General features: G+C 34.9%; 1 protein-coding gene, 2 long non-coding RNA genes and 1 pseudogene across 6 annotated transcripts; 2 read left to right on the top strand and 2 right to left on the bottom strand.

Annotated features, from left to right (window-relative positions):
• Positions 1–2,879: 2,879 nt before the first annotated feature.
• Positions 2,880–3,800, bottom strand: LOC142626120 (uncharacterized). Its single transcript, XR_012842456.1, has 2 exons — positions 3,719–3,800; positions 2,880–3,591 (listed from the first exon to the last, which is right to left on the bottom strand). It is a non-coding gene; the product is annotated as an uncharacterized LOC142626120 (long non-coding RNA).
• A 21,568-nt stretch (positions 3,801–25,368) lies between these two features.
• Positions 25,369–27,246, bottom strand: LOC142624912 (protein FAR1-RELATED SEQUENCE 5-like; annotated as a pseudogene).
• Positions 27,247–32,279: 5,033 nt separating this feature from the next.
• Positions 32,280–34,306, top strand: LOC142623427 (uncharacterized). Of its 3 annotated transcripts, none has more exons than XR_012842140.1 (3): positions 32,280–32,779; positions 33,159–33,234; positions 33,659–34,306. It is a non-coding gene; the product is annotated as an uncharacterized LOC142623427 (long non-coding RNA). The 3 variants fall into 3 exon arrangements; XR_012842139.1 differs by having other exon boundaries at positions 32,280–32,536; positions 32,645–32,779; positions 33,159–34,306; XR_012842138.1 differs by having other exon boundaries at positions 33,159–34,306.
• A 7,195-nt stretch (positions 34,307–41,501) lies between these two features.
• Positions 41,502–46,196, top strand: LOC142623426 (transcription factor bHLH148). Of its 2 annotated transcripts, none has more exons than XM_075796839.1 (2): positions 41,502–42,301; positions 45,310–46,196. In XM_075796839.1, exon 2 carries the CDS (start codon positions 45,360–45,362, stop codon positions 46,038–46,040), a length of 681 nt encoding a protein of 226 aa, XP_075652954.1. In that variant the 5' UTR covers positions 41,502–42,301; positions 45,310–45,359; the 3' UTR covers positions 46,041–46,196. The 2 variants fall into 2 exon arrangements, with proteins under 2 accessions (XP_075652954.1, XP_075652953.1); XM_075796838.1 differs by lacking the exon at positions 41,502–42,301 and adding an exon at positions 44,845–45,212.
• Positions 46,197–72,089: the final 25,893 nt, after the last annotated feature.

A 72,089-nucleotide genomic window follows, 5' to 3' on the forward strand; every position in this document is an offset into this window, starting at 1 on the left:
TTACCAATTTTTATCACAACTATTCTATGTGGTAAATTGTAAATAGATGTTTGTTGCTTTCATATAAACCAACTAGTGCCACTACTCATAATTAGCTATAATAAAAGTTGTGGTAAAGTTTGTGGAAGAGATCATGATCCTATCAAAAAGGTTATCATCCTAGAATTTTTGTATATATTATAATTTTCTGACACCTTACTTCAATAAAAACCAAATTTAATACTATAAGAGCATTTTCATTAAACCTCTCAAATGCTAAAAATCTTATTTTTTAGCATTTTTGAGACAAAAACACCACTCCATTAAACCGGCTATATCTCAAATTTTTAGGATTCAAGCTACAGTGCAATCTCATATTTGAGACCGCACTGTTGCTACATTTGTAAAACATAAATGATTTTTTATTCACCTCAGACTCTCTCTCATATATCTTTCTCTTTCCTCTCTCCACTTCTTTCTTCTCTCTTCTCTCTCTGTGCTTCGTCGATGTGCTTCGCCCATGAGTGTGCTCTGCCGATGATTGTGCTCCGCCGATGGTTGTGGGTCGTGGGTCGTGGTCTGATGTGCTCCGACGATTTTGTGGGTCTGGGTTTATGGGTCTGAGTTCGTGGGTCTAGGCTCGTGGGTTTGGGTTCGTGGGTCGGCGTTCGTGGATCATCAGGGTTGAGATCGGGGTGGTGGGTTTTGGTTGGGGTTGAGATCGAGGTGGTGGGTTTTGGTTGGGGTTAAGAACGAGGTGTGTGGGTGGTGGTGGGTTTTAATTGGGGTTGAGATAGGGGGTGGGTGGCGGGTTTTATGGTGGCGGCGATGGAGGTTTTGTGGTGGGTTTTCTGCTGTGGTTTGTGGTAGTGGTTTTGGTTCGGCTTAGGGCATGGGTCGTGGGTCACCGATCCTGGGTTTGTGTGTGTGATGGGTTTTGGTTGCTACAATGGTGGTGCTATGACTTGTGGTGGGTTGTGGTTGCTACAATGGTGGTTATGGCAAGTGGAGCAATGGTAGGGGTGGTGGAGGATGGGGTTGGCTGGTGGCTATAGTTTTGTGTGAAGTTGTTTTATTATTATTTTAATGTGTAGTTTATATTATTTAAATGAAATGGTAAAAAATATAGAAGGTTTGATATTGAGTACATTGTGAAATGAGTTGTTAAAAGTTAAAATTTTGGGTTTTGAAGTGGTATATGCTAAAAATTTTACTCAGCTTGATAAGAATGCTCTAAGTTTAAAACTTCGGATTATATGGTATTTAACTATTTATTAAAAAAATAGCAATTCCAACTCATTAAATAACAATGTGTAATGCCTGTTGTGCCCAATTTTGCAACACTAATATTGAATGGTATTGCATTTTCAGTTTCAAGACCGCATCATTATACCCCCAAAAAAGAAGAAGCTCAATACTGCATATTAATACTTTTCTCCAAGATTTTCAAGTCATTTCATGAGTCATGATTCACACGTTGAGAAAAGGACGTATAAGAACATTTGATTAACATTAATTGTCACTCTCCACTCCGTATTTACTATTTTTTCCTTCAAAAGGAGACGGCTTCCATTGTGAAATGTGAAGCAGCGTGCTAACACTGGCAGTGGGTGTTGAATTAATTATCGTGGATTAGACACTTGGCACTTGTTTGATTTTCTTTCTGTACGTCGTATCTCTTAGTACGTAATTAGATAATGTACAGGTCAAGTTTTCACGAAGATGTATGTTATTTCGCTAATTCACTTAATTAAGAGCCATAATAACTCTCTAAAAAAAAATTAAGAGCTATGATTTCTTGTAATAAAAAAATCCAAAATGACTAGATCATTGCAAGATTTTGTCAAATTGCTCAAGTGTTTACTCCTTTTTCTAAATATCTGCTCTATATATTTAACTATTTATACACAACCATTATTATACATCAAAAGCTTTGATCTTTTTTGTTTCATGATCATCTTAATAAAAAGCTCTCAGCTTGCACAATCAGTTCGATCGATAATCGCTTCTCAGTGTTCTCATCATTCTAATTACGACATTGGATGATCTAGGACCTTCGAATATTACATGTACAACTCAAAAGGTTCATTTAATAAGTAACAAAAATTAATTGGCTGGGTACCAATATCTTCGGAACAACGAGGGCAGGGGTTTGATATTATTTTTTTATATAAATTTAGTCTATTATTTCCTTTGAATTTCTTTATTAGATATACTAATTCATATGTCAAAAAGTGTTTACTCCTTTTTTTCTTTTTATTTTTTATCACGATTTCATATCTGTTCGAAGATACAGAGTTGATCCAATAAAGAATTATCGTATCCGCAATTCAATATATACCTGTGTTATATACTTCTCTGCACTTCTTATATTCACTCCCAGAAAATTGAAACAACACAACAAGAATTGTTACGCCCAGTCTGCTATATATAGTCAGAGGCTCACGGTGTATCTGAATGGTGAATTTGTGGTCAAGAATGAGGTCCAAACAGCATATGAGTATGTGCTTGAGATTTGAGAACCTAATTAACAAAAACTATTCCATTGGATACAAAAAGGTAAAATTAGGGCAAAAGTTTAACGTTTTGAGTTTTGACAAAAAAAAAGTGATCTTTCTAATTGGTGTGTATATCACACATAAGTCCTGGTTGCAGAATCGTCAAAAGTGATCTTTCTAATTTGGTTCTCAATGTTACCTTTCAACAAAACCTGATTAGGGTTCTTCATAAATTTTTTTTTTTATAAAAAAAACCTCTGATTAGGGTTTCTTTCCAATTAAAGTTTAAAACCTCGGTTTTGGTTTCTTAAGACGTATCTTCTTTAAACTCTATCGTTACAATTAATGATCCGATTCACCATATTTTTCTCCAACAAGATAAACATATATGAGGCATAAATATAAGTAAACACGAAACCATGCTAGCTAGGGTAGCCATGCGTAGTCCTCTTATTTTAAAGCAAACTATATTTCACAGCATATGGTATGGAAACAAGCAAGCTAGAAGCCCATAAGACACAAACGATAATACTAAACTGATTACTTCAGTACCATGGTGAAACTAAACATGTGCATGCCATATATGCATACATATATATGCATGCTTTGGCTCCTTAACATGTTGTGGGTTGGTTCCACTTTATTATTACACACCATATTTATTATATATACATTTTACCTTCATTCTCCGATCACATAAAGCTTAGTACCTTTTGCTTTTATCATCTGATGACTTTGTTCCTGGGCTTTTATCATCTGTGAAATAATGGTGAGATTCACTGCCACTTCCAGTAGCATGTCCATAGCTCCCATAGGTTGGGTTCACATCATCAGGATCGTTGTTAGTGTTGCTGTCTGTCTCAGTATCAGTGCTTGTAGCTGTGCCCTGGTTGGCGGCTTGGGCCGTTTGGTCCTTCGATTCAGTGCTTGTAGCACCAACGCTAACCTTTCGATTAGCGTTTATGGCTTCGTTTAGGAGCTGACGCTTGGCCTTAAGCCTACGCTCATCCACTTTGAGAGCCTCTGCATTGGCTTGCAGAGTAGAAATGATCAAGAGGAATGCAACAAAGAGTGCAGGCACGGTCTTCATGATGATCAATCTGTCTAGCAAACCCTGAAATTAAAAAGGCCCAGATGCATGTTAATAAAGATTATTGTTTAACAAAACTAAATGATAAACTTAGCACTGAAATTAAACTTAGGTTATATATGAAAGATATATATGATATAGAATAATATACCAGCCTATATATTCTGTTAGAGAATGTTCATGCACCAATGAAGGAATGTGTAGCTGAGGTGCCAATTTATAAGGTGTAATAGTTGAGTTTAAATCTTCTGTCCCACTTTTCCTGCTCCACTCTATACTTCATCAATAAAAACTTGCCACGTGTTCACCTAATTAATTAAATACTACTATTAATTAATAATGATAGCATTAATAAATCAATAATGGTAGTATTTAATTAATTAAGTGAATACGTGACAAGTTTTTATTAGTGGAGTATAGAGTGGAGCAGGAAAAGTGGGACAAAAAATTTGGACTCGTAATAGTTGCGTGGTATAGAATGTAACTGAGCACTAACAAAGCAAGGGTGCAATGGGAGTATCACTATGGTGTGGCACCAATATTGGCACACGCTGTGGCCACCAAAGAAGTGATAATGATTATTATTGATAATTAAACATTTTATTGTTAATATTCAATGAATTAATAATTTATAATGTATCATGCTTTCATTTTAGGGTTCATAATATAGTGTGATGCGTGCGATAAAGTGAATAATTTCTCACCTGCAATAATTACTAGCACATTTCTTTTCCACTACGTAAAAGTGTAAAACTTAGTGATTGATCAGTTGACTTGGGCAAGTTTAATATATTCAACTCGCTACGGTTAAAATTAGTGATTATAATCTCGGCAAAGTGTTTTTACTTTTTAGGCCATATAGTACGTGCATTGACGGTAAACAACAAAGTACATTAGTGTGGTAAAAACTATTTGTGCCAATCATACTTTAAAAAAAAAGTTTCATATAAATCCAAGAATATATCTTCTAGAAGATATGGTATTATCTGGTGCTATAGTTTGATGACAAAATTTCTCTACTTTTGAAGCCAAACTTATGGTCTGTTTGGATTAAGGAGAATAGAGTAGAGTAAAATTGTCTAAAATTAGTCTATTTTCAGTAACTTTATTCTATTTTCTTTCACTCCTCTTTCTTTATTTCTCAATCCAAATAAGCCTTTATAGTCAACAAACTTTTCCGAAGTGAACAAATTAATTAAAAAAGCATCGAACTTTTACAATTTTTATTAAATATCCAACATAGAAAATTAATTCCTCCAAGACATTGTGTAAATAAGTTATCAACCACTTGAGACGGATATATATATATATATATATATGTATGTATGTATGTACTTAATATCCACACATGGAAAATTATTCTTCCAAGAATCATGTAAGGAAGTTATTCATCAAGACAGTTGGGAAGGTTGAAAAGGGATATAGCAAAAGTTTTGAGTTAGTGAGATGAAAAATTAGAAATCACTAATATATTCATCCACGTAGTGTGGAGTTGATGGTCATTATGGCGCTATTGACACTGCTTATTTATGTGATAACCAAAATCTCATCTGGCACGTTTGAAGAGGCAGCTAAAGTACAGTCAAAGATGGTTAGAATACTTATTAATTAATGGATGATGATTCTGAGGGATGATGATTTGATGATGTGAATGAATGCTTCTTTCAATAGTAAGGTTGTCTTTTCATCTTTAAATGTTATATAGAATGTGCTAATTAAACTTAGAGTTGTAAAATTAACCCAAAACACCCAAAACCAATAAGAGAATTCAACTCAAGCACGAGATAATATTATTGTCTTTGAATTTTGATTATGTAAGCATTGACAATGAACTCAACAAAGTTCTAATTAAAACTTTTGTTTGAAAATCCATTTTTCTATTGTAGATACCTACCATTTTGAACATATCCCTCCAACAAACTCCATTTTTTCTCCATTATATTAAAATATTCTCACTCTTTTTTTTTTTAAACCAAACAGCAAACCTATCAACAACCTCCATCCTCCAACAAACCCAAATCCTCGTGTGTGTTTGCAACCAAATAGTTGGTGACACACCTTTGGTTGACAATTAGCATAGTATGAAGTTATATATTGCTTATTTCAAGGGTGAAATACAAAAATCACTCTTTAGATTTGGCCTAATATCATGTACTACCAAGTTTTTAAAAAATATCCAAATTCAACACAATATTAACCCTACAAATTCTTACAACGATAATAAACCATGATCACAATACGAGAGAGAGAGAGAGAGAGAGAGAGAGAGCTACTTGTGCTACCATACACATAGAAGAACACCTAGGAATGGCAACGGGGCTGGTTCGGGGCCGGTTTTTTTATGCCCAAATCCAACCCGTGGGCCGGGTTTGGGGTGGGTTTTTTGATGCCCAAACCCAACCCGTGGGCCTGTCCCCATTACTCGAACTTAACCCGTTTAATAAACAAGTTTTTTTTATCCCCAAACTCGCCTTGTTGGGCCCCGCAAGCCCCGTCCAACCACTTTTGGGCCTAATCTAAAGCCCCTAATTTGTGGCCCAATCCAACCCAATCTTAAAATAAAAAAAAAAAATCAATTTTACATTTTCCTGATGATTTATGATTTTCCCTTTCAAAATCACAAACATAAACACAAATCCTATCACAAACACGGAAACCACAAACACAAACATAATGCAAACTCACATTTAACAACAAAATAAATTGTAAATAATAAACATTCATTAATGAAATTTTTTTATAAAAAAATGTAAAACCTTAAGATTCACAGCTTTGAAAGAGGAAATGAACCCAAAAAGAAGAACCAAAAAAACGGAGAACTTAGACCACCAAGATCTGATCATCACCAAAGGTTACATCTCTCTCCGATCTAACTTCCGTGACAAACAGCAACTACCACGAGATTCGTGTTCCTCCGTGACAAACAACCACCAAGTGATGAAAGTGAGGGTGAGGATGGGTTAGTGAGTGAATGAGAGTGGGGGTGAGGGTGACTCGGTGAGGGGCAGCTGAGAGAAAATGAGAGCGAGAGTGAGAGAGGTGACTTGAGGTGTGAGGGAATGAGAGGCGTGAGTAACTGAGAGAGTTAAGGGTGGGTCGGTGAGAGCTTGTCAAGTTGGCCTATGAGGGAGAGTTGGCCTTGACGTTGGGGTGGAGACTAGAGAGATAAAGAGTGAAGTGGGTCGGTGAGGCATGAGGGAATGAAAGGGAAAGTAAGGTGAGAGGCGGCTAACTAGAGATGAGTTGATAAGGTTAGGGATTTAGGGTTAGGGTTGGTATGGGTTGTGTGTGTGTATATATATATATGGGTGGGGTTTTTTGTAATTTTGTCTACATGGGTTGGGTTTGAGGTGGGTATCACTAAAACCCGCACCCGACTTGAACCTGCTTTGGGTTTTATTTTAAAAACCCCTGCTGTTTCGCAAGTCGGGTCGGGTTGGGTACTTGCAAGTTGAGGTTTTTTTTCCATCCCTAAGAGCAAATTTTGAAATAAAGTAAACCTTCAGTCAAGAGCTGGCATAAAGGGGCTAATTTACGCCATCAATAAATGAATCACACGTCATATTTGTATTGAAAAACCAATACACTCTAGCACACACAATTATATCTCAATTAAACTCAAAATTCTCAAACACGTATCAAATGATTCAGACCTAAAGAACAACTCCAACGCCTAAACCCACTCCATCTCCTCCTCTCCTTTGAGCATCGAAGCTCCACCCCACCGCTAGAGCCACCGCACACGTCGTTAGGAGCAAGCACTGCTGCACCACCTCAAGATTTGATCTTTTATGATTTGTTTTTATTGTTTGATCAGTTATTTCCCCGAACTTTAGGTTTCAAAATTTGATGGGTTTGGGTTTTTTTTTGGATATCAATTTGTTCATATTGGAATGGGTTTTGTTGTTTTGGTATGGATTTTGCTATTTTTTTGGTATTTTCATGGGCTTTAATTGGATTAGGTTCAAACCTAAAAAAAACTGATTGTAAGTTTTTTTTTTTCCTAGCTAGCTTGGGTTCTTATGGTTTTTATTTCAACTCCAAATCATGATTATTGTGTACTTACTTTTTAGGTTATGATTTTTTTTAGGTTTTCTATGTAATTGGATCTCCTATATTGCTCTGCCTGTTGTTTTGGAGTAAATACATAAAACTGTGTTTTTAGCATCTAGGTTCTTTTGTAACTAATGGTATTAGACAATATGTGATGAATTTTTTAGTGAGATTTGAGATTCTAGGCATGTCAGAAAACTATAGAATTTTTTGGTGGTGTTTTGGGTATGTTAAATTTGTTGAATTTATTTGGGTAACCTAGTGCTTTGCCATTTGTGTATATGAGAATTTTTCCTTTAGGGTAATTAAAAGTTTTTATAATTTAATTTAATTTCTTTTGTAATGTTTTCGTGTGAAAATGCATAAATATCATGTGAAATGTTATCCCAAGGGCTATTCTCATATAGTGTACAAACTAAAGATGGTCCAATATGCACTTTCATGCTTGGACATTATATAGTATAGTCTATACCACTCACAATGCTAAGAACTCTTCCCTGGCTGTAGTGAGTAATCTGCCCTCACTTGTTAATATTTTTTTTAATTATTGCTTGCTTCATCTTCTTCTTTTTTTTTTCTTTTTTTTTTAATGTCATCTAGATTTGAACTATTGTTGTGCTGAATGCCTCCCCACAATTATTTTTATGGTGAATTTTGTCTAATGAATTGATGAATGTTGAACTTTAGATTCATGAGATGACCACTTGTAGGATGCATTTGTTGATAGATCTTGTTGTTTGAGTATTATTTTTGTGTGATCATACTGTCATTGGATGCAACTAACTATTTGCAGGTTGGCCTTAAAACCTAAGGGCATCAGAGCAGCCCCCCTCATTTCTAGGTTTCTTCCCCTTGAGGCACTTTTGCCCTAGTATAGTGGTGATACCTCTTGGGAAAGGGTCATTGGACGCACATAGTTTATGTTTAGGCCTAGCAATAGGACTATAGAAAAAGTAGCAATTGCAATGGTAGCAACTTTGTCTTTGCCACCACCAACAACAATACTAGTACAACAGCAAAATGAAGTATATTTTTAGTCTCTATGGGTTTCAAAATTTGTTGAATTTTTTTTTTTTTTGGTCCTATTTGTTTTTTTGGGTATAGAATTGTTTTGGGTATGTTAGATTTGGGATTTAGGTGTTCAATTACTGATTACGTGCTGTCAATCTATCTTTTTTAAATAGGTAATAGTAATAGTAACTGAAGAGGGTAAAAATAAGGTAGATGAACTCGATCAAACACACTTGCCACAAGCAATGGTACTGGGATAATGGGTTCTCAAAAGGCATAAATAGGACGACGGATTAAGGCACCAAATGAGTCCACACAACGGTTCCTTTAGTGGACGGATGATACTCCTTTGTGGACAGATTCTAGGTATATGGGCCTGAGGGAGACGGATATCAAGGCCATTTGGCATCGACATGGCTTAAGCAAACTCCAAGGATTCCTAAAAGGAAATATCTTGCATCCTATGATTGACCTTGGTCAATGGAACCCTTATATGGGAAGAATCCCGCAAAATATGTACATTTATTAGGATCTTCCCCATAAGGAAACATCTTTTTGCCCAAGAAATAGAAGTTGGTTCTACACTACTATAAAAACCTCAAGCCCTCAGAAAACAAGGTACGCATATTTTTCCCAGCTTTGGCACTCTAGAGTGGCAAACATTCTCTAACTCGACCTTCGGAGGGTATTTGGCTGGTACCACATCGATGTTCTCTGTAGGGTTTTTCCTTTCTTCTTTGTTGTGCAGGGTTTGTCTAGTGAATGTGAAGATTGTGCAGCTTACTGACGATTTTCAACATCATCAATTGGCGCCATCTATGGGGAGAGATTAGATTGCTACTATTTCCCAGACAAAAAGTTGCATGGTGCTTACTCGTTCAATGGCAACCATCAATAATGAAGAACCACGCACTGACGCCCTCGAGAGATAAGTTCAGACTTTCGCCACGGCCGTCGAACGCCTCACGAAGCAAAACCATGATCTAGAGAAGCAACTGCGCCAGAAAAACGCTGGGCCTAACACCCAGGAGGAGGATCAAGAAGGCACCAGCCCTAAGGAAAGGGACCAAGAAGGGCAGGAAGGTAGCAACACCCCTAGTAGACCAGAACAACAGGACACAAGCCGTCCATCCGTTACAGAAACAGTGCCACCGCACATGGTCGCAGAGATGCAGATGATGAAGGAGAGAATGGACTTCATAATGAACTCCCTCAGAGGACGAGTGTCAAGCGACCTCGACATGTTGGTCCATCGAACGAACTCACCTTTTACCGCACCCGTCATGTCATTTCCCCTTCCACTGAAGTTTCGTATGCCACAGTTAGAAGCCTACGACAAGTCAAAGGATCCTTTAAATTATCTAGAGTCGTTCAAGACCCTCATGCATTTGCAAGGGGTGGCAGACGAAATCATGTGTTAAGCCTTCCCAACTATGTTGAAGGGTTCCGCAAGGGTATGGTTCAACCGACTAGCGCCCAACTCCATCAGTACCTTCAAGGAGCTAAGAGCACAGTTTACCTCGCATTTTATAGGGGGCACAGGTATAAGAAGTCTATTGTGTGCCTAATGAGCATCAAGCAATGGGAAGAGGAAACAATGAGGTCCTACATAACTCGCTTGAATAAGGAGGCCCTCTCGATTGACGAAGCTGATGATAAGATACTAGTGATTGCATTTACCAATGGGTTACGTAATGGGAAGTTTCTGTTTTCCTTGTACAAAAACGACCCAAAAACCATGTCAGATGTACTTTACAAGACTACTAAGTACATGAAAGTGGAGGACACACTACTGGCCCGGGAAGAGAAGCCCAAGAAGAGGGAAAGACAGGAGGATGCACGGCAAGATAGGGGACGGAAGATGGCTAGGACGGCAGAATGACCGGAGGACAGACATTCCAAACCCCCCACTGGGAGGTTTACAAGTTTCACCCTGCTAACTGCCCTGATTGACCAAGTCCTGATGCAGATCAAGGACAAAGGAGCTTTGACATTTTCGGGAAAGCTGAAAGGGGATCCCAGTAAGAGGTCTAGGGACAAGTACTGCCGCTTTCATCATGATCACAGTCATGATACGTCCGACTGCTACAACTTGAAGCAGTAGATAGAAGCTCTTATCAGACAAGGGAAGTTGCAAAGATTCGTCAACAAAGAGAGGATGGATCCATCACAAAAGCAAGCTACCAGGGGGGAAAACGAGCATCCTAGACCCCCCTTAGGAGACATACGGATAATCGTAGGGGGAACCAAAACATCCAATTCGTCCAAGAAGGCACACAAGACCTACGTACGGATGCTTCTAAATGTCCAGTTGACAGGCTTCGTCCCAAAGATAGCACGGATTGACAACCCTGTCATTAGGTTCACATAGGAAGATGTCAGGCGTCTCCACCACCCACAAGATGATGCGCTCGTGATTAGCGTACGGGTGCGAGACTACAACACCTACCGAGTCCTTGTGGATAACAGGAACTTTGCTGACATCTTTTACTACCCAGCGTTCCAACAGATGGGGATTGATAGAGAACGGCTGGTCTTTAGTTAACGAACCCCTCGTTGGATTCAGTGGAACAAGAGTAAATCCCCTTGGTGCAGTTACTTTGTTCGTGACAGTTGGAGACTACCCTCAGTAGATTACCAAGGATGTCACTTTCCTAGTTGTCGACTGTTCGTTTGCATACAAAGCCATCTTAGGTCGTTCTACCCTTAACTCATAGAAGGCCGTAACTTCAACCTACCACTTGATGATCAAGTTCCTAACTGAGTACGGAGTGGGAGAAGTACGGGGAGATCAAGTGGCAGCTCGCGAGTGCTACATAGCCATGCTAGAAATGGACGATCATTTACAAACCCTGTGCATAGAGGACCAGTGGAAGGTGGCAGAACCCGTGGAAGGATTGGAAGAGATAACCTTGGACAATACTAGGCCCGAATAAACAACTAGGATTGGAACCCTCGCTAGCCCCCCCGTCCTCCAGGCGCTTGTAGCATTTCTAAGGGAGAACCAGGACGTCTTTGCTTGGAGCCACGAAGACATGCCCGGGATTGATCCGTCGGTCATAGTCCACAAATTGAATGTATCACCCTCTTTTTCTCCCATCCGTTAGAAGAAATGGGTATTCGCGCAAGAACGAGACAAGGCTATAGCAGAAGAAGTTCGTAAGTTGTAGGAAGCGAAGTTCGTACAAGAAGTATATTACCCCGATTGGTTAGCCAACGTAATGATGGTCAAAAAGGCCAACTGGAAGTGGAGGATGTGCGTTGATTTTACGGACTTGAACAAGGCATGCCCCAAGGACAGCTACCCTCTACCGTGAATTGACATCTTGGTGGACTCAACAGCAAGGTAGTAGTTGCTAAGCTTTATGTACGCATTCTCTGGTTACAACCAGATCAAGTTGGAAGAGGCCGACCAAGAGAAAACTTCATTTGTCACCAGTCAGGGTCTTTTTTGGTATAGGGTGATGCCATTCGGACTCAAGAACGTGGGCGCCACATATCAAAGACTGATAAACAAAATGTTCACGCATCAGATTAGGAGGAATGTGTAAGTCTACGTGGATGACATGTTAGTGAAAAGCATACGGGAGGACGATCACTTAACAACCTCAAAGAGACCTTTGACACCCTTCGGTCTTATAACATGAAGCTGAATCCAAACCAGTGCGCGTTCAGAGTGATGGCAGGAAAATTCATGGGGTTCATGGTGTCCCAAAGAGGTGTTGAGGTCAACCTGAGTAAAATACAGGCCATAATGGAGTTAGCTCCGCCGAAGACCATCAAGGAGGTACAGAGCATGAACGGCAAGGTAGATGCACTAAATAGGTTCATCTCAAGAGTAATGGATAAGTGCCTGCCCTTTTTCCACACACTGAAAAAGTCCTTTGAGTGGACGACCGAGTGTTAGCAAGCATTTGAAGACCTGAAGGCCTATCTTTCTTCCCCGCCATTACTAAGCCCGTCTGTACCAGGGGAAGAATTGTAGACCGCTATCAGCACAACTTTAGTCAAAGAGGAGAACGGGGTGTAAAAACCAGTATACTTCACAAGCCGAGCACTCTAAGGAGCAGAAGAAAGATACCCTTCGATGGAAAAGCTCGCTTTTGCATTGGTAACTTCGACATGCAAGCTAAAGCCATACTTTCAAATGCACACTGTGATCGTCCTAACAAACAAGCCCCTACGGAGAGCAATAAGCAGCCCTAAAGCTGCAGGATGGATGGCACTATGGTCGATTGAGTTAAGCGAATTCGATATACATTATCGACCACGTACGGCTATAAAGGGACAAGTTATCCCTGACTTCATTGCAGAAATGGAAGGCTAGAGGGCAAGAGAGAGCCCACAATGGAGCGTCCACATGGACGAATCTTCTAATAGGCAAGCAGGTGGGGTTGGTGTCGTTCTCCATTGGCCGGAAGGAGGCAGGGTCGAATGCATGTTCTGACTTGATTTCTCTTCGACTAATAACGAGGCAAAGTATGAAGCCTTGATAGCAGGACTGCATCTCGCTAAAGCAGTCAGAGCCGTGAATATGGTCGTGTATTGCGACTCTCAAGTAGTGACCAGCCAGGTTGATGGTGACTATGAATGCAAGAGCGAGAGGATGAAGAAGTACCTTAAGCAAGTAAAGAATCGAGTAAGCGACCTCCAAGCAAAGTTTGTTCAAATACTCAGGGAGGAGAATGAACACGCCGATCGTCTTGCCAAGCCAGCATCAACAGAGCATATGCTCATCCCCAGTCAGGTACTATCCTTTGTTCAAACCTCACCAATCAATAGATGGTATCAATGTGCAAGACATAATTTCCGAAAACTATTGGACGGCACCAATAACCTCCTACCTGATGGATGGTGTGCTACTTGATGGCAATGAGGCTGCAAGGAAGTTGAAGGTTCAAGAAGTGTGTTTCATCCTGATTAAAGACGTTCTATATAAGAAGGGCTTCTCCTTGACTGTACCTACAGTGTCTTATCCCAGAAGAGGCAGACTATGTCATGCGAGAGGTCCACGAAGGAATCTGCGGGAACCATTCTGAAGCACGATCCTTAATTCATAAACTAATCCGGGTAGGATACTATTGGCCTACCTTGCAAAAGGATGCCACCACATATGTCAAAGCTTGCGACAAGTGTCAGAGATTCGGCAAACTCATCCAACAACCAATAGAGGAACTAACCCCAATGACGGCCCCATGACCTTTCGCTCAATGGGGATTGGATATCATGGGCCCGTTCTCCGTAGCAATTCGACAGTTGAAATTCCTGGTAGTCGATATAGACTACTTCACCAAGTGGGTAGAAGCCGAAGCTCTGGCCACCATTAAGGAGAAGAATGTGCGAAGCTTCGTATGGAGGAACATCATCTGCAGGTACAACATACCAAAAGTACTGGTCTCAGAAAATGGGAAGTAGTTTGACAATGACGCGTACAAAGACTTTTGCTCACAACTAAGGATCAAGAATCACTACTCATCCCCCGCCCACCCTCAAGCCAATGGACAAGTTGAGGTCACAAACCGATCCTTGCTCAAAATCATCAAGACTTGGCTTGAGGGGGCAAAGGGTATATGGCCAGAAGAATTACCAAGCATTCTATGGGCATACAAGACGACGGTAAGGACGCCTACAGGGGAAACATCATTTCGACTTACATATGGAAGCGAGGCAGTCATCCCGGCTGAAGTATGACTCACAAGCTACAGAGTGGGAAACCATGACGAAAGAAGAAATGATGAAGCTATGCGCCTGGAGCTTGATTTGGTGGATGAGGTTAGAGTAATGGCTGAGCAAAGGTTATCATGATACCAAGACCTCATGGCCAAACACTACAACTCCAAGGTCAGACATGGAGACTTCCAGGTTGGAGATCTTGTCCTGAGAAGAGTAACAGGCACCATAAAAAAACACCTCCCAGGGGAAGTTAGGACCTAATTTGGAAGGACCATACAAGATCATATCATGGCATAGGAAGGGAACTTACCACTTGGAGACATTGGACGGGCAAAAGTTGCACCACCCCTATAACACGGAGCACCTGAAGATGTATTACCAGTAGATGTCATCTAATGTGCATTGATAATAGCTTAATTTTGCATATTTATATCATTGTTAGAAAATATTATCATACTTATTTTGAGTTAATTTATGCATTTTATATTTGGTTTTGGAATAATGGTGAATAATCAATTTGTGCTTAATTGAATCTTATTGCGTGAATTTATCTTTTGTAGGAGAATGAAATTAAATAAGTAGATTTGTGCAAAGAAGAATGCTAATGGACTTTACATTTACAAGGGTCATGATAAAGTTAAAGAAGGCCAACCCAATTAAATTTAAGTCCAATTGGAGCAAGGAATCAAAAGAAATTTGCATCAAATCTAAGTCCAATTCGGATTGGGATTCCAGCCTGCACATCAGTTAGTATATTTGGCATAACTTTCAGCTCAGATATCCAATCGAAATGATTTAAGTTGGACTGGAAATTTAACTTAAAAGGCTAAAACTTTTTAGTTTAACAAAAGTCCTAATTCTGACATTAAATTGGCCAAAATCGTCGGTTAAGTGAAGCCTAAAAATCTGGAATTTTCCCCAAACGGGAATTCAATTTGTAATAGGATTCTTTGACCTATTTAAAGGCGCTTTAGGGCAAAATTCAAGGAGGCTAGTGCTAGGGCTGGGGGCTGAACATAGAGAGTGCGGCCACTTCTTTGGTTTTCTTCCATGACAGTTAGTTTTATTTTATTTGTCTAGTTTAATGTTTAGTATTTTATTCTTGTGTTTTATTGTAATTACTATGAGTAGCTAAATTTATAATTTGGGTTGAGGATGAAACCTTGTTAAGGATTATTAGTAAGATTTATGTGATTTGATTTTTCCCACAATAGTTGTTCTTTAATGATTTAAATTGTTCTTGCTTCATATCAATTGACTAAGATGAGATTCTAGATATGAGTTCAATCATATTTTTCTCATGATTTAGGATTTATCTTAATTAATTGAATACTTGGTTTATTAATTCTTGATTATAAAATTGGATATCGCTTGTGATTTATCTGTCAATGGATACAATTTATGATTTGATTTTTAGAATTGGATATATCTTGTGATTTGTTTGGCTATAGATACAATTGATGATTTGATTTTGTCCTTAAGAAGCGAAGAAGAACATGCTTTTGATTTTTAAAGTAAGGATTTTAATGAGAATATTTTTCATGATAGCAAGATTGATTTCTAGATTATCATGTAGTGAGTTGGGAAAAATTAATGATCATAAATATATGCTGATATGACTTAATTCCAAGGCGGATTCCAAAACCTTAAATCATTTCCCTTGATTGTTTACATCTTTTTATTGCTTTATATCTTTTGCTTAGTTTAACCATTTGCTTAATTTTATTATTTGCTTAGCTTATTTAATCTCAAAAAAACCAATTTTTATTAAACTAGAATAGGATTAATTTGGTTAAGGTTTAATTAATTTTCCTACGTTCATTCAAGTCCCTGTGGGTTCGACCTCGTTCTTGTCAAACTATACTTCGGTACGGTTCGTACACTTGCGAGTATTTTAAAATTTCACAACATCATCAGCATGGACAACAATACTCCTCATTTCCAATTTATTGCTTTTTAGTTAAATTTTTATTATCTACAGTCTTTTAAGCCCGAAGGGTAGTTTTTTTTTTAATAAAATTTTCAAAGAACAATTTCTATGCCCGTATTTATCATACAATAAGAGGAGTTATTCAGAAATGCCATATGTATGCTATCTACATTTCTACCAAATAATTATTAAGTCCACAAAGTGGACGGGTTCATCCTAAAGGGATGACTTGTGCTCATTAAGTCCACAAAGTGGACGGGTTCATCCTAGAGGGATGACTTGTGCTCATCAAGTCCACAAAGTGGACGGGTTCATCCTGAAGGGATGACTTATATTTAAGTCCACAAAGTGGGCGGGTTCATCCTCATTAAGTTCACAAAGTGGACGGGTTCGTCCTAGATTGATGACTTATATTCAAGTCTATAAAGTGGACGGGTTCATCCTATAGTAATGACTCATATTTAAGTCCACAAAGTGGACAGGTTCATCCTAAAGGAATGACTTATACAGGTCCATCCTAAAAGGATGATTTATATTTGTTTAATCCACAAAGTGGACGGGTTCATCCTAACCAAGCTTATATTTGTTAAAGAGGTGGGTTCATCCCAAGAGTTGATCTGCAGGTATTTAGTCCAAAATAGACGGATACATTGCAAATACATACTGTAAACATATAATCAAAATATTATGAAGGCCCATACAGGGAGATGTCTACATGAAAAGCCTAGAAAGCAATAGGCAATGGTTAAATTGACACAAATACTGTTTTTCAAAATATCTTTACATTTGAAAAAAAAAAAACTAAATAAAAGTAAAAAGAAAAAACTACTGATGGGCAACGGAGGTCTCCTTCTCCTTCTCCTCAACCATCTGACTGACTTCAGGTTGACGGGTACCATCCTTGACGAATTTTTTTTATCAGCTGAGGCAGCATCTCCGTCATCTTAAGGGTTGGGATTGGTCTCATTGGTAAAGATCTCGTCGGTTCCTTCAGAGAAGACGGGTTGGGCTGGAGTCTGAGCTTGGGCGTCGATAGAAATGTGTGAAAGGTCCAAGTCAGGAAAATAGGCTTTGACCTGACGGAAGTAGTCATCAAAACCATCGGCAAAGAAGCCTCCAAGCTCCTTTAGGAGGGCATCAGAGTCACGATACTCTTGTATTGCGTCCTCCTTGGACTGATGGAGGTGACCCTTTGCCTCTGAGATCTCTGCCTCCTTATCCTTGAGAATCTTCTTCAATGCCTCGACTTGCGCCTCCGACTCCTTAAAAAGCTGCTTTGTCAGGTCAAGCTTGTTGATCTAGACCTCCTTCCAAGCCGTCAGTTCCCCTAACTCTGAATCCTTTGCCACCACCTTATCTCTCAGACTAGTGATCACCGTCTCATAGGACGCACAACGGTCCATAAGACCTTTTATCATGACGACCCCCTACAAGAATCGAAAACCCTTGTTAGACTAAGGAATAGACAACAAAATGGATAAAGGAAAGAGGATGGGATATATACCTGAGTCAGGCTGAAGAGACCCGTCTCCTTCATAGCTTCGGTGTCATGGTTGCCTAGATCCTCATAATCTTCATCCTTGATGATTGAAGAAATTTGCTAGAGAACGTACTGGGAGTCCTCGCGAAGGAGGACGGGGGGTTTCTTGTTGACTAGACCCTCACCTACCATCAAGCCTTTCCCCTTCCCTGGACCAAACCTGGGGGGCAACTTGCCAGTAGTAGGGGACTCGCCAACAATTGACCCCGGGGCCACCTTAGGCTTTTTAAGTGGACAGTCAGCTTTTTCTGACAGTTTCCTTTTAGTGGATGGATTAGCCTAACCCGTCACCTTAGGGGGTAAACTACCCTCCAATTTTTTCTTTGAGCTCTCCTCTTACTGTCTTCCATTTTTGCATAAAGATGGACGAATAAAAGTTAAAAAAGCTACTAAAATGCTAAAAAGACAGGCAAATATTGGGCACTGAGCTTACGTTGGTGCACTTGTTTGTCGTAGCGACGGGCAGCAGTTGTAGGTTCAGGACCGTCACAGTACCAGTGGAGAGTGTCCAATGTAACTAGCTTAGCCCACATTCTCTCTAACAACTTGGTGGTCTTGAAGATTTTTTCCAAAAAACTCCACTACTTAAGGGTGACTTCTAGATGATCTCGAGCTGCAATAAGAGATGGTTAGAATAATTGAACAAAGTTAAAGAATTGAACTTAAGACGGGCGAACACCTACCAGACGGGGGAATTATACCTCAGGTTTTGTCTACAGGCATGTATTCCTAGTCGTTGGGGTGACACATCCAGTCGTCCCCTTGGATGAAAAAGTATCAACTCTTTCAGTTCTTGTTGGAGGTCAGGGTCTCGCATACTAGCCTAAGCAACAGACTCCTCGGTAAGAAACTGTACATGCCCTTTGACTGGGTAATATCAGACGGACGGTAACAATGGAAGAACTCCTCCACCGTCAACCTACGCACCCCATCAGGCATCACCCCGTATAAAACTTCCACACCTAGGAAGACTTTCCAGGCATTCGGGGAGATTTGGGTGATGGTCAGTCCTAGAAACTGAAGAACATGACGGTGGAGAGCACATAATAGGAACCAAAGTCTTGCTTTTAGCATCTGCTTATACACTCTGACGTCTTCAACGCCCTCATAGTAACATTTTTCGGACTTGAAGGGTAGACGGATGTGTATGTGGACGGGTATCTAGTACTTCTCCTTAAGTGTATTGAAGTGTGCTTGTTTAATGGAAGAAATGAAGTCATTGATTGTCCACAAGGGAAGTATGATAAACTCCCTAAATTCATCAGGACCTATGACGGATTGAATAGGGGGTTCAACACTGTCTCATCATTAGAATCACTCTCTGACCCATCCTCATCCCATTCCTCATCCTCCTTTCTGGAAAGTGAGTTGGCTGATGGAACCCTTTCATCGATAGAGGTGCCGGGGTCTCCCTAACCTGATAGAATCACCTCATCGTAGCCCGCTCCATCGCGAACACACAGTTGTTCACTTGATGCCTCACTAGACATCTATCACCTACACGTGACGGGTAAAACCCTAAGACTCTATAGATCTACGCAGATGACGGGCAGGCGAATAAATGGCAAAGCAAAGGAAAAACTCAGCATAAAGGGAAGAATACTTACAACTTGACAATGCAAAGAAGGTGACAGGAAAAGTATAGAGGATGATCACACCAGGTAGACGGAACGACGGCATGAGAGAGTGGACGGTAGCGCTCTGATCAGAAAGTTGGTTGCGAAAAGTAAAAAATGAAAAGGACGAGCAGCATATATATAAGGGGAAAGGCACGGAAGACGAAGGTACGTTTTGTTCCGAGTAATTAACCACTAAAAATGTGCCACGTGCCCCTACTGCATTAATGGCCCTAGGTTAGCATGTAAATTAGGACGCGTCTCCCAAAGTTAGGATTGGACCGTCACTCCATGGATCCGTCTAAGAGTTAGGCGACGGACCTATAGAGTGAGGGGGCACCTAAAGAGGGTAAAAATAAGGTAGACAGACCTGATCAAACACACCTGCCACAAGCAACAGTACTGGGATAATGGGTTCTCAAAAGGCATAAATAGGACAACGGATTGAGTCACCAAATGAGTCCACACGATGATTCCTTTAATGGACAGATGATACTCCTTTATGGATGGATTCTTGGTATACGGGCCCAAGGGAGACGGATATCAAGGCCACGTGGCACCAACATGGCTTAAGTAAACTCCGAGGAATCCTAAAAAGAAATATCTTGCATCCTACGATTGACCCTGGTCAATGGAACCCTTATATGGGAAGAACCCACAAAATATGTACATTTATTAGGATCTTCCCCATAAGGAAACATCTTCTTGCCTAAGAAATAGAAGTCGGGTTTACACTACTATTGTAGGGGCATTGGGCCCAGTAATTTACCAAGGATGGCCCAACGAAGTCTTTTGGGCTAGAAACCCAAATCCGAAGACATCAAAATGATCTTGGAGTATCTGAATGTATCTCATAAAGAAATGCCAAGTAAAGATATGATAAACGAATGACCAATTACGTCCAAGGAGTAGATTTGTCCTCGGATTGTTAAGCCGAGGACATAGGAAGAGAGGTTTAGTGTCCCCGAGTTATGTTATAAAGAATCCTATGACTACAGGAATACATAGTACACGTGGAGGATAATAGAAAGAGCGGTGAAATATCTAAGGTAAAGCTGCTACCACCGCTCATACATTAAAAGCTCTGTAATTGATATACTGACTGCATAGATGGAAAGATGGGACCTGAGCATGAAGTTTGGAACTTGGTCCCTGACCCCAGCGGACTTTAGGAAAAAATTGATGGGACAAGTATCCTAAACCAGCATTGCAACCATGAGGTGGAAGATGATGAAGAGAAGAAGAGGAAGTATAAATAAAGGGGAAGACCTACGAAGAGAAGAGAGGCTTTTTCAGTAAGAAAAAGGGCCAATAGTATATGATTATCAATAATTGTATCCAATCTTAGGAAATACTATTATAAACTATCCTCGGATTGTGTCCGAGGAGGAACTTTCAGTCTTACTCTTGCAAATAACTCTTTATTTCGTGCCATTGGGCCCAAAGCCCGTTCTTTTCCTTGTTATCTAAACCATCCCAGAAATCTAGATTACAAACCCATCCTCTACAAATTTATTGTAAAAAATAGGCTTTTCAAGCCCATTTCCTTCCAGTCATAGATTGGGAATTTGAATTGTGTCCTTACAACTACTATAAAAACCCCAAGCCTTCAAAAAATAAGGTACGCATATTTTTCCCAGCTTTGGCACTCTAGAGTGACGAACATTTTTTGACTTGACCTTCGGAGGGTATTTGGCTGGTACCACACCGGTGCTCTTTATAGGGCTTTTCCTTTCTTCTTTGTTGTGCGGGGTTTGTCTAGCAAACGCGAAGACTTTGTAGCTTACTAACGAGTTTCAGCATCATCAGCAACTTTATTGAGAAAACAGTACAACATGTATGAGAGAGAATGTGAATCTATTAGAATTCTGTTAGAGAATAAGTTTTGGTTTCCTGCCTAAATTGATATAAGCTTAAGCTTATTATAGTCCTATAAATAGGACTCTTGTAGGCAAAAGTTTCTATTGCATGACTTAAACATAGATACTATAGTCTCGGGTTAAGGCACTTACTGCTAAAAATTACCGCATTTCTATGCATCCAAAGATTCCATAAAAGATATTTTATTTATTTATTTTGTTGTTATTTTTTTTAATAAAAGTAAATTTGTGTCTAAAATTGGCAGATGTGAGCGATGAATATCTCAAATGTGCCATCATGTCTCAGATTTTGGCCTATATCTTTTGTTGAATGCTACTGCTGGCCAAGAAATGAAACTTTAGTACTACAAAGCACTTGTGATCAAATTGAAAGATGCAAGTGATAAAATTGTTATATATTGCAAAGTTTGAAGGTGGGAATGACTTGTGCGAAGGGTGGAGTGGATCAGCCAAGGAGATTGCATGAGATGCTTTGCATATAAGGATAGTTGTTGCATGTATATCCATATTTGAATTGTTGATGATTAGATATAGTTGCATTTGATTATCAAATATTTGATAATGAATTTTTGATGATTAGATTATTTGTATTAAACACTGGAGGAATAATAAGCAGCAGAAAAATTTTCCTGAACTCTTTTCTATCTTTCCCATGATTGATTATCAAATATCATATTTATCTATAAGAAATTCTCAGCCATATAAAATCCTTGGCCACTTTTTCTTTTGACAGAAATAGCAACTTAGATCAAAGTAATACATTAGCTTGGATATTTTAAATAATTGTGAGGAATTGTTACATGGCTCGTTTCTTTGCAAATGCTACACTTTCTCTTCTTCATCAATTGTTTTTCCCTTGGATGTTTTTGTCTCAAAGCTTTAGGCTTTCCCTTTGAAGGAACATGAGGAGGGTCTCGCAAAGTAATTGGAAGATTTGATAATACTTGATTGTTTAATGTATTGTTATTAGGACTTCCTAAATCATCAACATCACAAACATCTTGCATGGCTAGAAGAAGCTACCCATAAACCTTTTGTAAAGTTTGTCCAAGATGCTTGTATTTCTTCTCTGACTGTGACCCCTACCTCTACAACTTCCAAAAATTGAAGCATCAAACTATTTCCATCAAGGTACAAGAAATTTGTGGCTCAACCTTAGTGGCGGCTCCAAAAATATTTTTCAGGGTGGTCATTAAAAAACTTAAATTATATAACATTTAATAAAAATAGAACTTCATATATTGACCATAAAAAAAAAACACATACACATGCACACAAAGACATAAAGTCTAACAATTTTCTTTTTGAATTATCTTATTTTGAAATCTTTGTATGACAGTCTTATTATCAATGCTGCAAATTACATTTTTTTCAAAATTTTAGTTCCATAAAACTTTTCTTGGGCTTTTTCTTTTTGTTTGTAAGGACCTAATATATTATTAAGGGGATCAAAGTTTAAAGAAAAGTTTGACTACAAACTAAGTTGTAGCCTAAGGCTACAACTCTCACTAAACAAATTAACATGGTTACATATTTTGAAAATTTAAATGTTAAATTGTATGTTCTTAAAATACAAGTCAAATTTCATGTCAATTAGAAGTTATTTACTATTTAGTCTACAAACTTATTTTTTTATGTATAATTTTAGACAACAAAAATTCAAAATTTAAAGATTTGAGTGATGACATAGCTTTTGATATTTGATTTTTTTGAAATTTTGTAAGTATGGAGGATTTAAGAAAATAATTGTAATCTAATGGTGGATTTGCCAAAATTCACATCCAATAAAAAAATATGAAGTGGAGTAGTCTTGATAACCCCTTAAAATGTATACTTGTTATATATTTATGTAGGTATTATCTCCTTATTACTATGCTTAATTTGTATAATTAAGTCATGATTTGAATTGGTCCTTATTATTTATCTTTACATGATTTCTTGAATAAGATGTCATTCATTATGTATAATTTTCTACTTTGAGGAAATCATGTGAGAAAGATGAGTTTACAGGAATTTGTAAGAGAATGGAGGCCAAATTAGAATTAAAGTGGAGCTAAAGGACCATGCTTAAATGTCTAAGGAGGTGCAACTGGAGTGCTTGAGTCATTTACCATGTTTGGAAGCTTCAAGTAAGGAAAGAAATCAAAGAGGTAAAATCTAAAAAGGAAAAATCAGATTTGAGTGCTAATCAGTATTTTGGGCGTATCTCTTTCCTCAAAACTCTAATTAATACAAGGCCAAATGAGTTAGAACCGTGACTTAAATATCTACAACTTTATAGTTTTGAGTTTTCTGAAATTTTCAATTTTTGAAGGCCGAAATTAACTCACAATTTACTGTTATAAAACTGAAGAAAATTAAAATAGTAGAAGTTATTTTTCTTTGGAAACTTGGACATTAGGTTTTTGGAGGGGGGCTGTGGAGAATGAATTCTGGAGAGAAAAACTTGTATTTTCCTTTCTCTAATGACAGCGTAAACTCTTTGCTAAGGACAGGGGTTATGTTTCTTCTATACAGTATAAATTCAATGTGATTCTTTCTAAGATTTTATCAACAACATATTTGATTGTTCAATTAGACTTCTTTTGATATATTAGTTCTTCCATGCTTTCAATAAGTTCAATCATGTTTTTCTTATCTTAAAATGTATACTTGTTATATATTTATGTGGGCGTTATCTCCTTATTACTATGCTTAATTTGTATAATTAGGCTATTATTTGCATTAGTTCCTATTATTTATCTTTACATAATTTCTTGAATAAGATGTCATTCATTGTGTGTAATTTTCTACTTTCAGAAAATCATGTGAGAAAGATGAGTTTATAGGAATTTGTGAGATAATAGAGGCCAAATTAGAATTAAAGTGGAGCTAAAGGACCATGCTTAAATATCTAAGGAGGTGCAATTGGAGTTCTTGGGTCATCTACCATGTTTGGAAGCTTCAAATAAGGAAAGAAATCAAAGAGGTAGAATCTGAAAAGGAAAAATCAAATTTGAGCACTGATCAGTATTTTGGACTTATCTCTCTCCTCAAAAACCCAATTGACACAAGCCCAATGGATTGGAACCGTGACTTAAATATCTACAACTTTCCAGTTTTGAGTTTTTTGAAATTCTCAATTTTTGAAGGCCGAAATTAACTCACAAATTACTGCTATAAACTTGGACAAAAATTAAAATAGTAAAAGTCATTTTTCTTTGGACACTTGGACCTTAGGGTTTGGAAGGGAGGCTGTGTAGAACGAATTTTAGAGAGAAAACCTTGTATTTTTCTTTCTCTAATGGCAGCCTGAACTCTTTGCTAGGGTTAGGCATTATGTTTCTTCTATACGGTATGAATATTCAATGTGATTCTTTTTAGGATTTTATCAGCGACATATTTGATTGTTCAATTAGATTTCTTTTGATTTACTAGTTCTTCCATACTTTCAATAAGTTCAATCATGTTTTTATTATTGTTTAGATGAATTTCTAATAGTTTCAAATAGAAATCACGCTTTAAAGTGAATGGGTTTTTCTGAAAACTTTTCTAACCGCATTGTCAATTTAGGTTATCATGTATTCTTGAATTGTCTCAGTTTAACTGAATCATAAGTATTTAATTGTAGAAGAACAATTAATTATGAAATATATATATATTCTTAGATCACAAAGAATTTCATATCAATATAGGGAAATACCTCGATGCCCTAGTATTTACATTATTGATTTAAATAAGTTTTTATTATTATTCTTGTTAACAATCACTAAGCAAAAGTAATTTTCTTCTTCACACAAATTGTTATTTAATTATATTGTCTTTGAATTTATTCTGCTCCTTATGGTTCGACCTCGGTACTTCGAGAATTATATTGCTACGTTCTCCTACACTTGGGAGTGAGTAAGTAAGTCTTAATCTACAACCAAATTTGTTGCTAAATTTTGTCCAAAGTGTAATTATGTTGAGCCTAAAAAAATTTAGGGTGGTCCAAAATATTTTTTAAGGATAAAAAATCATAAATTTTTTAAAATTTACATATAATAATTAAATTTTTTTTTCAAGTCAGGGTGATCCTGTGACCACCCTGAACTCTATGTGGAGCTGCTAGTGCTCAACCTATACAACATCACCAGATACATCATGTACAATGAGCTTCTTGGCATTAATTGTCCATGTTTCTAAAATATAATGTGATGGAAGAAAGTGCACAAGAGATTTCTTCACAAAAACAGCAAAAATATGCCTACAAATAATTCCAAAAAACTCAAACATATGGCATGTACAAATAGTTTTTGTCTCAATAATATCCAATGACAATTCATAAAATGAACTTTCTTTCCCATAAGCTACCACTTTATATATCTTTTTCACTTCTTCTTCACAATATTTGGATGCCTTGTATTTTTTACTACAAAATAACTCTTCTTGAAATTTCATAAATTTCTTTCTTGTATAAACTTTTGTTGCCTTTGCTTCCATCTTGTAACACGTTTTCAAAATTAGCATTGAATTTTTTGTCTTTACATCCTGTTCTTTCTATTTAAGATAACATGCATTCAAAGTTTGGTCATATTGATACATAAAGTCACTTATTGTTGTACTTGAACCAACAAAATTTTTAAAAATTTTATTCATGCTTTCACTCCTTTGAGTTTTAGACATCCCAACACAAAATTTCCTTCGTAAGTAAGCGGGAACCCATTTTTCACGTCAAATATAAAGATTTCCCAACCAATCGTTATTCTCCAATTCATAGTTCTCCATAATCTCATTCCACTCTAGCTCAAACTCTTCAATGGTGAGTGTATCATGGATGCAATAGTGTAATTCTCCCTGAAAATGTGAATATTTATTATATATATAGGACAACTGGTCTGGAACTTTTTGTAAAATATGCCACATACACAATCTATGAGTTGCATTAGGCAATGCATTTGCAATTGCCTTAGCCATAGTCTTGTCATCATCTGTGATAATTGTAGGAGGATTTTCATGCTTTGCATTAAGCCAAGTCTTCAACAACCACATATAAGGTTCAACTGTTTCATTCACAAGCAAAGCACATCCAAACATCACAGATTGATGATGGTGGTTAACCCTTGTGAAAGGAACAAAGGACATCTTATAAGTATTTGTTTGGTATGTAGCATCAAAAGTAATGACCTCTCCAAAATATTGGTATATAATTCTTAACCTAGCATCTGCCCAAAAGCAATTACCCATTACTCCCATTTTCATCAACTTCAACTACATAAAAAAAACTTGGATTTTTACATTGACTCTCAATAAAATATATATGTACATTCCCTGGGCATCTCCATCTTGAAGCAACTTTCTTATTTTATTACCCAAATAATTTTGAATATCGACCAGGATACATCCAACATTATAATCACCATCGGATTCTTTACTTAACACAAACATTATCTTGTTTGAAGGTATACCTGACTCATTGAGTGTATCTATAAGATTTCTGTGGGCATTTGTCATTACTCTATGCCCACAAAGCATGCTTGTACTCTTAGGAGAAAGAAGCTAATGATTATGATCCTCCACAAACTTACACACAAACCATGTATCTTCAATTTTCTTTAACCTAACATTTCTTTGCATCCCACTCTTGTTTCTACACACTTTGGACCTATTCTTTCTATGTCTTCATCACGTTTACGACGAAACCCTTCCTTTGAACAAACATATTCAATACCAACCAATATTCTATCTTTTTGAGTCTTTTGAGTATGATTTACTCATATGCCAAAGCCCTTTTGCCTTGCATATGCATTATTACACACATGAGCAACCTCTAATTTATCAAATACCATATCAAGACATGGTTCTAAATGCCTATTGCATGCAAAAAGGTTGATTTGAATAATTCAATAACAAGTCTACATCATTTTGATCTTCATTTATTTCTGACTCATCATGTACAAAGTCTTCCACCATATCATAAAGTGAGATTGTTTCAAGTTCTTCATTGCTCGCACTCATATTTTCAATTCAAGTAATTTTAAATTTCAAAACAATCTATAAAAAATAAAAGAGAAGAAAAATTCATAAGCAACGATTGAGAATAAATTCAACTTGTGTGATATTACAATGTCAAACTTTCCCAATTTGGCAAACTTGTTTTATTACAAACTTGTTTTAGGATACAAGTAAAGAGTAAATCCAACTACTTAGTACAACATCGAACAACCAATTTGAATTTTTATAAATTCAAAGTAATTCCACATAAGCACAACAAAGGTAGGGTACATTTGAACACCTTACTCAACAACTCAATAAACTCTACATAAATCAGCTCAAACTACATCTTTAATTACAAGTAAGAGAAAATTGACATTACAAGTGGGAGAAAATTATATTCGAAGCTAAAAATATTATAATAGCTGTCAAATAAATGATACTAGTTGTGTCCCAAAGTCTTAGGTTGATGGTGGGGAATTCAACAACCACAATAAGAAAACTTGTTGAAAAGGCATCTGTAAGAAAAACAAGATTCTCATTCAATTAAATTCATTTTAGTGTTGGATTCCTAATTGAACAAGCTCCAAAGAATAGCAAATCCAAAAATTTAAGTCAAGGTTTAAAAAAAAGAAACACAAATTGAAAATTAAATAAATATGACAGTATAATCACAACGGGACAACCTACAAATAGTTAGTTGCATCCAATGATAGTATAATCACACAAAAATAATACTCAAACAACAAGATTTATTAACAAATGCAACCTACAAATGGTACATCTCATGAATCTAAAGTTCGACATTCATCAATTCATTAGATAACAATCACCATAAAAATAATTATGGGGAGGCATTCAGCTTAAAAATAGTTCAAATCTAGATGACATTTAAAAAAAGGATGAAGCAAGCAATAAAAAATATATATTAACAGGTGAGGGCAAATTACTCATTATAGCAACGGAAGAGTTTCTGGCACTGTGAGTGCTATAGACTATACCATATAATTTCCAAGCATGAAAGTGCATACTGGACCATCTTTAGTTTGTACACTACATGAGTATAGCCCTTGGGATAACATTTCACATGATATTCACAAGCATTTTCACACGAAAACATTACAAAAGAAATTAAATTCAATTAATAAAAACTTTTAATTGCCCTAAAGGCAAAATTCTCATATACACAAATGGCAAAGCACCAAGTTACCCAAATAAATTCAACAAATTAACATACGCAAAAAACCACCAAAAAGTTCTATAGTTTTCTGATATGCCTAGAATCCCAAATCTCACTAAAAAATTCATCACATATAGTCTAATAATACCATTAGTTACAAAAGAAGCCAGATGCTAAAAACTCAATTTTATGTATTTACTCCAAAACAACAGCCAAAGCAATACATGGGTCCAATTACATAGAAAACCTATAAAAAAAAATCATAATCTAAAAAGTAAGCACGCAGTAATCATAATTTGGAGCCGAAATAAAAACCATAAGAACCCAGGCTAGTTGGAACAACAACAACAACAAAAAAACCCACAATCAAATTTTTTTTTTTAGGTTTGAACCTAATCCAATCAAAACCCATGAAAATACAAAAAAAAAAGCAAAATCGATACCAAAACAACAAAACCTATACCAATACGAATAGATTGATATCTAAAAAATAACCCAAACCCATCAAAATTTCAAAACCTAAAGTTTGGGGAAATAACTAATCAAATAATAAAAACAAATCATAAAAGAACAAACCTTGAGGTGGTGTGGCGGCACTTGCTCTTAATGACGTGTGTGGTTGCACTAGTAGCAGAGTGGAGCTCTGGTGCTCAGAGGAGAGGAGGAGATGAAATGGGATTAGGCGTTGGAGCTAGTCTTCAGGCCTGAATTGTCTGATACGTGTTTAAGGATTTTGAGTTTAATTGAGATGTAATTGTGTGTGCTAGGGTTTATTGGTTTTTCAATACAAATATGATGTGGCATTCATTTATTGGTTTAGCCCATTTACGCCACGTCAAGGTTTACTCTTTGAAATATGTTACTTTAGCCTAAATCATCAATTTAAATATAATTGGTATGGTAGATGAAGTTTGATTAATGCTTGGCTTGGAATATGACTTTATGATAAACCAGAGGCATGTCTAATATCCATCTTTAAATAATAATAATAATTGGAGATTTTGGTAGTTGGGTTTTAGCAAGAATGGCAACATTGAGCATTAGCTTTCAAATTTTATTTTATTTTTCATATTACAACATTCGAGTTTGTACTTTGGATATTTTAGTTAGCTAAACTTGTTTCTCCTATTATTTTGAAGGGGAAATGATTCCTTAAGAACTTGCCAAATTTGCGAAATCTCGTCAGTTAACATTAATTAAATGAGGGCAGAATGTTTTTCATAGCTTGGGATAATTATTGAGTACTCCTAGAGTACCATAAATGTGTATTCCCCCCTCTTACATAATTGTAGGTCCCACTAATTAAATTTATGGTAGGACCCACAATTTACGTGAGATGAGAGAGTACGTATTTATGGTACTCCCAGAGTATTCAATAATTTTCCCATGGCTTGAGGTGATTAGACCGAAATTTTGAGTATATACAATATGTTGGGAAATTTAAACCCCGGTTGATAGAATTAACAAGTTTTATGCCCAAGTTGTTAATTAGATTTATTGTGAATAAAACTTATTAAAACAAAAAAAAAATCAATATCATGTGCAGCGGAAAAGTAAATAAGACAAGATATAATAACCCAAGAAAACCAATAAAACAAACTAGTTTCACAGTAAAAACTTAGGGGGAAACCTTTCCAAAAAGAAATTCACTATAGTAAAGAAAAGTTTCAGATCTAGTACAAAACTTTTGTCCCTAGACTCTACAATCCCCGTAGATGAACTTACAGTAGAAACCTTCTACCGCTTCAGAACCTCTGAATTCTTCAATATATGAACGTCACCCTTTTGATGCACGGATCCCGGTATGTGACTAACTCCTTTGCACGAATCTTAGTATATGACTCACTCACCAACTTGAGGAAGAATGTTGGTTGCAAAATTCTTCACTTCATCAATAATAAAGATCAAGAAGCACTTGGTTACAAAACCCTAAGGCGTAAAGACGCAATAGCTTTTTTCAAAGAGAATAAGACATCAATCACCTTTTGCATGTGTTCTCTTTGTATTCACTTATGTGACGGCCTTTAAAATAAACCTTATATATGTCGAGGGTTGTGAGAAAAGAAACCCTACACAAATACATAAGCATGGGCTGAAAATTAGATTTGGGAAAATTAGATTTGGAAATCTGAATTTCGTAATTCTCGATAGATACCTCGGTAGATAGTATCTGTCGAGCCTTGATAGATAGCTATCTGTTGAGCAACTGTTGAGCTTTAATGAATCAGCACTTCTTCACTTGTTTCTTGGACATATTTTCATGGCTTCAATACTAAATTTGAACTCTTATTCTTTGAAGTATTAAATACATCCTAGATCTACCCAATTACAAGTAAAGTACGTTTTGCCAAAAGATTAGTCAATTACATAATATATGTCCTTAATACAATATATTACTCAAGTGTGCTTTTTATGAGTTTATGGCCTACACATAACTACATGAGCTTGCTCATGGGTCCATAGAATTTGCAAGTGTTTTCAAACCACTAGACAAAATCCACTTCCTAGGCTCATGAGTAAGCTTAAATAGGCTCTACTCTTGACCATCCATATCACACTACTTTAAATTTTCTACTAAAGATTACATGGGCTTGGGGCCATGAAAAAAATTAGAAAAAAAGGAAATATTAATGGGACCAAATTATTTTGGCTTGCTTTGTACCAATCCTTAGAAAAATTTGGTATTAACATGAGTTAACCTAAGAACTCTAAGATCATAATCCAACATCAAATATTGTTGCTACAAATTATATATATATATATATAAATCAATTGATATAACAACTAAACTAGTGGAGGGAAGGAGATCTGAATTGTGAATCTCATAAAGGAGAACAAACAATGCCACCAATATGGCTCTTGTCAACATCATTCACATATAAATAAATGTTGATTCTCACTCTCTTTTTAATAAATAGGTTTTTTTGGGGTTATTTTTATCATTTTGTCAATTTTTGTTAGCAATTTCATTATGTAGCCCAAAAAACAAGCATATTAGTGACGTAGCATCTCGAGTTTCAGAGAAATTGTTCAACTGGTAAAACATCTTTTCATTTATGGGGAAGGAACCATTTATGGGCATTGCCCGAGGACCATATAGGCCCATCATGCAAGAAAATGAGCATCAATTTGGCCGAAGAAGGGGAAATGAACAACCACCATGCCAAGTGAGGTCGAGGCAGACAGCCAAGGGAAGGCGTCGTAGGGGAGAGAAAGGGAGGCATGTTGAGGAAGCACCCATCACTTTCGCATTATATTCGTTGCACCAACAGGATAGTCGCATCAATGGAGCCTATGGAGGACATGATGCCCGAACAGTGCCCAAACAGCCTATAGCTCTCCCTACACTTCTCTCAAAGGAAGGATGAGACAAGTATCAAATAGGCATCAATCACCCTACAGCTGGAGGGTCAATATTAAGTGCAGACTACTATAAAATGAAGGGAGAACCCCATTAAAAGAGGATGAGAGAGAGAGAGAGAGAGAGAGAGAGAGAGAGATGCTCAAATTTGTGTTATTGTTAGCTTTGGAATAACTTCCTCGGTCAGCCGAGGGAACATTAATGCGAAACTTTCCTTTCCCTTGATCTTTTTACTTCTTGTTCCACTTTTTCATCTTTCTGCTAGGCCCACATACCCCACGTTAGACTCTGAGCCTAGGAATCCACGAGTTGATCTGCTATTCCCATTTCTAAACAACTAATTGAAGTGGGCTCGTACCCCAGGCCCAAGCCCCTAGCCTTTGGGCCCTTGGGAGCTCGAACACGACCCGCACATCATCATTTTTTTTTTTTTTGGTTAAAGACCCGCACATCATTAAATAAGGAATTTGGCTTCATTGTAGAAATTCTATCCTATCTAAAAAAGAAAACGAATGCTTTATTATTTAGAGCAAAAGGAAAATTTTAAAAAATAGTAATGACTAATTTGATCAAATAGACACTATAATGTTAATTTTCTTCTAATATATAATCATCTCTAATCCAGCTCATCACACAGTGTATATATATATATATCCCTTGATTACGACATTCAAAATCGTCCCGCTAAACAAAAGCGAAATGAAAAAGCGCCAAACTCCATGGAAGAACCAGACTCGTCCATCAGAGATCGCGAATCGGAGATCCTTGTCAAAGTAGTTCCAAAATGCAGAATTTCAAATCCCTAAATTTTCTCACCTATGCGGGTTCACCTCCGTCGCAATTCGAATTCAATTTCTCACTCGCTCTTCTTCTTATTCTAGATCGTGAAGAAAAAGCTTGAATTCTGCATTCACATCCGTTTCCGAAGATGCATGTGAATCTTCGAGAGTACTCGGTGGATTCATCTTCGATTTCTGAGATCTCTGACTCTAATCACAATGGAGAAATCGACAAAAGTAAGTTTGGATTTGAATCCATCCTGGTTCTATATTTATCGCCCTTTGTCATTTTTATGTGATATTTTGTTTTGATTTCTCTAAATTATCTACGATAAAGCAAGCACAAAAATGCACTATATAAATATATATATATATATATATATATATATATATATATATAATCTGCGAAATAAAAGGTACTCGCAATTTTCTGATTAGCTTGATAATTACGCTGGTTAATGATTAATTTGAAAGCATTTTGGTTTTGAGAAAATTTAGAAAATCAAACTAAAGTAAAATTTTCACATAACGTAGTTTGATTGATTAATCATTCTGTTTTTGAGTTTTTTGAATAATTTGTTTCATTTTTAAAGCTGCGAATCTGGCTATTTCTCAGGTCTTGAACTCGGTGGATACAGATCATTAATCTAAGAAGCTTCTGGATGCACTGATTAATCTAACAAGCACAAGAGGTAAGGGCCCTTATTGTTTGGCTTAGCAGGTTGGTTTATTTATTTTTTTTACTTCATGAGATGATATGCTTTGCATTTTCATTCCCCTCTGATAATCATAGTTGCTTTGAAGTTCAACTGATTGCACGAAACTTTTAAACGGAGTTGATTTCGTTGAATACGATTTAACATAATTGATTAGCATAATGTGCCTCTACGTGATCGAGAGAAAAGAATTTATCTCATCATATGAACTGTTAATTTATAATTTTATATAGACAGTAAGCTCTTTAAACTGCCTGTATGGCACGTGAAAATTCGAGCTTTAATGCCTTGGTCTCAATGGTGACATAGACTGGCAATGACCTTCTCTAAGTTTTAGGTAAATAGCTTTGTTTTTGTCTTTAATGCATCTGATGTATATATGGTTTTGAAAAATCTGTAGGTTAGCACCAATACTCAGAAAAGGATGAGAAATTATACTACTTGCTCACTAAGAAGTCACTATGATGCAGGACAAAGCCTTAAAAAGGCAATTTGATGTAGGATCTTTAGGATTTTAGCATGGAGTTTGAATTCTTGATGCACTTGAACGGTTCTTGAATAGGGTTTAGGCAATAAAAATGTTGGATCTTGAATAAGCTTGATGGTTGTTTGGTGTTAAAAACAGTAAATATATATTTTTTGATAATTAAAAAAAAAGAAAAAAAAAGATACAATGAAAAATAAAGAAAGATAAACACTAATCAATCATATCTAGGTTTTCCCGAACAATCACACTTAAGTATAAGAGAAGACAATCACACCCTCAAAGCTTAACATAAGCTGTTTGAATTTTTTTAAACTTAGAAGGACTAGAACTACTGCCTGTGTACTACTACTTGGTCTTTTCATCAATAAGAGTGTTACTTATCAAAAAAAAAAAAAAGACTAGAACTCTAAATATCATATTCCTAAAAAGACTAGGACTACTAATAATAAAGAAAAAAGTATGCAAGAACTTCTATGCCAAATAACAAAATGACTCAAAAATACAAAATAAGACTCATGGGCTTTGTACAGCTAAGGAGAACCCATTCCAAAAAAATAAAATTTACCAGCTTGGCCTTGTTATGGTAAAACTTAATTAAAATTGATCCAGCAATAAATAAATAAAATAAGGCTCAATTGAACTTAGTCTAAAACATCCCAAATTAATGCTTAAGTACAACAGGTTGTCATTGCCTCTTTTTGACAGATGGAAGATAATATTGAACAAATATTTGGGCTACTTCAAGGTAGCTTGACTCGAGTCCTCCGGCACAAGAGTGTAAGTTGTTTTCAATTGATTGAGCTTGCTTGATTTAATACAGCTTTTTCAATGTTCACATAATATTTACATACAAAAAATATAAACTAATCCTAAAAGAAAGAAACAAATAACAACAGAAATTTAATCCAAACTTAAAGTCTAATTGTTTTTCCATTTAAAAAAGTAAAGGCTCCAGCTGTCCAGAGGATTTTTTTTTGCACATAACATCTCCCTTCCCCTTTAAATAATAAATACATCCCTTGTCCTCTAGGAAAAAAACTCTGGCTATCTTTGTTAGGCCTATTCAGCATCTTCCCATGTGGCATCTGTAGGTGACAATCCTTGCTAATAAATTTGAATTTTAACCTTCTTTCCTTTGGTCTTCAATCCAGCATTGCTTGGGGTCATGGGACTAACCTACCCTGCTCTAATCAGGGGCAACTGTGATTGAGAAAAAACATTCTTCCCAAGTTTCTCCTTGAGCAATGAAACATGAGAAACTACATGAGTCTGAGAACTAGCAGGTAACTCCAATTATAAGCTATAGCTCTAATAATTTTCATATTTTCATAGGGTCCATAATTCCTCGGTGCAAGCTTTAGATTGGCTTGTAACAACACTAAGTTGCCTTTATGGCTGCAATCACAAATACATCCAAATCACGGCTTATTATTCCTTTTCTTGGTGGTGCTTATTATGCACCCTCTCCATATGAATATGAGAATCTTTGAGACTGGTCTTAAGGGTCTTGAGGAGTTGATCCCAGTTCAATAGTTCTTGTTCCACTGCCTTTACCCATACTGTGCCAGTGACATAAGTGAGAAAATTGGGAGGTGGTTGGCCATATACCACTTCGAAGGATGTTATGGTAGTGCTCTATTTAAGTCAGCCATTTTGCCCAGTCATTGGGTTGATAACTAGTGAAATATTTCAAATACATTTTTTTATGTCTTATTAACAACCTCTGTTCGTCCATTGGTTTGTAGATGGTTAGTAGAGCTGAAGTTAAAATCAGTCCTGTTCAAATAAAACAGTTTAGTCCAACACAAGCTTGTAAAGGTAAGATATCACCAACAATGATGTGGGGTATTGCATGGAGCTTAAATATCTGATCAAAGAAATTTGACCCTGCCTTATCAAAAAAATATATATATATAAAAAGGCAAGAAATTTGACCCTGTGGCCATGTAAGGATCACTAATGGGGATAACTGAGCATACTTTGATAGTCTATCCACTACTACCAAGATAGAGGACTTACCTTTGGATATGGGTAGACCATCAATAAAATCCATGGAGATATCTTCCCATACCTAACTAGGAGTCGTAATGGTTGAAAAGACCTACTGGGTTGAGTTGCTCCACCTTATGCTATTGATAAATTGCATACTGCCGTATGCAGTCTTTGACGTGTTCTCTTATGTATTTCCTATAAAATTTGGACCTAACATGGTGTAGTGTTTTTGATAGCCTTTATAAGTGCTTACATGAAACTGCCTGATGATGTCTTGGATAAGAGAGGATTCGTGTTTAAGATAGATCTTTTCCTTAAAGAATAAAACTCCATTTTCTATACTTGCAAAGGCCCACGGCTTCACCTTCTTGAGCGAGGTGAACTAGCTTCTGTAGATTGGGGTTGGAAGAATTTTCTTCTTTAATGGTGTCCAACCGGCTAGGAGTTGGATGAGATAAGGTTGCTAGCTCCGCAATGTCTCCCTCCTGCCTTTGTGACAAGTCATTCACACCCTTATTCTCACTCTCTTTTTTATAATTATTAGTAAAATCAAACCTCACTAGCTACATCCATGTTTGCTGTGCAGGGTTGGCAATCCTTTGGATCTATAGATATTTGAGGTTCTTTTGATCCATTCAGATTATAAATTATCGTCCCAAAAAGTAGGAAGGCCATTTTTGTACATCTAACACTAAGGTAAGGAGTTCCATCTCATATGTTGACATCAACAGATGTTTTTCACTAAGAGCATCACCAAAAAGTCTATGGGTTGCTCTTGCATTAAGACAAGCCCTATCCCAGACCTAGATCAATCACATTTTACAGTGAACTTTTTGTTGAAATTAGGTAAGGCAAGAACAGGTGTTGTAGTCATGGCCTCTATGAATTGTTGGAAAGCTTGATCAGCCGCAAGACTTCATGTAAATGAATTTTTTATTATAGAATTTTGTTTAATGGGGCTGTGATCTTGCCATAATTTTGGATAAACTTCTGATGGCAGGCCTTCACCCCAAGGAACCCTTACACGGTGGTAGTAGTTTTAGGTATTGGCCATTCTAACATGGCCGAGACATTTTAAGGGCTGACAGCTACTCCTCTTGAAATGATATGTCCCTATTATTTCACTTCAGTCCGCACAAATTGACATTTCTTCTGCTAAACTAACAGTTGATGTGACTGAAGAATGGTGAAAGTTTTTTCTAAGTGAGCTAAATGGTCATTCCTTGATTTACTAAAAACTATTATGTTGTCAAAGAAAATTAGGATGAATCTGTTCAAGCGTGCTTAAAATACTTCATCCGTGAGGGCTTGGAAAGCGGTGGGTACATCAGTGAGGCCAAAGGCATCACTAGGAACTTGAAATGCCTATGCTAAATTTTAAAAGCTGTTTTTGGAACATCGTCTAGACAAAAACACGACCCGGATGGTACTCACTTCATAGATCAGAGCTTCAAAGAATGTTGTGTCCCATGCAATTCATCAAGTAATTTTGTCAATGATCGGAATGAGAAATTTGTCTTTGATGGTTAGCTTGTTCAATGATCTGAAATCCACACACATACACCATGAGCCGTCATGTTTTTTAATGAGGATTACTGGCGATAAGTTGGGGCTATTACTGGGTTTGATTATGCCAGAAGTCAGCAGCTCCTTTACTAGATGCTTGATTTCGGTCTTCTGCCAATATGGGTACCAGTACGGCTGCACACTTACTGGTCCACTGCCAGGTTGCATGGAAATTTTATGATCATGACTTCTTGGAGGGGGTTAGGCCACTTGGAGCTTGAGGCAACCTGGAACTTCTCCAATAACAGATGTAATTCTCGGCAAATTGGAGGGGGAAGAATTTTGAGGACTGCCCTCTATTTGAAGCAAAACCCCATGCCTCTAATTTTCTGTAACCTAGCAGAGGTGCAGTTCCTTCACAATTCTGTCTACTACTTGAGATTATCCTTTTAGAACAATCTCTCTTCCATAGATGTTGAACTTCATCCACAGCCTTGAAAAGTCTCACAAAATCTCACCTAGAGATTGTAGCCACTGTAGTCTCAAGACTATATTTTATCCTTCTAAAGGAAGAATAAAGAAATCTACTTGGGTAGTAAACCCATATAATTTTAATGGCACACATTAAGAAATCTGCATGGGTAATAAAACCATGAAATTTTAACAGCACACACTTCCACTGACCTTCACTTTTCAATTCCTCCTTGGAATCTACCAGTACCTTAAGCCTTCCTTTTATGGTTGGTGTCAATTTGGTTTTATTGGCCAAATCCTCACTCACAAAGTTCTGAGAGCTACTAGAATCAACCAAATACCAAGGGTGTCATGTGCTTGTGTTGTCCTTGAAGCTGCATGATGTTTGGTGCAAGAGGTCCACTTATTGTGTGAAGAGAAATCCCAGGCACCACCTCTTCACTTCCCATCTCAATTTCCATATCCACCTCTTGATTGTCTTCCTTGGAACATGCTTCAATCAAGAACAACTTTTTGCCTTGGTGGCTTGGGTTATAATTTATTGCAGTTGAAACATAGCCCTTTCTCCCTTATTTCCTGCAACTTGATGAGAATCATTCGCCTTATGGGCAGGGTTGGTCATGCGGACGGACCTCCTTTTTCTTGAGTGGCGTTGGTTGTCATGATGGTCTGGAAATTCTATCATTGAGACATGTTTCTAGCCTCATGTAACCTGGCCAAGCCAATGACTTGGGTTAACGTGGTAGGCCTTCCTGCGAGAACGTCTACTTCAATGGTGTTCTTCAGTCCATTGGTAAAACAGCTCACCTGCTGTCCTTGTGGGGAGATGGACAACTTTAGCCAACAGTTTTTAGAACTGTGTTCGATAGTCCATGATTGTGCCACTATGCTTCAATTTGGTTAACTATCCAAAGTAATCTACATATTGTGTTGGTTTTAACCGAGAGGTCCATCTTTAAATCCACCCTAAGAAATTGTACCCATCTCTTGTTTCATTTGAAACCGAAGTTGAGCACCCCCTTCTAAATGAAAGGATACTAGAGCAACTTGGTCTTCAATGGCGTGGAGCTGTAAGAACTGCTTTACTCAACAAAGCAGACTTGTGGGGTCTTCCTCGCCATTGAAGCAAGGGAAGTAGATTTTAGCCATTTTGGGGACATAAGAATGTTGTGTCACCTATCTTGTTGCTTTGTCTGATTCTTGCTTACTGTTGCCACATCTTGTTTTGGAGCAAGAGCTTTCCCCTTCTTCATGGTGGATAGACAGTGTTAATCTTAGGAAAAAGCTTTGATATGCGCTCGAGAATCTGTTGTTGACCAGTAAACAAATAGCTCACAGTGTGATTAAGTGCTCCACCTTTGGTCCATACCCAAGCAGCTCTTATACAATGTACAACGGATTGTTGTTCCCTATTTTGACAGATGGTAGATAATTGAACAAATATCTGCGCTACTCTACTTTAAGGGACTGGATCGGGCCTAAGTCAATAGACCTAGCCGAAGTTGAAGTGACTTCATTAGTTACTGACATCCAGCAGGGATAGCAGAATTCTCCCTTCTTAACATGTGTCCTACCAGTCTAATCTGAATATCTGATGCTTACATGTAACAATGATAACATCCACTTTGCCAAAGTGGCCTTTTAACACATTATTTCTTAAGGAAATGTGAAGATTTATTCAGTCTGGGGATAACTCGGAGAGGTCTGCTGGCAAAGGCATGTCCTCCGCATTCCATTTGTCCTTCACTGATTTGATGATCGCAGTCTTGTCAATAGTCTATGATGAGTGGTGTTGTTTGTTGTCCAGGAACAGCTTTGTTTTCTGAAGAGGACTATTTATGACAAATTGTCCACAGAGAATTATAAACATAAAGCTGTTTTAAACACTGACTCATGCTCACACACAGTTAGATATGTTTGCGTTTGAAGTTATACCCCGAGGATAACTTTATGCTATTACTAATAAGTTAGAAAATTAATATTTGTGATAATTCACCAAAATTCTTGAGCACCCAGGATTATCTCTCTACTAATTTGATTGTCTATTTTGTCATTTTAAAATGTCATTTAGTAGTTGAAGTGTCTCTATTGAGTCAAGACTTGTCTAATCTGTCTGTGATAGTCTCTATTAAAATGATCAGCTGACCAACCCTGGTTATAGGTGCAGATGCTTCAATGTAATGAGAGAGAGAGAGAGAGAGTTCAACCAAGATGATGCCTTCAAAAATATATGATCGAAATGATATCTTCAATATGAGAAGTATATGATCCAAGCAGACACATCATCCGTACATGATAAATATTACTGTAAAGAAATCATAGTGGTAGACTGGTAGCTAGGGACATGATATGGAGGGTTCAAGTAAAACCAGTCAAACATAAGCAGTCAAAAAAAACTTTCGAAAATAAAGAATAAACTAGAGAAAGGACTTCTTATCCTAGGTTATGGTAGGGAAAAATGTGCTAAGAAAAGCTAATGGTGGTCTTTCAGATGCATCGTCCCAGTCCTTAAAAAGCTCAGTAGCTGCCACATGGTTTATCCCTGTAGTTAATTACCTTGTTTTTAATGATGTAAAAGGGCACCAAGCATGACCTTTGTAGGTTCCTTTATGGAAGCAGTTAAAACTTACTTGATGGGGATGAGAAAGAATCTGAATGGATAAACAGCTATACACACCAAGAGAAATTTTATAGGCTCTCTTTCTCGGAAAGTGATTTTTTGAAGGGACAGATAAGAATCTAATTTGACAGTTAAATACTCAATGGGTCAATAAAAGAAGCTATGAAACACACCAGTAGGAATCAGAGAGAGGGTGGGTGGTGGGGTAGCTGCAGTAAAAAGCTAATGATTTAGTGTAACCCACAAGAATATTTAAGTTAATGAATAAGAGAGTGAAACGAGATCTAGCTGTACTTAAAGCCTTAAAGGCAAGGATTTAGTGTAATCCACCAAATTTGAACTGTTGAATGAGATTCTGAAACCTGTGTATTGTGTATTTGAGAGAGAGGAGTAGAGGCCAATGGGCTGTAACCCAAATGGCACTTCCAACACCCCTAGAAACGGGATGGTGGGTATGATGTTGCAGGTTCTAATCCTTCGTGGTGCGTGAGTTAGATAACTAGAATAATGGTTTTGTATAATCCAGGAAAGTAAAGCTATTATGTGGGCTTCTAGTACAATCTTTGGTACATGAAAGATGGTAATAATAAAAAAAGTGTCTTCCCATTGAAAAGTAAATGGAATAAACCATTTCCTAGTGCCTCATAAGACTGGATTTGCTCAACTATGTTTCTGTAACATTTGAAGGCACAAATTCATCAGTGGAAATGAAAATAGGTAAAATTTGGAAGCATGGCTTTTGAAATTTATGTATCAATTATAGAATCTGCCTAGGTACATAGCTTTTCTAAGTCTGAAATAGGCAGATTAGCAGTGAACACATCCATGATCTGAAGTTTTAAACATCCTTAATTGGTTTTTAGAGTAATTTGCAGACCTTTACAGAAACATGTAACATCAAAGAAAATTTTTATTCATGTATTTACATATTCCCTTGGGAAAAAATAGAATACTTTGGGAGTACATTCTGTTTTGTGTGTGTGTGTGTGTGTGTGTGTGTGTATTTATTACAATAAACAAATCATTTGGAAGCACTTAGCTGGATGTTTCAAGAAATGTTTAGGGCATGCTTAGTCAGAGACGCATTGATTATTATGATGCTTATATACCATCTTGCCTTGACATTTAACTCATTAAAACATCAGCATGCATTTGAATTTGAGAATAAAATCCTGTGGTCCTTGGAAGGTTATGAAAATTGCATTATCTTCAATTCTTCATGATAGTTTTGGAAAGCATGCTGTGAAGATGTAATTGTTCCCCACTTAAATTATATTGCTAGTAAATTGTCTTGCCAGCTCAGTATCACCTAGAAAGCACATAAGAAGCATACAGTGCTCCTTTCTTCTACCGTTATTTGAGGGTGTTTATATACATGCTGTGACTTGGTATAGGGCTATCATTACTATTTTAAGAAGGAAAATGCCAAAGCTACTCTACTAACTTTACTACAAAAAACTTACAAACTGAACTGGTAATGAATTGGTGCCACATTAACTATATATTAGATAAATTTCTTAATTACCTTTTGCTTTGTGATTTAAAAGTTGACGCATCAATTTGTAAGATTTATACAGTAAAATTTTTAATAACTGTAGCGTCACTCTTTTGAGAATATATGTGACTTTGGATGCTGCATATGCTGTAATGCTTATCCTGTGAAAGGCAGCCCACAGACTAATTAAACTCCAGATGAGTTAAATGAAAGGTTTGGAAAAAAAAAAATTATAGATGCTTAGCTAAAAAGTAGATCATTGTGTGTTGAATTTTTCTGAAGTTGATTCCTGGTGGCATATTCTGATCTCTAAATAGGGATTTGTTCTGGTTTATAAAAACATTTTGATCCTGGTTTGAGCTTCGTTCCTTCAGAAAACTTGAGTATTACCATGGCTATCTCATGGGATATGTAGAGATCCAGCAATGATTCCTCACGTCAGACAGTACACAACTACAACCATAGTAAGGTATCATTCAGATTTATGGAATGCAGGTTTTCTAAATCATCTTCATTCAGCCTTCAACATCCATCTACAATAAATAGTATACTTTCTGGTGCTCTTTAATGTTGTGTCACTTTTTGATACTGTTGTTTTATTGTGTCTCACACAAGGGAGGCAATGTCACTTGAGCATCAATAATGCCCACTTGCCCAGTAGTTTTCCAGCCTCTCCAAGAATATTTAAAGGTTTCTCAGTAAAATGTCCCTACTAATATTCACATGGTACCATGATTTTGATGAGAATAAGGATTAGGTTCATGATTAATCAAAATTTTAGACAAATTAAAAAAATTATAAAATTATACTGCCATTTAGAACTTTTTCTTTATCTCAAAGTCTGGTTGTCAACCTTTTATTTGTGTTAACTTTGTTTGTATTTTAAAAAACTAAATAATAATTGATTTGCTTGAAACTTTACTTGGTGGTCTCTGAATTTTGTCCAATGAAAGAAAGCGATTGGGCTTTTGAATTTTTCATTGAGTGCTTCGAGCGTGATAGTTATCATAAATGTCAAGTGGGGAAAAACCATTCACTGGTTAATGGGGTTCCTATCTTGATAATTATGATTATGATATAATAATTAGTGATTGCATTGGATAAAATATCTGGTCCACTAAGGAGCAGGGACCCCATTGCTGGAAATGTGGAGCTTAACTGTCCACACCTCATAAAAGGAGGAAAATTCCAAAATTCTAACCAATACAAAACAAAAGGCCGGAGATAGAGAAGTGCCAGAGAAACAACCCACATTGCACATGCATTTCGTTTGTTTATCATTTCTTTTGTGGATCATCATCCCCCCATAATCATTGCACGGAATGAAAACAAATATTTATGCGGGACCCTCAGTCCAGTCAACTAGTGGAAGCCAACACCACAGAATCACCCAATTATGCTTTGACACGTCAACAATACACATATTTCTTTTTTTTTTTTACCTTATTAAACTTTGCAAATTTCAACGGAAAAATGAGGATTTAGCATTAATTTTTGAAGTATGTAGTCAAAAGGCGTATTTTCAAATTATGTAGCAAAATATCCTTATTTTGGAACTTGAGTTTTGTGTATTTTGTTATTTAATTTTTTTTGAAAATTTTGTGCATAATTAATGTCGAGTTTTACTTAAAAATATGCATAAAACTCGATATTGCTAATATTGAGTTCTAGTTAGAACTTTGACAGTAGCAATAACAAGTTCCAAAACAAATGTATCTTTTGCTACATAATTCAAAAAGGGGGTTGTTGACTATGTAGTTAAAAAATTAATGCTAAGCAGTCATTTTTTTTCAAATAATTGCTCTTCATCATCAGATCTAACTATCTAAAACACCATTTGATTTTTGGTGTCAGCTGGGTTTAAACTTTAGATCCGACTTTATTTCATTCTTTTTCGGTAGTCATGTTCAATGAGACATTTAAACCAGTTGTGTTATTGTGGTTGTGATTACTCACTGCTATTGATCCCACACCAACCTTTCAGTTCATTTACCAGCACTTGCTAGTATGCCTTTTTAGCTATTTCGTACGTTGTTTTTTCTTAGTAATTAAGGAGGGGAGTAGAGCCTACGTCTTAATTTCTTGACAAATGTTGGTAAGCTCATTGAATTTCCTTGGGTTGTGATTTTATGTTATTTATTTCAGATGTTGAATTACCTTTAACAAGTTCACATTGTGATTGTGACCATAATTCCAGAAATTTTGCTTTAGAGAGGGAATTCGTTTATATTTAGTGAAAAAAAAAAGTCAATGAAATTGTCGATAATATTAAAAGCTGTTTCTCAAGAAGAAAAAAAAGATTTGAAAAGGATAGTATATGGCAAACAATATAAGACAAATGTTAGTTAATGTAGTGAGGTAGAGATTGTTAGTTAGAGCACGATTTTCTGAGAAAAAATTAGATGACAGCTGGAGATTGCCCATATTTCTCATATTTTCTTGGAACAATTTTCTTTTTTTGTGAGAAATTTTACTCCACTACAATGCTACATAAGTTAAGGCCCACTGGCCCAGTGACACATTGTAGAATATATATATATAAGTTAAATTTAATAAATGTTTGAAAAATTAAACGAAAAAAACAAGCCGAGCCTCTTGTTTTTTTTACCTAATATGTTTGAATTTTTACCCAAACATTTTCTATTATATATCTACTACATCATAAAATGAACCTTAATGATTACAATGAAAGAAAACCAAGATAGAAACTTCAAAATTGTCACTTATAGTGTTGCATTAGGTATACTGTGAGAGGATCTTTGACCTCTCATATTTCATGAATGTGAGTTGAGATAAAAACATATAAAATCTCATCCTTTAAAGGCTTTGTCAAAATAAAATAGAAAGGTTAAAAGGCCAAACTTCTTTGTAATAATTAACAAAGGTGCTTATTATCTCATGCCACTGACTGACTCATTCTTAAATATAATAAAGCCCCCTCTCACAAATAAACAAAAAAATCCATGTGTATAAAGTGCCATTACCACTGGAGCATTATAATGCAAATACATGTACTATGCAATCTCTAATAATTTGAACCCTGACCTAACCAACCACCAAAGACTAGCAAAATAAGCAACAAAACGTTAAAGTAGGGGGTGATGGGTGGGAGGCACAACATCACAAAACACAAACACAACACAACAACGCAAAGCAAAATTAAAATTTAAAATAAAAATGAAATTTGTGAACTGACTCGTGCTATCTTCTGATTCCTTTATAACTCTCTCCCTTCACATTTCGCACCGTTCCGTTCCTCATTCTCTCTCTCTCTCTCTCTCTCTCTCTCTCAAACACAAACACAAACCCAAACCCAAACCCAAACCCAAACCGTTGGATCCGAGCCTATGTGAAAATAGAGTACTATCATTCTCTCAAAGGTATATAGTTTCTCTTACCTTTCTTTATTTTGGTTTGTAAACTATATATCCTTATATATATATATAGCCTTACACGTTTTCGAATCAAATTTATTAGATTTCGATACCAAACAATTTTGGTAAAAAGCTCTGTGGGTGGGTACTCTGATGGCGTCAACGCTGATCTCAAACAACGTCGTTTCCAACACTGATCGTTCACGAAAGAAAAAGAAGAAGAAAATCCAAGCCAGAGATCAACAGCTACAACAACATGAAGAAGATAAAAACCACAACAAATGGAAATCCGAGGCTCAACAACAAATTTACTCTTCCAAGCTCCTTCAAACTCTCAGCCAAGTCCACCTCAGCCCTCCTCCTCCTCCTTCGGCTACGGTTACGGCTACGCGGCGCGGTCGAGCCGTGCGTGAAGCCGCTGATAGGGTCTTGGCTGTGGCGGCTAAGGGAAAAACACGGTGGAGCAGAGCCATCTTAACGAACCGGCTCAAGCTCAAGTTCCAAAAGAAGCATAGGAAGCAGCAAAGAGTGGTGAGTGCCCCCGGGACTAGCCGGTCGCCCAAGAAGCCTAGAGTGAGCGTGTTGAGGCTAAAGGGGAAGAGCTTACCGGCTGTGCAGAGGAAAGTGCGTGTTTTGGGCCGGTTAGTCCCCGGTTGCCGGAAACAACCCTTGCCGGTGATTCTAGAAGAAGCTACCGATTATATAGCCGCGCTTGAGATGCAAGTCAGAGCCATGACCACCCTCGCCAACCTTCTCTCCGGCTCCACCTCCTCCTCCTCCTCCTCCTCCGCCAGCTCTAGCTCCGCGCCGCCGCCGCCCTCGCCCTCTAGCTGAACACACTTTTCTCTACTGCCACGTGTCCTTTCCATTATCTCTTCTTTCTTTCTTTCTTTTTTTCTCTCCCCTATCTCAAATCTCTCTATTAATTCTCTGTTAAATACGATGTTGCCTTTTTCTCTTGCAAGTAAAATTGAAAATCTTTTCATACTACCTTGAAATAATTTTTTTTTTTTTAATTTCGTTTTGATATAATTAATTAGACATGAGAAATTAAATATTTTCGTTGAAAATATTAGAAAATGCTCACCGAGCTACTGGCAAATCTAAATTTATTTCTTAACTTAATTTTGTTACAACATAGCCTACTATCTAATCTTTTGTTACCGACTATTAATCTGGTAGCGATTGTAGGTGTTACTATTGATAAAGTGTAAGTTTTTTGTTTTTTTGTTTTTGAGAAAAGATAAAGGGTAAGTTTATGAATGAATGAGGGTGATGATAAAAATAATTATTATCAATAGTAGAGTTTTCCAAATTTTATTGTATTCATAAATTTAAAGGGGAAAACAAAAAGTATTTAGGCAATAGGGCTTAATTGGAGTATTTTCTTAAGAAAAATAAAATAGGCGAAGAGGAATTATTCGGAAATATTTTTTATTTTTGTACTTTGTTTCTAATTTTATTATTTTTTGGAAATAATAATAAAATTCAGGGCTTGTGGTTGTGGTTATGCGCATTTAATTCAGTGCTGTAAAGGGCATTCAAAGCGTGCTTCTTTACAAGATCTTTCATGGTGATAACATTGGGTAAGATTATTAATATTATAGTATCAGACAGACATACTTGCCGGGATTATTATTTGTTATTATTGGATGGTAGGCAGGGTATGTTGTGCACATTTATTAATTTCTTATTCAACATTGTGCTAATATATGATTGGATGATATTTTGTTTTCTTAAAAAGGAATACTTGTATAACATTCTCATATGAAAATTATTCATCCAAAAAAAAATAGTATATGAAAAACTCTTTTATTCCGACACATAATTAATTAATGGTTCCAATTTTTATGGGTTATTTTTGCAAAGGTGGTGGGGGACCAATTATGACAATCTTATTCTTACCTTACTATGCTCCTTCATGTATATGAATCATAATTCGACATAAGTGTCACTTAGGTTGATTGTTTCGGACTATATGAGGAAAATTCATTGTTTCAATATCTTAATTACAATGTCACGACATTCTCATTGTATTTGGGGAACAAAATTCATTTTGACATAATTATGAGAGAAAACAAAAATCTTACACGAATTTCCCTCTTTTACTGGTGGTCTATATTATTGGTTTACTAGATTGAAATTCAATGATGGCCTATTTTTGGTAAAAGCAAAGCAAAAAATTGTCAAATAGTGTCATTTCGTTTGGTATAATTAATCACTTATTACAAGCAATGGGAAGAAAAAAAAATTGACAAAGACACCTTTGTGATTTGCATTAACTGGGATTTGCTTTGTATAGAAGTCAAAATGGGACACATGTAGTATGAGTTTACCATGGTGGTGACGGGGAGAGAGAGAGAGAGAGAAGTGGATAGTGATTATAGTGATCACTGATCAGAGAGTTAAAGTGAGCAGAGAGGAACATGTGGGAGTGTCTTGAATAGCTAACTCCACTGCCCAAAAGTTGCCGAAAGCGCCAAAACAATTTATGAGACAAGCATTGTTAACATGTCACATGGCTTCTTTGTCCCCACGTTAAATAGTGCAATTTTATTTTGATTTTTTGATTTTTGACACTCCCCGAAACCCAAAGTATTTGGTCGCATGTGAGAGCTATCTGAAACACCATTCAACAGTTTCAATCAAGGCTATTTAGCCACACACAAAAAAAAAATCAATCTAGGTTCACCAGCCCTACTAAAGTCTAAAATGAATGAATGAATGAAAGATGGTTTTAGAGACAGGGTCCCCTAGACAACCCAGGCCTAGTTATGAGAGTCACTCTCAAAAAAAAGGACTAGTGGGTTTGACACCTGTTTCCTCTTTGTCTCAAACTATTGTTTTCCACTGTATAATACCACCTCTTGAGGCACACGGATACTTCTTATTAGTTTCATCACTATCAGTTGGATTGGCTTGGAATGGAATGGGTTAATAATGGGAGACTCTAAATAGGGTAAAAAAAAGGACCACTTGTTTTGCCCCCCTCTCTCTCTCTCTCTCTCTCTCTCTCTCTCTCTCAAGAGAGTCATTTTTAAATACTTTTAGAGTACAAAGAATGATGCTCTCTCCTCTCACATTCATAGTAAGATCCGCTCATTAAATTCATAGTGAGATCCACCATGAATATAAGAGAAGTGAGTACCATTTCTCCATGCTCCGAGAGTACTTAAGAATTTTTCTCTTCAAAATATTTTTATAGAGTTCACAGTTAATGTATGACCTTCAAAAATTCTAATTATCTAATTTAGGAAATATTTTATAAAAAAAAAATTGAAAATAAATTTTTAAAGAAGTTAGTCATTTTTTTTTTTAAGATCCTAAAATAGTTTATAAATAGATGCTCTAAGGATATATACTAATAACACCCATAAATTCACGAGTTTCAAATTGAATCTTGAATTTTTAAAATCGTATTAATTTAAAACTCTAATCAAATCTCATATTAAACCAAAAAAGTCCGGATTTAGATTGACATGATTTCATCATGACTTTTGAGTGGAATTGTAATATACTTTTGTGTTAAAATTCATTTCTCTCTCCCTTGTGTGTGTTTGTTTCTCAAAAAAAAAAAAAAAAAAAAAGATTGATATGATTTCTAAAGTTTATGATAATCTCAAACAAATGAAACTATGGTTCCGTTTGGATACAGCTGAAAATTAAAAACTGAAAATATCGTAGTAAAATAATTTTTAAATGTGTGAATAGTACTGCAGAACCCATTTTTAATAAAAAAATTGCTGAAAAAGTACGTGAACAATGCGTACACAGTGCATTTGTCCCCTCGTAGTAGAAACGAAAAAAAAAAAAACTGAAAACGCAGAAAACTCAAGACGTGAACGCTATAAACTGTATCCAAACCAAGCTTATGACTTCTATTAGGTTAGTTTATACATATCTTTAATTTTAAGGTTTAATTTAAAACTTTTGAAATTTTAAGTTTTAATTTGAAAACACACTTAAAATATAAGGTTTAAAATGTAATTTTCTCTTGCTCTGATTTTAAGGGTGTAAAAAGCAGGAGTAATTATAGGAAAAATCTACATAAGTTGTCAAAGAGCACATGGTAGCATTCATTTCAATCAGGATACAAACAGTAGAATGCAAATGCATCCATGTGACTTATTTAAAACCCACATTTAAAGTTTTACACAAATCAACCAATCAGTGTCAGTGGAATGCGAGCATTGGGGTGCAGGTAAAAAAGAGGAACGTTAAAATACATAAATGGACTATCATAACTTGTGGCATGTAGAGTAGTGAACGGTAAAGATATATTTTTTACATGATATATTTTTACATGATTCACTATCATTCTTTTATTAATCACAACTTTTTACATAATGAGTAGACTTATAATACAAAATTATGTCAATTTATAAATTCCTAACCTTTCTTTAAAATTTAAAAAAAAAGCATTTGAGTTTGAGAAATCAGAGTTTGGTTTATTATTAGAAAAAGAAAGAGAAAGAAGGAAAAGAAGAAAAAAGGGAATTGGGAAAACTGTTTATGTGTCACATCAAGCTCTAGCTCCAATTATTGGGATCAAAATGACAAGGCGTGAGCAATTTTTTGAAGGAGGGCTACATTACCTTTGTAGGCCTTAGCTTATTGAAACTCGTGACACCAACTTTTAAGCACATGTTAGTCACAGCAAAGAAGTTCGTAAAATCAAAAAGAAGGGGTGGAATGCACGCAGCGACTATAGATTATTCCCTTTGTTTTATGACCCCCCCGCTTTTGTTCAAAGTATCACATTATTGATTTGATTAAGATATATTTATCTTTTAAAACGGATGTGATTAAGATATATTTATCTTTTAAATGGATGTGATTAAGATATATTGAGGTGGTTATTAGTGGTATTGTCATACTTTTACTATGATTAAAAACCCTTTCTCCCAATTAATTCTAAGAGGGGAAAAATTGAGATCTTTATAGGTTTTTTTTCTTTCTTTTTGGGATAGATACGCAAATAGTGGGAGGGAGGGAGATGGCTTGAACTTCAAATCATAAATATAGAATATTGTAGAAGATATCATTACCATTAAACTATTGTTTAAACTTCAGATCTTTATAAATTTTATTAGTAGAAAATACAGCTTTCTTAGGCTGCGTTTAGTTGAATGTAAAATATTTTCCGAGTGTAAAATATTTTCAGGTGAAAATATTTTCGGGAAAGGAAAATATTTTCAAGTATTTGGCTGCATTATGAAAATTGTTTTAGAAAATATTTTCATGTGTTTATTTGCATTCTGAAAATGCTATTTTTCTACTAGTTTCTCACATTTTCTCAACTTCAAAACAAATTTTATAATAGAAAATTTCAATATATAAACTTAAAAAAACAAAAATCAAAACAAAACCATTCATTAAACTCAAACAATTTGGTCAAACTGAGAGAGGGAGGAAGAGAGAGTGATAAAAAATTGAGGGAAGGGGACATGTAGATCGAGAAAGATAGAGATCAGTCATGGGTGGGTTATGGAGACGATCTTGGCGGTGCTGGGGTGCGATCTCGGTGGCGTGATCTCGGTGGCGTGATCTTGGAGGTGAGGTTGAGTGAGAGAAGAGAAGAAAAGGGAGATGGGTTTGAAGGGATGTGGATCGAGTATTGTAGAGGGTGGGTTTGAGAGGAGTGTTTCGCCGGTGACGTGGGAGTGACGGATCGAAGATTTTGGAGGTGAGATGGGCTTCACCGACGTGAGGGAGAGTTTTGCCTTGGTGGATTAGGTACATATGGAGCTCGAAGTGGGCGGAGGTGAGGTTGAGTGAGAGAAGAGAAGAAAAGGGAGAAAAATCACCAACGCAGAGGGGAAAACAGCGGTGCTGCCCTTCAGAGTGTGGGTGGACCTCGGACCGGCGTCGGCGTGTAGGGTGGAGCTTTGTCTCCCTTTTGTTGGTGCGTGCGTGCATGCTGAAGAGCTTGGCAAGTCGGACCATGTGGAGTTAAGAATTCTGGAAATGCTTTGAAGGTAAAATAACTCCTGCAATTGTTTTCCGGGTTTGAGGGCTTTATTTTACGGTCAACGCAAATGTTTTCCATTTGACCAAATTTTCCATACGCAACCAAACACACGGCAAGCTGTAAAATATTTTCCCGAATCTATTTCCAGTTGAAACAAACGCAGCCTTAATAGTTTTTGTCTTTTTTGGTTCTATCATAATTTAGTCCACAAACTTTTAATTGTTACAATTGACCTCCTAAAATTTGGATTAAAAACATTGTTAGGTTTTGTTCCAAATTAACAGTTTTTGTATTTTTGAGACAAACAAATTGCACCTTATAGTTTGGTCCAATCACAATTTAGTCTCACGAGCATTTTCAATTCTTACATTTTGACTTCCTAACTTTTAAATTAAAACGAAATCATTTGAGGTATTTTGGACGAAACTAACTACTTCATCTAAATCGATCCAATCCAAACTTTAGAAGGTCAGAGTATAACTATAGGAAATTTGTGGATTAAGTTATGATAGTTTTTAACTTCAACATGAAGATAAATTGTAATTTTTATTATTTTGTTTTGTCGATAAATCCTTAATAGCTTGATTTATGCTTTACCATGCACTCCATTATAAATATCTGAATGCCATCAACTGCTTTGATCTAAAAAAGTTGTGTAAAACCAATATTGTGAGCTAAGTAAGATGCTAATCAATTCGATATTCAGCAACAAGCTTCCTCCGTATAGAAAAGTTAAAAGTTGCCCATACTCTCTGTACCCGAAAGGAGAGAGAGTTTAAAAGTTTCCATCATCCACCCCACTACTATCATCATCTATCATATTATTCGATAACAACTAGCATGGTATGCTTAATTATCAAAAATAATTGCTTCATTACCAAAGAAAATCACATAAAGTAGTTTTGAAATGAAAGGCAATTGGCACATGTTGACTGAAATAAAAAAGATCCTCTCAAATTTTACTTGAAATTAACTCCTTTTTATGAATTTGACCGTGTATAAAATATTACATTATTTAAAATTTTAAATGACATGAAATCAGATCGACTTTTAAATTTGTAATATTTAGTTTGAATCAGGAATATTAATCTTCTATTTCAAAAGGGGATGAATAGTCACATGAAACTAGGGGCCTAGGTTAATAATGTTGTTAACAAAAGATGTGGACACAAAAAAATGAAATGTCCTAAACCCACTTAGCTCAAACGCTAAGAAATCTAGTCATAAAATGAAAGGTGTCGGCTTGAAGGGGCATCAAATCATTATTAGTGCTTAGCATGTGGCATGCAACAGTTGGTTATTAACAGTTGCAGCTACTTATCATCAACCCCATGTGTTTGTTTGTGCTTTCTTATCACTGCATTTTAGCTTGAAAGAATAAACGAGGTTTGGCTTTAGGTATAACAATAACAATATTGTTCTAAAATTAAGCAATAGTTTTATCATCATCACAGAATAACTTGCATTTCCCTTTTCTTTAATCTTAATCAATTGTCAATGGTCTTGAGCTACCTAGCGTAGATGACTTGCACAAATCACTTACCAAAAAATAAATGAGTTGCACAAATCCTTGTCCCTGATAACTGAAGCATCAAGAATCGACCCATCCTAGCTTCTCTACTTTTTGCTATTATTTTTCTCTCTCTCTCTCTCTCTCTCAAAACAAAGGTTTGAGGAGAAATAAAACACCTATGTTTTTAATTTTTATTTATCTTTATTAACAATAAAAATAGTTTCAAACAATGATATTAGTCTGATGATACTTTTTTTTTCATAACTACTAAGATGATATGTCGTAATTAGTATATAACAAAAGTGGTATTAGTAGTTGACTTATATAAAATTGAGATATTGTCGTATTAGTATTACTTCATTCATAACTTTCCACCTTCAATCACATTATATAATATTTTAAATGATAAAAAAAAAAAAAAAAAGTTAAGGTTGATAGTGAATATCATGTGTATTGCTTGGAGAAGTACATACCCACCTAAATCAAAGTACACGTACCTACTTTATATTTTCTGCATACTTTTATTAGGAACCTATAGCTACCATTAGGTTTTGAAAAAGTATCACGAATTCGATCAATTAAATTGTCTAGATGACTTTACTTAGCTTGAGATAAAATATAAAATTCTAAAGCAACTCTTTGTTAAAGCCAATTGATCTTGAATATGCACTCTAACTTATAAACTTCTAGTTCATATTCTCTTAGGGTTCCTTTCTTCTTGTTAATCTCGGCTATATTGGAAAAAAAATTAAAAAGAAAAAAAGAGGGTACAAATTTAACAAAGATTCTTAGAACATGCTTGCACACATGAGGAAAATCATTAGCTACATGTGAGATGTCATGGCAAGCCCCAACACCATAGATATTGCAATACACTTTTTGGCCAAGTAAGCCCCTTGATTTATAAGCTTTTTTTCATAAGGGTCTGCACCATGTGGTTACAAACAAAAGCCAAGTAAAGAAAAGGACATGCATTTAACGAAAAAAAGAAAAATGATATAATTTAACGTAAAAGTTTCTAAACCACATGGAGGGGTCATGGGCTTGTCTATTAAACTCCAAAGGAAAATTAAAGTAAAAAGAGAGAAAAAGAAAAGGTGGTGTAGATGGGAACCCCCATATGGTCACCACTAGCTATTGATTGAGAAGTTCGTTTCATTCATTGATGTCATTCATATCATATTTGATATTCCCAACTGGGTTACTGTGGCACATTTTGCTCGTCCTCTTCAAAGGTGACAATTGGTGTACCTAAATATTGAATGAAATATTAGGGTTCTTTTCTTAGGTAGGTATTCTAGACACTAGATTCAGGTCCTTCATTCAAACTTTTGTACGAAAGCTTATATATGATATGATATGACCATTATTTGACCTAAATCACAAATATTCTAAATGAAGATTTTCTCTCTCTTTTTTTTGGGGTGTTTAATTCTTTAATTACAAATATTTTGTGAATTCCGAGGATCCTTAACGTAGACCTTATTATAAATAAACAAGGGTGATAATGAGGATCCAATTTATTGTCACTCAATAGCTTCCTAGTTGCAACGTAATAAAGTGTTATTCAATTTTATGTCATGCGATTAATTTTTTATTTTATAAAATTTTGGTACTAAATAACTTATTCACAATATTCAATGCAAAAATTAAGATGGTCAGCTTACTCATTTAAGTGAGACGGTGAGACCACTTCATTATCACCATTGTTTGAATGTTTTCTTCTATAACAAAAGTTAAAATCTAGTGTGTATGTATAGCCTTTAAATCAAGGGGCTAATAAGCTTTTCATGTGCATATATAAGGCGGCCAATATGCGACAATGAAGAGGATAATTTGAATCATGAATGTCTTTTTAGAAATATCAAAAGGTGTCAACCAATCAAGCTATAAGACTTTTAAAGTTTATTTTCAAAACTTAAAAAAGTATATCTAATAAAAAAAGACTTAGAAAAGCATTTCAAGACGGTGTGTGAAATACTTATGCTAATTATCAAGTCCTTATATTACTATGTTTTAAGGAATGAGGAATACAAATTCAAATTCTTTTCATAGAAGAACCAATTAATTCAATAAAATACAAGAAACTATACCATATTATGTGTTGGGTAGAGGATATTTTGGGGAGACTCCAATTAAGCAATTAATATAACATATAAGGGCACCACTTAATCCAAAAGTTTAGGTTAATAAGTTTTGGCCCAACTATGTTATATTAAATGCTCACACTTGTTATTATTTTTTAGCGTAGAACTTCCCTTACACATGTATACCCAACACTTTTTCCCTCGTGTGTGAGTCATTGTCTCTCTATGTGTTTCGAGACTTCTTTTTATGTTATTTTCAACCTGCAGCCCATTTCCATTAGTGAGTTGATGGTATTGACCAAATTACCACAAATTGAAAATAATATAAATCAAATTAACTACTACAAAAATATATTAACTGTCACCTTAAAATGTAGGAATTAAAATAATATTTTAGCCCAAAAGAAATTCAAACTAGTTGTTACTCATATTTTCTATATAAGAGTTTGTAATCTATGCCATTATTGGGAGTACAACTATAAATAGATTAGTATTATAAGAAAACATTTTGCCTATACCTCACGCTCGCTTATGTGTTGTGAGTGCGTATGTTATGATTGATTGTCATGTCGAAAGAAAAGTAAATAAAGTGAATAATTATTAAAGTACATCTTATGAAAAACTCTAATGCAAATTTTTCATTAGAGCCTTTATTCATTGATTGCAGTATCTTTTGAAGTAATTTTCCAACTTGTAGATTGAGCACACTTATCGGGAAGCAAATCAGTGTGTGGATGCTTTGGCGAAGATAGACAATGCTAGCAATGGAGTTTTTGTTTTGTTTCAAGATCTACTGCCTGTGGCAGATCAACTATGTACCCTTTATAGAAAGTGAGCATTTTGTAATAGACTTATTGTCCTTTAATTCCAGCTATCCTCTTTTACCAAAAACAAAAAAACATTATTGAATTGAAACAAACTTGTTTAAATTAAAATGGTGTCCCCATCATCTCTCTAACGTCAAGAATAGCCTTAAAAAAAGAGTCACAATTATATCAAGAAGATAGATAGGCTTGTTAAGGTGAATTTTCTTCTTCTTAAATTTTTGTACAAAGAAATCACGACTGAGCAAGAATAGCTGGCCGTATGTTGCTCCATAAACTCGTATGGCATAGGAGGGTCCCATTGTCTTGCAAGTTGGAGTGGTGCCAAGAAAATTGGAGTGTAAGTGGGGGCCATGAGTTGAAGAATTTGATTTTCACCATGTGGGGAGATAGCGTGCAGAACTGAAGCGGTGGCAATGCATTAACTTGTCTGACGTGATTTGGTTCATGGTTTTGGCCTTTAGAGCATCCACAACGTATAGGCCAAATGGCAAATGCAAACTCAATTTCTCATTTAACTCTAAAAATATCACTCCATTGAATATTGTAAAAGCTAAAGATTGTAAATTTTTTTACAATCAGGCTACAGTGTCATTCTAAATTTAGGATGCACTGTAGCTTAATGGCAAATAAAAATAATATTATTTAATTTTCTCTCTCCTCCTTTTTATTAAAAAATTCTAACACATTCTCTCTCCTCTCTCTCTCTCTCTCTCTCTCTCTCTTTAATGGCAAATAAAAATAATATTATTTTAATGTGTAGTATGGTAAAATAGAAGTTTGTATGTTGGTGAATTGAAAAATGGTATTGTATAATTGATAAAGTGGTTTTTAAGATGGTAAAATAGGATAAAATTAGGAAAAATGAATGTGGATGCTCTTATATATGGGAGTTCTACTACCTCGTATAATCTCACAACTTTTACAGCACTCATCATTTTTACCACAATTCACTTATTTAATAAATGGCGAGTTTGTGATTGATGGTCTGTCAATTTTATATAAAGGTCCACATACAAAATTCACACTTTAAGTCTAATATTTTTTTTATTTCAGTCTTCTAAGTTTTGGTTCAAAGTTTAACATTATTTTTATTTTAGTCCTTTAAGTTTGGGTTTTGAACTCAAACTTAGAGGACCGAAATGACAAAACCCAAACTTAGAGAACTGAAATGAAAAAATGTGAAACTTAGAAGCTGAGTTTTGTAATTTGGCCTTATATAAATCACCACTCTTTCTCCACAAATTAAATCCTAGTAAGTAATATGGAGAATTGTGGCCAAATTGTGTGTGTGTGTATTTTTTTTTTTTTGTAATGCTAGCTATTTATTTATTTATGGTGGTGGTACTACAAACATCTCTACTTGGAGTTGTTTACTCGCTTACTTGTATTATAGGTGCTGTCAAATTATGTTGACAATATACTTTTTAATATGATGTTAATATATAGAACAAGTAAGCTATATTTAGTTATCAATTTATGGGGGTCATTTGCATTGCTTGTTGGACGTGCTATTACATAGTGGTGGTACTGAAAAGTCTATGTCAACATTCCCACTTGAAGTGTTACTTGTAGAAATGCTATCAAATTAGGTTGATAATGGTCATTTTCGAATGTTTCTAATGAAGGTGTCTAGATAGGAATGTGTATCCACCACCAACCCAATGTCTTGAATTGGCTTTTGTTAGTTGGTGGGTTGGGTTGGAATTTTGTTTCGAGTCTCGAGTATGGTTGGGTTTGAATTGATAGTATTAATACCCATTTGACCCAACCTAGCCCACCATATATAAAAATTGATTTTATTACCTTTATTTTAATTATTTTAATTTGTTTTATTTTGGTATTTAATAATTTGTTGTAATGAAATTGGAAATTTGCAATATAATTTAGGCATACTATATAAATTTTAATAATTTATTTAAAATAATTATAAAATAATTAATGAAAGTCTATATTTTTACAATTCATAAACATACAAGCATAATTCATCGACTCAATCCAATCCGACTCATGTAGGTTGAGTTGAGAATTCCTCAACCCGACAAGCTTGGGTTAGGTTGAAAAAATCCTACAACTCAATTCATGTACACCTCTATGTTTAGAGTTAAGAATTCAATCCTTTCACCCATTGGAAATATTGAATTATTAATTTTTTTTTTTTAAATGCTGATAATTTACTTTTTGAACAAAAATTTTAAATTGCATTTAACAACTAGTTCTTACATGCTTTTTAAAAAATTTATGAAATTACGGGAAAAAAAATCTCTTCACGGTGCTACATATTGTTGGTTTTGTTACAGATCAAGTAGTTCGGTTTAAACTCACAGCCTTCATTACAATAATGCCACCTAACAATGCATAATAAATCATCTCTTTTATATATATATATATAATTCCATGACTTTTAAAATAAAAATTAGACAATTGTGCTTATTATAGTTCCTATTGCTGTTAAAGGTTTTTATTATTTATTTTTTGGGGTGTGTGCGTCAAGAATCTTAAAGTTGTGACTTAATTATTATTATTATTATTATTATTCAATAGTTGGCGGTTGAAATGAATTAATTCTTAAATATTTTAGTTAAAAACACTAAAAGATGTTAACCAGTTTAACTATGGCTTTTAACAATTTCTTTTGATGATATTATTGCTAACCATACTTGTAAGTGCACAATTGCACCTGGACCCAAAGACAATCACGGGCTCAGGCCCAATGAGCCTTAAACAATGAAATTTGTAGAGTATGGGCTTGAGATCTAGATTAGAAGTACTGAGAACTTGATAACAGGCTAAAAGTTACAAACACTTGTAAATAATGAACGATAATTGTAAATTGACCTCTTCGGACGTGAGCCGAGGACTACTTCTGTATTATTTCTCTTTCTTTCTTAAAGGTTACAATTCTTCTTTTCTTTCTTTGTTTCTTGGACCCCCCACCTTTTTCTTTGGCATTCATCCCCCTTAAATACTTCTTTTCCTGATACTTTATCCACGTGTTGCTCCCACTCTCCCCCCCTTCTAGATATTTCTTTTCTTAGTGCCTTTGAATAGTGACCAGAAGTTTCAGTTCTACTGTTCAGGGATCACTTCCCCATTAATGCAGCCAGGGAGGTAGGTGCAGAGTCTTTAATGTGGAGGTGGCAGCCTTTGCTTTTGGTATTTTTCTAACATCGGTGTTCCTCGAAGGTTCAGGGTTTCCCCCCTTTAACCAACAGTCTTTCCGGAATATTGCCTTGACCTTCATAGTGAAGTTTCGAGTTCTCCTGGGTCTATCCGAGGAGAAACTTACCCTCAGATGTGTCCTCGGACCCTCGGCGTATGGACCGATTCGCAGTACTAACAGATTCTTAACTTAAGAGCAGGTCGGCCCTCCTTGCTACAGCCCAAAGGCCCATATGCCCACTTGGGTCTTTTTACTCCCCACAACACTAATTCATGGAAGACCACATGTGATAAGTGCACTTCTATTTTTTTGGGAAAACCTATAAAATTTTCATTATTTTTAATTTCTTGTTAATTCACGAGCAATGTGATTGGGATATTAGTTTTTTAGTGATTTATATGAAAGTTCTATTAATTTAGAACATGACCGTTCAAATGATCATTCATATATAAGTTTAATCATGTAACTTATTTAAATAATATAATTAAAATATACGTGGATAATTATTTTAGGTATCATGTAATTTTTTGTCTCTCTCTTCTTATGCTAAAACAATTTCGAGGAAAGAACTTTTTTTTTTTTTATGCATCGAGGAAAGGATGTTGAGCAGTGAGGCTTACACAGTAATTGCAAAAGATGTTGGCCCAACCAAAGTGGAAAAATAGATTGCAATGGAATTCCTAGTCACGTGAATCTCAACTTCCAAGTTCCAAGCATACGTAGCTTAGAGTTGAATAAAACCGTGCCATATCGCTGGATGGAAAAGTGATACAATTAGGGTGGTCGATACCGTACCGGTATCGGTCGTACTAGCCAGTGCACCGGTACCGATACACTTCTATTTTGTACCGAAAAAAATATCGGTCGTATTAGCCAATTTCGGGCAATACCGGGCGTACCGGCCGGTACAAAAAAAAAAGTTTTTTTTTTTTAGTTTTGTAATTTTTGAATTTTCATAAGGGCATAATGGTAACTTATTTACATTAACTTATTAGTATTATTTATTTTCTTAGTATGCAATGAACAACTAAGCTTTCTATTTTTTATATTGTTTTTTTTTTCTTTTAATTGATACTAAAATCTAAAATTATGAATAATTTGTTCTGAATTGAGGTAATGTTTTATGATAAACTTTTATATTTACTATAATATAAGTAAAATATTATATGCTTATAAACATGGTTCTAGAGATTTTGGTGTGTGTGTTTGTGTGTGTGTGTGTATATATATATAATAGCGGTAAACCCAAAACGGTACACCGGTATTAACCAGTATCCGAAATATATCGTACCGGTGGCCAAACTGGTACAGCCTCCGGTACGGTATTGACTTCTTTAGATACAATAGAGTATAATATAAAGGAAAGAAGGAAAATTTTAAATTTTTTACTATTTGTTTGGTTGATAGAATAAAATATTGAATAATAGAAAATAAATATAATTTTTTGTTGTTTGATTGAAAAGAAAAATGAGATGATAAAAAAGTAGTTTATCTAAATTTACTATTACCTCCTATTACATACTAAGAAATAAATTTTCCACTAATATAGGAAGTAATTTTTTTATAAGTTGAATTAGTAAAATAACATCTTAACATCACTTCATATATATATATATATATATATATATATATATATGTAAGTATGTATGTTGCCAACACAATCCGGCATTGTATAGGAGATTTTTTTTTTTTTTAGAAGAGTATAGGAGATGATGATTTGACGCAATGAAACCGGTGGGCAGAAATGTTGAAGAAAGGGAGATAAGAGACAAAATGGTACATTATTCTTGTCTCCAGATTTTCATCTCTATTTTTTCTCCTATTTGGATGGAAAAAAAAATTGTGGACAAAGGAGAAAATGATAATTTATTCTATGCTCTTCCAATCATTTATCTTTTTTAGTTTCTACCAAACGATAGAAAATGAGAACCTCGTTCACTCTCACCTTTTTCTTATCAGAAGTATTAGCTATTTATTATTTTCCTTGCCTAGACTAAAGTTGTTTCTATATGTTAAATTACGCCAATTGTCTTAAAGTTTACACTATTAGAGTATGGTAAATTTAATATATAATTATGCAATTCTAACACTATAACGTGGACTAGCAGAATAAGATCCAAATTATTAAAATGAATGGAATTGGGTGTATGACTTTCTCCCCTCTCTTCATATGTGTGTTAAAAATACTTAAAATTCTAAAAAAAATAAAATGAAATAGGTGTAATATTGTAATGCAAAATATTACAATTTTTTTTTTAAATTATTGTGGTTATTGAGATAATTAATAAATAATATAATTATTGTGAATCTTGTGATAATGATTTGACTATCCTTTTCATCAAAAAGGAAAAATTGCAATTAAGAGGTTATCACCGGAAGACCTTCAAGGCTTCAAGCCTTTTACTCAACATTCCAGCAAGGTTAATTCATCACCATTTTTCAATAATCCCATAGTCTCCTTCATCTAAAATTCTAATATAAAAGACAAATTTCATCTTTCTTGTGGTGAGTCCAATCAAGCAACTTGTGATTGTGGTTGTGGTTGTGGATATTGTGGTGCCACACCTTGTAGCCAATGAAGAATCATATCCTTAGAAGTAAATCAAGCTATGTAGTGACAAATTACTCAAGACAGAAAATTGAATCTATCATGATTTTCATGTCTGGTATCTGACTTTTATGTGAGACGGGGATTATTGCTCTTAAAATATTGAATATTTTCTTATTCAAGATAATTGATGATCTATATACATGAAACTAATCACTTACTCTTTTCGAGAAAAATAAAAATTAAAAACCACACACTCTAGAATATGCTTCAAAATTTTTGAATATTCATATTTATGATCCAATTAATATTTATCTCTTATATATTCTTTTGTTTATAAGCCTAACACCATTTATAGAAACAATTAAAATACATCTTCTATAGATACAAGAAGAAAGAGAATTCCTCCCCAAATGGTGAGGCAAGGTAGATGAAGGCTTTCTCTTCGATAACACACAAGAGGATTTATATCTTGTAGCTACTTCTTTTCCATTTGGATCAGTTTTGAAACATACATTTTGAAAGAAAGAAAGAAAATGTCAAAACAGAATTTTAAGAACTATAATTTAAATGTTGGGAAAAGTTAATGAATACCTTAAAGGTATTGGTTTAAGAAATTTTTATATAAAAAAAAAGTAATTGATTTTTTTTATAACTTTTTTATATTTTCTATAAAAATTGTATCAAAACTTTCTTTGAATAGTACATTATCAAATGCTGTAAAAGCACTCGTTAACCGAACTCTTAAATGTTTAATACAATGTTTAAAACAAATATTATAGCCCTAAAAAAAGAAACTATTATGCAAAAATACAAAATTGTTTTGAAAATGTTTTTAAAAAGCATCCCGTGAACTACAATTTGAAAACGTCTAGTGTCCCTAATATTAAAAACACAAAACCAAATGTCAAATTTTCCATGTTATAGTCAATTGAAATCCCTATAGTTTCTCTCGTGAAATTGTGGGGTCAATTAAAAAAAAAAAACATATATCAAATTTTCCATCTTATTATTAATTGAAATCCCTAGTTTCTCTCGTGAAATTGTGGGGTCAAATCAACCTTCTTTTTTTTTTTTTTTTGTAATTTATTTTGACGTGGACAGCACCTTATTCTATGAGTATGATATATTCGTGGGATGGTCCTGGTCTCAAGAGGATGGCTAGCCCAATTACACGAGAATGAGCTCCATCATATAATAATGATATAAATATATATATAAATATACACACATTTGTGACAGTGTGAGAGTGACACCATATATACCCTTCCCTGGTTAAAGTACTGGGAAATTATGAATGCTTAGAATTTTGTTATGGTTTTATAGGTCCACGACAAGAGGTCATGACTATCACAAGAAAAAATAGAAGAGAAAAAGAAATTAAAAGGTGCATGTTGTGTATGGGAACCCATATTGTCACCACTAGTCATGGAGTGGTTCATCCATATCCTTCTCCTTTCTAATTGGCTGATATATGATCATAACTGATAAATAAATTATTACTTTTTTCAAAAAAAAAATATATATATATACATATATATATATATATATATATATATATATGATTACCTTTTTCAAAAATTTTTTTTTTGAGAAGATACTTTTTTAAATAAGTTAAGCAACATAACACCAATTTTTTTAATAGTTTAATTTATTAGAAAATAATAAATGTAATCGCTTTACTTTTATTCTAACAAACATTTCATATATATATATATATATATATATTTTTTTTTTTTTCAATAGAATACATCATTTCTCTGTGGGAACAAAATTTGTATGATTGTATCTATAGAAGAAACTATAGGTATTTAACTCTCAGTGCTTTCCTACATTTTTTGTAGCAAAAGTATATGATATGACATTTTCCTACCTCAGTTTGCAGTAACTCTCTTCTCACATTGAAAAGCATATGTTAAGATTTCCACTAAATTATATTCGATCTTTTCTTTCTTTATTATTATTTTTTTCTTGTTCAAATTAAGTTGTTGCAGTGGTCCCAACCTCTTTTTAATTACCACAATAACTTTTAATGGCTTGACTCTTTTAGTATTATTATAGATATTTTAATAGACCTGTTTTTTTGTATTAAGGAGTTTATCTGCCCATTATAATTAATATTTTTTTATTTAAAGGTGATAAAGTGAACCAAATTAACCTAATCTTGTGGTCCTTGACATAAATGATTAATTCGTTTTTCCTAAATTAACCAAGTCTTGTGTTTAAACTTTAAAAAGAAAAAAAAAATGATGTCTTGTTTTATTAATATTAACTGAGTACCTTTGCTTGAATCACGGGTGAAGAATGAAGATTTTTGAATAAAGTCCTAAGTGTAAACACCAATTACTATTGTAAACAACTTTATATGTTATAGATTAGGCTTAGATGCATTATTGATCAGAAGAGCTAAGCTACATCTAGTCGAAACTTGAAACTTGAAAAACATGGCGGGCTTGTCTTCTCCTACAAAAGTTTATCATCCAAAAAAGTTAATTTGTAATCTTTAATGATTAATCTCCGCAACTCAACTTTTACCATTGGAAATATTGGATTAAGGCTAATGCCGTAAACAAGCCGATTCGAGTTAAGTATTAAATGTTCAAATTTGTTCTTTTAATTATTTTTTTTTGAATATGAACCGAGTTCTAGGTTGTTATTAAACAAGATTTAAAATTTAAGTTTGATTCATTTTCTTGTTGAATAAGCTCAAACTTATTTACCAACTACTTGATTAATTTATTCTTTTCCTATATAGAGTGAAACCATGACTAAAATATTTTACCTCTTCACAATTTTATAAATTTTAACTATGAATATACTGTTTATATCATTAATAAGTTACAAATAATAATTTAATATTATATGAACTTATTGACAAACTTATACGATTTAATTTCAAGTCTATATAAATATATTTTTAGAAAAGTATACATATAAAACTATAATATTGCATAGAGTTAAATCGAGCCCTCATGTTCCTAAACATATTATTTTGTTTAAGATTGACTTGTTTAATAATCGAGTCTAAATTTAAGGCTTAAGTTTGGCTTGTTTTCTAAACAAACAAATATAAATAAGTTTTTTTTTTAATTTTAAGCCGAACTTGGGTCACTTATAAACAGTTTGATTTATTTATAACCTTAATTAAGGCAAACTCAAGTAAGTATGCATAAGTTGGATCCAGTCTACATAAAAAATAGTGATTTTGATGAAAGGATGTGACTCTCGGTGAATAGACATGACTCTCTTGATGAAATGTTACAACATTTGACAAATGTTATAACTATTCGGAGAGTTGTGACCTTTCGTGAAATGAAAAGATGGGTATGTTTCTATAAACAGGACAATACTACAGATTATTGTCGTATTAATATTCTGTTTGTAAGAGGCAGTATAAGACAGGATATAACACTTAACAAAAGTTTTTACTGATTGTAAAGTTTGATTAATGGGAATGTATGCAAATAAATAATTTTTCTTTTATAAGTTCTTTGTTTTCTCTTTGCAAACATTTACATTCAAATATGAATATATAAATAAAACAAAAGATGTCAGATAATAGTCACTAGCCAAAATAACCTAGCACATTCTGATAGAGACTTGTGATTGGTTTTCTTCATACCTATCCCAAATAACTGCAGAGGCTAAATATAGGACAAATATTTTTCTTACGTGCAGAACCAAAATTTCATTTAATGCAGATGGGTCATGGGAGACCAAGCTTGGGGTTCGGGACCTTAAGCATTACAGGCAGTACCATATAATTGGGTCACTTTTGGACCCTCACAAAATAAGGCCAAAATTATATTTGACCTAATAAGCTCAGTGGCCAAAAATATTGTAAGAGAACTATTTTCACCTTTAAATTCTGAAAACAAAATTATGTCTCTTTGGAAGAAGGTATGTCATTTTCATTTTGAAGAGTAGGGGGGGGGGGGGGGGGGTGCTTTCGAAAAAGAAAGAGATGCTAAAATGCATTAATACTTTGAGGGTAGTTGGGGACCAAACAAATAATAATGTACACATTCGATTATTCTCTGTGAGTAGCTTTGCCATTTTTATTTTTTAGAGACCCAAAGCCAGTAATGCACTGACATCTAGCGACAGTATTTGTTTGTTTATTTGGCGTAGGATAAGGGATGCTGTTGCAAGATAACAAACTTTCTTTTTCAAGAAAAATATATAAAGAAAGGCACTGTGACAAAATATATATATAAATTTGTTATGAATAATGAAAAGCAAAAGATTACCTTAAAAAATATATTTAAAAGAAAAAGAAAAAGAAAAGCTGGGGAGGTCCACATTGTAGCCAAGTGGTCACAAAATCATTCTTACTTGTAAAAAAAAAATTATTATATATAAATTGTAAAAAATTTATGATTTTTTTATCCTTAAAAAAATTTGTGACTGCCCTAAATTTTTTTAGACCTAACATAATTAAATTTTGAACAAACTTTGGCTACAAACCTTTTTTTTTTTTTTTGAGGGGGCAACAAACTTAGTTGTAGACTAAGGTTACAACTATATTCAATTTTTTTTTATTGGATGTGAATTTTGACAAATCCACAATTGGATTACATTTTTTTCTTAAATCCTCCATCCTTACAAAATTAAAAAAAAAATTAAAGATCAATAGTCATGTAACTAATCAAATATTTAAATTTCAAGTTTTTGTAATCTAGAATTATACATAAAATATATGTATATGGATCTAATAGTAAAAAACATTTGATTAGCATAAAATTTGACATGTATTTTAAAAACATGCAATTCAACGATTAAATATTTAAAATATGTAGCCATGTTAATTTGTTTAGTAAGAGTTGAAGTCTTAGGCTACAATTAAGTTTGTAGCCAAACTTTAATCTCCTTAACAACATATTAGGCCCTTACAAGCAAAAAGAAAAAGCCAAGAAAAATTTTATTTAACTAAAAATTTGAAAGAAATTTAACTTGCAGCATTGATAAGAAGGCTATCAAGCAATGATTTCAAAGTAAGACTTTATATATTTTGCGTGTGCTTTTTTTTTTTTTCAATATATTAAGTTCATTTTTTATTAGATTTTGAATAATTTAAGTTTTTTAATGACCACACTAGAAAAAATTTCTAGAGCCACTACTGAATAAAAGCAAAACATATACTCTTTTCCAATGCTGAAAAGGAAAAATAAAATGATTTGATTTTTTTCTTTGCTAGTCTTTGTTGAGGTCTAAAAAAAAAAAAAATATATATATATATATATATATATATAATAAGAGAACATGATAAAAGGCTCAAAGAGATGGTACATTGGGCCAATCTGTGGGAAATAAAAAAGAGAAAGGTTGGGGCTACAAAAGAAAGAGGGATGATGGACCTGAGGTCCAAAAAAAAAAGGGGGTAAGAAGTCCATAGGAAAAAGGGGGAGAAAGAAAAGAATTCAGCCCGCTTGGACTTAAGAAAAAAAAAAACACAAGGAAAGACCAGAAAAAGAAAAGAGCTGGGCAAGGACGCTGGGGGCTGCCTAGGACCTCTGGGTGAACGACACAACTAAAGGAGGATTGAGACAAGCTCAAAAGGCACTAGGAACAAGAAGCAGATGGACCTTTCTCGAAGCACCTAGCGATGCAGCGCAAGGCCTGAGGACTTGGAAAGCAACTGCTCAGGAGTAAGAAGCCGGTGCCTCGGGGAACCCAGAATAAGAAATCCACGAAAGGAAATGACTTAGGAAACCTTCGGTTTGACAGAAGAAAACTCCACTTACTGGGAAAAATGACAAAAGGGAAAGGGCGGCCAAAAAGGGGTAAGCCCGAAAAGGGAGAAGACGGAGAAAAAGGGGCTCGAGGAGAGAAAAGAGCTAAAGGTTCAACTCCCCCAAAGCACCTCAGAACGGAAGGTCAACAAGACACTTTCAAGAAAAGAACACCAAAAGAAGGGGGCTATGGAAAATAAGGAAATGAGCAGTTATTAGAAGGGCTGGAACAAACAGGAGCTCTAGTACCCAGGGGACCAAAGGGGAAGAGTCAATGGTATTCCGAAACCCTAATGTGACACTATAAAAGAGGAGAAGCAGCCAACGTTAAGGTCATATTCAGCAAGATAGAATCAGATAGAATCATTAAGAAAAAAGTTCTAGAAAACTCAAAGAAAACAAAGAAATATCTCTCGGTATCCCAGAAATAGCCACTATAGCACATGCTTGGATTCAAAAGGATTCAAATTTTGCAAGTCTTAAAGGCCCAGAGAGTCATCTAAGTCTGTAATTTTTGAGCTTATTTGAACCTTGCACTAAGTCTTGGCAAGCTCATTATAATCCACAACTAAGAAAAACTAATGAAATATTTCCTACTGAGGATCCCGAGCATTCTTCTTTATTACGTTTTGTCTGCCTTTGCTATTTTCCTTGTTAATCAATACATATATTCTTGCCCTCTAATGTATGTGTATGTGTATTGCAGGAGTTTTGCCTTGTGCATCACTTGGTCTTTAAACAACCCATTTAGTTGCGGTAGACCAAGCCCAGTCTCTTCAAACTACAACTAGAGGGTCCGGGGTCCTTGTTTAAGCTTGGGCCTAGATACCGTTTAAAAAAGGACCCTCACAATCTTTAACCCCTCCTCTCTATATATGCCTATATCTTAAATTGAGTGATTATATATACAAAGAGATTAGTACCTTTCTCATACAAAATATTTGTTGGTAGTAGAGTTTAAACCATAGTTTTCAGTGTTTATTAACAATATTTAATGATAAGTGTTTAACTCACGGCCTAAATTTAAAGTATTTAACCATGGTGTTTTGATAAATCTCTTTAATAAGTAATAGTTTTAAGTAGCATTGTTATCATTATTTTATAAAACGTGGACCCATATGATATTGACAACACAACACACTTTTTTTTCTTTCTTAAAAACACATATCAAACACGCGTCCTTCTAGATTTGAAAAAACTTTGATAACATTATGAGTATTCAAAATACACTTTTTCACTACACTTTTAAGATCACAATTTTGACATTATTTTAAAAACCAATACTTAAATACTGTTACCAAATGAGCCCTTAAGCAACCTTTGAAAAAATCTGTTCTTTTTTTTTTGGCTCTTGTGTCATGTGTGTCTATATATATATATAAAATTGGAGTTACGTATCTCTCTCATACTAGAATAGTGGTTTCACTTCACCTAGTCATTGGTAGGTGTATGGTTGTAAACGAGCTCAAATATTCAATATTCAAGCTTAGGTAGACAATTAAAGTAAAACGTTCAAACTTTGCTCGAACTCGAACCAAGCATACAAAAAATGTTTAAACTTGAACTTGTCAAAAAATCCAAAATCATGAGCTTGGCTTGATTCATAAGCCTTAAACTTAAGCTCAAAATCAAGCTCTTTAGCTCAAAATCCAAGTATATTATTAAGCTCATATAAAGCGTATTATCAAGTCCATTTTGGCTTGGAGAAGTGATCCCAAATTCCAATGAATAAAGGCTTAGTTTGATATGGTTTTATTTTTCAAGCCCATAAATGAGTATGGACTCAATTTGTTTTTGTCGAGCCCTATTGTTCATGAACCATAAATATATTTTTTTTGTTACTTGTGCTTGACTCATTTATTAAGCAAGCCTAAAACTAATACTCAAGCTTGAGTTATTTATAAACAAACAAAAATCAGTGAGTTTAAGCGCTTTATGAACCGCTTGGTTTTTACAATCCTAAATTCCTAATTAGGTGAGCCACAAATGATATTAGACAACTTATAGAACTGTGTCAATTAATGTGAAAATGTTATCTTGCACGGACTCAAACTAACCAAACAACAAATTTAACTTATCATTTTTTTCAAATTTCGAGATTTAATTTATTACCTTCTGAATTTTTAATATTTATTTGATTTATTATCTTTTAGAATTTTGAGGTGTAATTTGTTATCCTCCTAAATTATGGAGTTGTAAAATATAGAGTAATTTTTTTCTAACTTGGTTTGTAAACCTATAGTTTAAGCTCCCCTCCTGCCCCGGCTCCCCAAGATGATCATAGCGTAGGTAGAGTTCCTTTAGTGATGCACTTGACGACCTCTAGAACTAGACTTTTTATTATTTGAAAGGATATGAAACTATATTAAAATCTGTATAGGAGAATTTCAAGGGATTTGGTTTCTAGGATATATTCATATAGATGTTATTATTAATCTATATCCTTAAGGGAGCATTGAATTATAGCCATGCGTTTTTGCTACTTTATATGGTGAATGAACATCATTCTCAAATTTGGATCGGTGTGGCGTGACATGACAAGTACCATATCAAACTTTTGCATCCCCCTAGCCCCAAACCAAATCCCTAACAAAAAGGGAAAAAAAATCCATACAATTAGATCAGTTTAGACAATCGATCTCTATGTCCATTAGCACAGGCTCTCTTCATTGGGTAAATCTTAAACTTGTTGGGGGAAAGTCCCCGTTTACGTAGCAAAAAAGAGGAAAAAACAAGGAGAGCCTTTTAAGGAAAAATGCAATAATGTAAAGGGTAACACATTAACACACTTACTAGAGTAATTCTTAGATACTCATAAAATACTGAGAATAGTGTTCTTTCCTCTCATATTTATGGTGGGTTCACTTGTTAAATTCATGGTGGGATCCATCATAAATGTAAGAAAAGGAAACACAATTTTTCCTTAATCCAAGAACAGGGATGGATCCAGAATTTTAAACTAGTGGTGGTTGGAGTATAAAGAAAAAAAAAAACTCCAAATAAAAATCCATATAGTATTAAAATATTATAAATTCTCAAAATCGTTGTTTCTAAATATATTAAGATGCAATTATTTACCAACAAAGACAAAAACAAAAACAAAAACAAAATAATGTTTTCTTCTTAATACTAGGTTGGCTAGGATTTTTTTTTGGTTGAAGTAAGAGTATTCATAGTGGTGATACTAAATTTTTTTGCTTTTAGTACTCCAAAAAGCTACTTTTTCTATTTTACCACTTTACTTTACAATACACCCAATATCAAATATTCTATTTTTTTTATATCATTTCATTTAAAATAATAAAGGAAAAAAGAGAATTTGAGTTTTTTAATTGAAAGAAGAGATATAATCTTAAAAAAAATTGTATTTTATTTTAACAATTTACTACAATCAACTGGTATTTATACCAGTTTATTGTAGTTGCGAAAAATTTAACTTTTACTTCTCAAATAACACATAATTTTTTGGTTCTTTGGTGGTAAAATAAATTTTTTTTTTGCTAAAATACAATCACTATTGTAAATGTTTTTATTATTTTTGTTAAGTTTTTTGGGTTAGATAATTGCCATTTGGGTGAGGCTAGTTAGGCTTATTAAGAAAAAGGAGGGTCCAACTACAAAAATGAAATAAATAACTAAAAAAAAATTTGGACTCAATGGGCCCAGGACTCCTTGAGCCCTCACTTGGGTCATGTCCCTGTCGAAGAGTACCTAAGAATTTTTTTATTCATGTAGGGACCACACCTCATAAAATGGATCTTACTAGTTGAAAATTCAGTTTATAAAAAAAAAAATGCTAATTGAAAATTCACCTTCCCTTTAGAACCAAAGCTTACTTTCTTTTTTATTATTCCACAAAGAATAATTATGAACATTTTCCTCCATCCCCATCACTAACTCCCAACAAGCAGATAGGGATGGAGGAAATGAAAGGAATTCCTCTAAATTTACAAACACATGCCCAACTAGCAAGAGAGTTGACAATAGAAGCAGAACTTACTTAAAAATCAAAGACACAATAATGTATCCTAGTTGAATTGGTAACAATATTTTCTTGTTGGGCCTAGGGATAAATTCATAATCATAACACCTATAAAGCTTAAAGCTTAAAGCTTAAACCCAATGGTTTTAACTTTAAAGCCTAAAACAGTTTGATCCCTCCACCTCTAGCCCACAAGCTAGCTAGTTGAAGCTCTTATGGTAAAACCCGGGGGACCCTTTCCCATATCATAAAAGATTATTGTACATAAAAAGGACACATGTAATTAAATTACTCTTGTGGGTTCTAGCTAACTCAATTGATAAAGTCTCAGATGGTTGAATAAGAGATTTGGGGTTCAATCCCCGCCTACACCAAAAACTGATTAGTGTCTTGGTCTGATGATAAAGAGCTATCATCAGAAGCGAACGCCATAGGTTGAAACTCTCTTTACAAAAAAAATTACTCTTCTTTTCCAAAAAAAGAAGAAGATTACTTTGATATATAAGATAATTAGAAAAGGTTTAGTGGCCCTAGACAAAGTGACTTACAGATAATTCACATTATACAAAACTATATACGGTGTTTGTGACTTACAGATAACATAGAAAACTATATGGTGTTTGTGACTTACAGATAACTTAGAAAACTATATGGTGTTTGAGGAAAGAAAACAAATATCTCATAGCAAAATTCATACTGCCCAGCTCAAGCCGCCATTCAATCAAGACAGTGCCACATTAATAGGCTTTTTGTGTGGATTCCACTTTACCACAATAAAGAAAACAATGGCAAGAGACCACGATGCTCTCAACTTTTGACTCTTCCATAACATTGATTGAACAAGACATGTTATAGAGCTTGATTTTACAAATATCACAATCATATAGGGACGGTGCAGAATCAAATTTTCAAACTCAATGTTTTCCAAACCAGCAAACCACACAATAATATAAAGGCTAAAACATTCAATCAAGTTTTTCTCCAAAAAGAGACAAGAATAAAAGAAAAATTCAAACGTGTTTCTTAATTGTTATATAGTTAAAATAATTACGTGCTAGATAGT

This window comes from Castanea sativa, chromosome 2 (genome assembly GCF_040712315.1).
Source record: "Castanea sativa cultivar Marrone di Chiusa Pesio chromosome 2, ASM4071231v1".
NCBI lineage: Eukaryota > Viridiplantae > Streptophyta > Magnoliopsida > Fagales > Fagaceae > Castanea > Castanea sativa.

What these genes read in the sequence shown, in the direction of transcription:
- LOC142623426 (XM_075796839.1), top strand. Translation starts at nt 45,360, where the DNA reads ATGGCGTCAACGCTGATCTCAAACAACGTCGTTTCCAACACTGATCGT.